This window comes from Canis lupus, chromosome 14 (assembly GCF_003254725.2).
Source record: "Canis lupus dingo isolate Sandy chromosome 14, ASM325472v2, whole genome shotgun sequence".
Taxonomy (NCBI): domain Eukaryota; kingdom Metazoa; phylum Chordata; class Mammalia; order Carnivora; family Canidae; genus Canis; species Canis lupus.
Window position 1 is genome coordinate 10,128,445 of NC_064256.1, and position 72,089 is coordinate 10,200,533.

A 72,089-nucleotide genomic window follows, 5' to 3' on the forward strand; every position below is an offset into this window, starting at 1 on the left:
GGTAAATGGTTCTCCAACTTTCATTTTCAGGCTGTGGGTGTCCTTAGGTCTAAAATGAGTCTCTTGTAGACAGCATATAGATGGGTCTTGCTTTTTTTATCCAGTCTGAAACCCTGTGTCTTTTGGTGGGATCGTTAAGCTCATTCACATTCAGAGTAACTATTGAAAGATATGAATTTAGTGTCATATAATACCTATTCAGTCCCTGTTTTGTGGATTATTTCTTTGGTTCTTGCAGAGCTGGTTTGGTGGTCACATATTCTTTCAGTTTCTGCCTATCTTGGAAGCTCTTTATCTCTCCTTCTATTCTGAATGAGAGTGTTGCTGGATAGAGTATTCTTGGCTGCATGTTCTTCTCCTTGTACCCTGAATATATCTTGCCAGCCCTTCCTGACCTGCCAGGTGTCTGTGGAGAGGTCTGCTGTTAATCTCATATTTCTCCCCATATAAGTTAAGAATCTCTTATCTCTTGCTGCTTTAAGGATTTTCTCTTTATCTTTGGAATTTGCAAGTTTCACTATTAATTGTCAAAGTGTTGAATGTTTTTTATTGATTTTAGGGGGGAATCTCTCTATCTCCCGGATCTGAATGCCTGTTTCCCTCCCCAAGTTAGGGAAGTTCAGCTATGATTTGTTCAAATACACTTTCTGGTCCTCTGTCCCTTTCGGTGCCCTCTGGAACCCCAATTAAACATAGATTTTTTTTTCCTTCTGAGGCTGTCATTTATTTCTTTTAACCTTTCCTCATGGTCTTTTAATTGGTTTTCTCTTTTTTCCTCAGCTTCCTTCCTTGCCTTCAACTTATCTTCTATGTCACTCACTTTTTCTTCTACCTCATTAACCGTCGTCGTTGGGGCCTCCAGTTTGGATTGCATCTCATTTAATTGATTTTTAATTTTGGCCTGATTAGATCTAAGTTCTGCAGTCATGAAATCTCTTCAATCCTCTATGCTTTTTTACAGAGCCACCAGTAGCTTTATAATTGTGCTTCTGAATTGGCTTTCTGATATTGAATTGTAATCCAAATTCTGTAACTCTGTGGCAGAGACTACTGTTTCTGATTCTTTCTAGTCATTTTGCTCAGTGTAGAGAGGCTAAAAACAAGTTGTACTGGAAAAAGGAAGAAAAATAAAGGAGGAGTTCCTCTAGTTCTATATACTGTAAATCCCTTGACTTCCCCTGGAACTTTCCAGTGCTGCTCTGCCCAGAACTTGCTCTTCCCCCGTCCTTCAAGCTGGTCTTCTGGGGGAGGGGCCTGCTGTGCTGATTTTCTGGTGTGTGCACCTGGGGGAGCTTCCCCACCCCCTGCCAATTGCATGGCTCTGTGGGAGCTCTTTATCCTGTGAGGCCCTTGTTCCCTGGCGGCCCTGCTCCGTCCCACACACAGGGTGACACAAGGAGGAACGACAGCACTGGCAGTGTCCAGGTCCCCAGCGCTAGAGTCAGCTCCCCCAGTAATTACCGCAGTCTCCGAGTCCGCACTGGCTTGGATGCTCCAGGGGTAAGGGTGCTGACCTGAACAGCTTGGGGCCACCTGGTGGCAGGAGCATCCTCGCTGCCCTGGGCCTTCCCCGCCTCCGCTTGTACCCGGGGAATGTAGGATCCCAGCTGTGTCCCCCGGAGCGCTCCGGGCCGCGGCTCTGAAGGCAGCAGGTGCAGCCCCTCTGCCTGGAGCCCCGCCGGGGGCACCTTCACTGAGATAAGCCTGTGGTCTGTGGGGCCTCTCCCCGGGTGCGCTCCCTCTGTTAGTGACTCTGGGAACCTGGAGGCCCCACTGCCCCTCCTGTGGTTCTGCCCGAGTTCCCTGCTGAGCACCTTTCCATCCGGGAAGAATCCGGCGCGATTTTTAATATTCCGCTCCTCCGGGGCTGGGTTTTCCTACCCTGGAGGCTTTCACCGCCGGGCTTTAGCCCAGCTCCTCAGGGCCCCTCCCCCACTGGATTCTTTTTTATTTTTTTCCCCCCCTTCCTACCTTGTTAGAAGCGCAAACTCCTCTCTGTAGTGCTCCGGCTGTTCTCTCTTTAAATCTCAAGTCGAATTCATAGGTTTTCAGGATGATTTGAAAGTTATGTGGGTAACTCGGTGGAGACAGGTGACTTGGGGACCCTACTCCTCTGCCATCTTGCTCCTCCCCTCCCCCGTACTTTTTAGAAGAATTGATGTGAGCTGTAGCAGATCAGTCATTCAAATATCTGATTAGAACTTTTGCTATAGGGACATGTAGATGTTTAGGAAAGATCATGTAACTTATAAACATTCAAATGCATTACATCATATCTGGATTAACACTTAAACATCATATAGATATTTTTTAGATTTTATTTATTTATTTATTCATGAGAGATGCAGAGAGAGAGAGAGAAGCAGAGACACAGGCAGAGGCAGAAGCAGTCTCCATGCAGGGAGCCTGATGTGGGACTCCATCCTGGGACTCCAGCATCACTCCCTGGGCCAAAGGCAGGTGCTAAACCACTGAGCCACCCAGGGATCCCCATCATCATATATTTTTCAATGTATCTTTTTGTTTGTTTCACTTAAAGCAGCTTCTATTCTTAGGAGAAATAGTTAAGAAAGGCTTCTTACTAATCTTTGTAAACAAATGTCAGATTTGTAAATTTGTAAAATTTGTAAAAATTTATAAACAAAGGTCAGAGATGATCATGCTTGGAAAAATAATTAAATAATATTATTTTCTGGTATGTTCTTTGCACTATAATTGAAGAACATAGAAAAGACAGGCTGAGCACTAAAATGATAGGAATTTATTCAAAGTTTAGAACCAAAAAGTTATTTCATAAACAGAATTATACTGAAATTGGGTCATGGTAATATTATTTTATTATTGTTGATTAAAACATAATTATGTTAATGTTCATGTATATCAGTAAATATGATAAAGAATCAATATTGATAATTATATATTACAATGCTTCCAACTTTCTTTACAAAGTTGAAGACAATAATAAAAAAAAGAAATGATGTGATCTTGCCCTGCTTAAAATATATGAGAAGTTATTTTCAAAACACTAAGTCTAGGAGAATTGTGCCAGAAAAATGGCAGAATAAGCAGCTCCTTAAAACTACTGCCTTCCACAGAAACACAGAAAACTAAGCAGAAATTGTCAAAATCAAGTTTTTCAGAACTCTGGAGAGCCGTCAAAGATTTATATCATCCAAGCTAATAGTGGACAAGAAAAGATAACTTTGAAAATGGCATGGAAGTTTGTGGTATTTTTACTTGCCAATATTCCATCCTCTGAATGGCTCATCAGTGATCTTAAAAACCATGGCCTACATTCCCAGTTTTGGACCCTGGTACCTGGTTTTGGAATAAGCAGAAAAGAGATTCACAAACTATTGTATTTTTCCATTTTAATCTACCAGCTAGGGTATCTGAAAGACTAATGTAAGACACTCATCTCTGTTCAACCTGATATGGAATTTACTCAGGTATAAAAGCAGCAGACATTGCTTGAAAAAAATTTCAGGTTCACAAAAATCCTACACCCTCTGGGGCAAAAGATATCTCAAGCCTAGAAGGAAAAATTAGATTCTTTGGAAAATTACATCATTCAAAAATCACCCATGTATATATACTAAAGAATTTAGAAATATCTGTGCATGCCCAGGGTACATTTTTATAAAAGGCCTGAGAATACCCTAAACTTTCACCTCTGGCTTATCTATAGTTCCAGTGCAGGTAAGAAGTGAAAGCTAAGCAGAGTTATAAACAGTCTGCCTGTGTGTTAAAGGACTGCCCCAACATAAAGCTGTTCTGCAGACTGGTAGAGGTCATTTTGTTTTTGTGTGTGTGTTTGTTTATATCTCTCAACATTCAAGGAATTGTCTGTAAAAATAATAGCCGGCACAAGCTAAAACAAAACAAAACAAAGCAAGCAAACAAACAAACAACAACAACAAAAAAGAGACCACGCATGGTAACAAATAAATTCTTTGCAACAATTTGGAATATATTTAGTAACTATTCTACATGATTTTAGCTTAAACAACATTAACAAAAAGCAAATCCTGGAAAGGTAAATCTTATTTTCAGAGTTATAATATTATAATATTTAAATATCTAATTTTCAACAACAAAATCGTATGGCATACAAACAGGAAAGTATGACCCACTCACGAAAAAAAAAAATTAACAAAAAAACCACCCCTGAGGAAGCCCACTATTGAAATTACTGGACAAAGATTTATCAACTGGCTTAAATATACTAAAAAATCTAGAGGAAACCATGCATAAAAAAAAAAGGTAACCAGGGAAAAGTGATGTGAAAATATCATAAAGAAAAAAATTAAAATGTCATAAGGGGATAAAAAATATAAAAGAACTAAATAAAAATTCTAAAGATGAAAATATAACTGAAAAGAAAAAGTCACTAATGGTATTCAACAGCAGATTTGAACAGAAAAAGAAAGAATTAGTCATTTTGAAAAAAAGATAATTGGGGATGCCTGGGTGGCTCAGTGGTTGAGCATCTGCCTTTGGCTCCAGATGTGATCCCATGGTCCTAGGATCGAGTCCCACATCTGGCTCCCTGCATGGAGTCTGCTTCTCCCTCTGCCTATGTCTCTGCTTCTCTCTCTGTCTCTTATGAATAGACAAAATCTTTAAAAAAAAGAAAAAAGAAAAGAAAAGGAATGAAAGAAAGAAAGAAAGAAAAGAAAAGAAAAGAAAAGAAAGGAAAAAAAGAAAAGAAAAGAAACGAGAAAAAAGAAAAAAGAAAAGAAGACAATTGGGGCACCTGGGTGGCACAGTTAGTTGGCTAGACATCCTACTCTTGGTTTCAACTGAGGTTGTGATCTCATGGGTCATGGGATCCAGCCCGTTGTCAGGCTCAGCAGTCAGCTTGGGTTTATCTCTTCCTTTCCCTCTGCTCCTTTCATCAATACACATTGTTTCTCTCTCTCTCTAAAATAATTTTTTTAGAAAAACAACAATTGGAATTATTAGGTCTAGGGAGAAAAACAGTGAAAAAAAATGAACAGAGCCTAAGAGAACTGTGGAACACTATTAAACCAATCCACATATGCATTGTGGTGTCTCAGAAGAAAGAAAATGAAAGAATATATGAAGAAACAATGGCTGAAAACTTTCCAATTTGATGAAAGGCATGAGTATACACATCTAAGAAGCTCAGTAAACTCTGAATAGATTCAGAGATTCACACCAAGATACTTATAAAATGTAGAAAGCCAAGGAAAATAATCCTGAAAACAAGTAAAAATTTATTGTGCAGAAGGATCCTCAGTAAGGTAAACAGCTGATTTCTTATTAGAAATGATGGAGAACAAAAGGCACTGGGATGACATATTTAAAGTGCTGAAAAAAAAAATAACTCTCAACCAAAAATTCTATGTCTAGAAAGAATGTCCTTCAAAACTCAAGGATAAATGTTTTAATTAATTAATTTGAGAGAGAGAGAGAGAAGAAGTGCACGAGCAGGAAGAAGGGCAAAGAGAGAGGGAGAGAAAAAGAGTCAGACTTCTTGCTGAATGCAGAGCCTGATGCAGCACTCAATCTAGCGACTCTGAGACCATGACCTGAGCCAAAATCCAGAGTTGGGACACTCAACTGACTGAGCTACTCAGGTGCCCCAAAGATAAATTTTTAAAAATCAAGAAAAAATAAGGTATTTCCAGATAATATCTGGTATAATTCATTACCAGCAGTACATTCCTACCTGAAATGCCAAAGGGAGTACTTTAGGTTGATAAGAAAAGGACACCAGACAATAACTGGAAGCTAAACGAGGTTATAAAAATCTCTACTAAAGGCAACTATATGGGCATATATAAAACCCATTACTACTGACAATATTTTTGTTTGTTGAATCCACTTTATATTTTCTACATGATTAAAAAATAAATTTATAAAAATAATCTGTTATTGTGCACCCAATCTATACAGATAAAATTTGTGACAACAACATAAGGAGGGTACAGAACTGTGTAGGAGCAAAGTAGCTCTTCTCCTAATACTAGAAAGAAGACAAAGATGCCCACTTTCAGCACTGCTATTCAATATTAGCAGTGGAAATCCCATTTAGAATGGTTAGGCAATAAAAAGAAGTATAATGCATCCATACTTGAATTAATAAAATTACCTCTATCCACAGATTCCATGATTCTCTATGTAGAAAATCCTAAGAAATTCACAAAGAAAGCAACTAGAGCTAATAATAAATACAGAAAAATTGAAGCATGCAAGATCAACATGCAAAATCAATTGTTTTTAAAGACCAGCAATGAATAATCCAAAAGGAAATTAAGAAAATTTAATTTATGATACATCCAAAGAATAAAATATTTAGGAAAAAATTTACTAAGTAGGTGAAAGATTTATTCAATGAAAGCCAGAAAATATTATTGCAAGAAATTAAAGACTTAAATAAATGGGAATCCATTCTCTATTCGTGAAGTGCAAGACAATATTTTTAAGATGTCAATACTTCCTAAAGTTATCTACAGATTCAGTGCAGTATTTATCAAAGTTACAATAGCCCTTTTTTCCAGATACAGAAAAACTAGTCTTCAAATTCTTTTGATTTTCTTGGAGCCCTTAATAGCCAAAACAAACTTGACCAAGAACAATAAACATGTTACTCTTTTCAGTTTCAAAACTCACTACAAATTTACAGTAATCAAAACAATGTGATACTGGCTAATTATAGACATGTAGACCAATGGAATAGAATTAGATTACAGGTATAAACCAATACATCCGTGGCCAATTTTTTTGACAGGGATGAGAAGACTACTTGATGGGGAAAGATAGTCTCTTCAACCGTGCTTCTGGGACAGCTGGATATTCACACGCATAAGAATGAAGTTAAATTCCTACTTCATACCATACACAAAAATTAATTCAAGTTGATCAGAGACCTAAATATAAAAGCCAAATCCATAAAACTCTTTAAAGAAAATATAGGAGTACATTTTCATGATCTTAGACTTGACAATGGATTCTTAGCTAGAACACCAAAGGTATGAACAATGGAAGATAAAATAGATACTTTAGACTTTATCAACATTAAAACCTTTGTACATCAAGTAACATTATCAAGCAAGTGAAAAGATAGTCTGCAGAATAAGAGAAAATACTATCAATTCACATATCTGTAAAAGGACAAGTATTCCAAATATATAAAGAACACTTAGAACAACAGAGACAAACTGCCCAATTAAAAAACAGGCAAAAGACTTGAATAGACATTTTTCCATTTAAATTATTTAAGTGACCAACAAGTACATGAAAACATGGTCAATGTAATTGTTTATTAGAGAAATGCAAATCAAAACCACAAAGAGGTATGACTTCACACTCTCTAGTATACAATAATTATAAAAATGGAAAATAATAACATGTTGATGAGCATGTGAAGAAATTAGAGCCTTTGTATGTTACTGGTCAGAATTGAAAATGGCTCAGCTGTTTTGAAAAAGTTTAACAATTTCCCCAAAAGTGAAACTTAGAACTACCACTTCACCCTGCAATTCCATTCCTAGATAGTTGAAAACAGGTACTCAAACAAGTAAATGCAAATGCATGTTCATAGCAGTAATATTCACAATAGCCAAAAGGTAAAAATAGCCAGTGTTCATCAACTGATGAATGGATAAATAATATAGGGTATACATATACAAATGAATATTCATCAGCCATAAAAACCTGAAATTCAGATACATTCTACAACATGAATGAACCTTGAAAACATTTTGCAAAGCGAAAGAAGCCAGACACAAATATCACATATTATATGATTCTACTTATAATGCACTATCCAGAATAGAATAATTCATAGAGATAAAACACAGATTGGTGGTTGGCAAGAACTGGGGACAAGGGGAAATTGGGAGAAATTACTTGATGAGTTAGGGGTTTCACTTTGGAATAATGGAAATTTTTGGGAATTAGATAGAGGTGGTAGTTACACAGCATCATGTATATACTAAGTGCCACTGAATTGTCCACTTTAAAGTGATAATTTTATGTTATATAATTTCAACTCAGTAAATTATTTGAAAACAAATAAGAATGATTAAATAACTGCCAGTACTGGCATCATATTTTAATTCAGGAGTGGGAAAACTACATCACTTGTGCCAAATCAAGCTCACCACCTGTTTTTGCACAGCCTTTGAGCTAAGAAAGGCTTTTACATTTTTAAATGGATGAAAAATAAAGAATATAAAATTCCATTAAAAATACTAATATGATTTCAACCCTATTAAACTTAGAGAGCTTTTGCTATTGTCTGTTCTTTGGATATTGAAAAAAGATGAAAACAAGTCTTCCACTTCTATATGAATCTGTTGCTGCCATTTTATGAAGAAAATGATGTATTGATTGGATCCAATTAAGGTAACACAGTCTAGCAGAAAGTATTAAAGAAAAGCATTTGGAGCCCTGGGTTCTAATTATAGCTCTGACAAATATTAGTAATGTGAACTTTGACAACATAACCTATTTAACCCAGTTTTTCATCTGTAAAATGAAAATTCCAGCAATATTTCAAGTTTTTTGTGAAAGTTAAAGATAAGATATGTAGGATTTATGTCACATAGTAGACTTACAATACAATGATAATTTTCAGTCATGAATGAGACAGATAATTTTTCTTCTAGATTAAAAAAAAATAATTTCTGGAGCACCTGACTGGCTCAGTTGGTGAAACATGCAATCTCAAAGTTGTGGACTGAAGCCTCTTGTTGGGTGTACAGATTACTTTAAAAAATAAAATTATAAATAAATAAATAAATAAATAAATAAATAAATAAAATTGAACAGAAAGTACACAGTTCCCACATACCCCTTGCCAATACATACATGAATTCCTTTTCTAAATCACATAATAGAAAAATATTGAAATAATTATAGAAAATTTAGTTTAGCTTTCTTTTATAACCTAGGGCCCTGTTCTTTCTCTAGCACCCCAAGACTCAATATTACTTTGCCACTAGTAATTCTAGATGAGGGTGAGCATCTTTAGCCTGCAGGTAGGATCCAATAATGTTTCTTCTGGCTCCAAGGATCATCACACTGTGGGTATGCATTGGCTCCCTTAATGATTCTTTAATCAGGAACAAGGTAAACCAGTTGTGTTTTAATCCCCTCATACATAGGTTTGCAGAGGTTGCAATGGAAAGATAAAGGAAACTTACTTCCTTTTTTTCTTTACACTTGACTTTGAGTTTCTTTCTCGTGAAATTTGTAGTTGTGTAATTTCTGAGGTCTTAGTCCTTTGGTAAGCAACTAATAATCTTTCTTGGAAGATTCCTGGACTTGCTGTGATTTTGATATCATATCGATCTTGTCATAACCATCCATTCTCTAGACTAGTCCACTTTCTGCTTCATGTATCATGCTTTTCCAGGCCAGATTTGACTCATTCTTTCTTGTGACCATTTCTATTTACTTTAGTGTCATTTCCACCACAAACACATAGGACATTATCATCATTGTCTAAACTTAAAATGCATAATATTTAGTGAAGAAAAAGAATAAGTATTATAATAAATGCCTTTTGAATATTATGTAATTTAAATCCTCAAAACCCTATGAAGTACATAATATTAGCACCATGTTACAGGTAAGAAAATTAAGAATTTGACACAAAAACATAAGACCTAATAATAATGAATAGTGCTTGCAGTATTAAAACTAGTTCTACTTGAAGCTCATGCTATCATTCCTTAAAGTTTATAGTCATAATAAAAATAACTTACTCTTGGCCTAGAGATACATCTAAATATTTATTTAGATAAGTAGTAGCAACGTAATAATAACAAACTTATATAAGAACCAAAGTAGGAGATTCTATGTTCTTTTGGTTTGAAATCTCAGTGCTTCTCATATCACTTACCTCAGTTGATCACTCATCCTGCCAGCACCATTTAATCTCTGATCTCTCATGACAAAATATAGATTGAAAACCTCCTTATAAATAGTTGATGGAGGGCAGCCCAGGTGGCTCAGCAGTTTAGCACTGCCTTAAGCCCAGGGCCTGATCCTGGAGACCTGGGATTGAGTCCCATGTCGGGCTCCCTGCATGGAACCTGCTTCTCCTTCTGCCTGTATCTCTGCTGCCTCCCCGCCCCGTGTCTCTCATGAATAAATAAATAAAACCTTTTAAATAAATAAATAAATAAATAGTTGATGGAGACGTAGATGGAGAGATGGGAGTGTTTTATAAATCCAGTTTTATTTAAAAATATATAGGTAGGGATCTCTGGGTGGCGCAGGGGTTTAGCGCCTGCCTTTGGCCCAGGGCGTGATCCTGGAGACTGGGGATCGAATCCCACGTCGGGCTCCCGGTGCATGGAGCCTGCTTCTCCCTCTGCCTGTGTCTCTGCCTCTCTCTCTCTCTCTCTCTGTGACTATCATAAATAAATAAAAATTAAAAAAAAATAAAAAATATATAGGGAGCCTAAATATATAAATCTAAGGGGAAAGTAATTTAAAAATAATAATAGCTGTTTTACCTTTTTGTAGCCTTTGCTTGGTTTTATTACATTGCATTGGCTGGCGGAAGTTCAACTGTTTTTTGTAAACTGTTTATTGGTTTGTGTGTTTTACCTTGAAGTAGTTCAAGATTTGTCAACCTTGGCACTATTGTTATTTGGGGCTATATAATTCCTCTTTAGTGGGGAAGGACGGTCCTGTGTATTGTCAAATGTTAACAACACCCTGGCCTCTATACACTAGAGTCTGTTAGTACTCTCACTTTCAGTAATGACACCCCAAAAATGCCTTAAGACATTATCAAATGTCGCTAGAGGCTTAAATAGCCCCCAGTTGAGAACCGCTGGTCTAATCAATTGTTCTGCATGCCTAATTGCCCAGTCACCATATTCAATGAGTTTTGAATATTTGTCTGAATCTGGTAAGTTTTATCTTTCATAAACTTTGGAGATTATTTGTGGTACAGCCATGACCTGAATCTAAGCATTTTTATTTTGTCTTTCTGATTTTTATATGCAAATCTTTTCTTTGTTCTATCTTGCTGTAGTTTTGATTTTTTCCCCCCTGAGAGATTTTTTCTGCTCCATCTTGAAATTGAATTTTTCTAAATATACCAAATGTAGGAAATGGAAGACTACAAAATTTTTCTCTTGCAAAAATACCTCACTCTATTGATAAGGATATAGAAATCCAAAAAGATTAATTCATTTGTTGATGCTAGCTGGACACTGAAGCCTCTCCATCCATATGTTAAAATATATTTTATTCAATATTTGAGACTCTGAATAGAATTTTAAAATCTTCCTCCTTTGATTCTACTATAGTTACCTCTTGGAATTAAACTTCATGTAAACATATGAAATAAATTGAGAAAGTTTAGTGTTTTGGGACCTGAAAAGGAGAAAGTGGGAATTACCTACTCTAATTTTCTCTCCAGGACACCTTTCTCCAGACATTCTGGATAGCAGAGAAGCAGTCAAAGTGAACAGAGTCAGGCAAGTGGATAATTGAATGAGTCTGTCATGATTGAGTGTCTGGGGAATTGAGAGGAGTACAGGAACCCAGCCTACAACAATGAAGAGGGAATCCTAATGATGAAGAAGGTGGCAAGGATAGAAGTAAAGAACATTGTATGATATGCTTTGGAAGAGAAAAGTAACATCTATTGACAGCATACCAAAGCAGATATTTCCTGTGATTATCTTTAGAGTTACCATTTTCTGTGATTATCTGTAAAGATATTAAAATAGAATAGTTAGAAATATGAGATTTATAGGTGGCCATACCTGAATTCAAGTCCCAAATCTGCCACTTATTAATGAAAAGACTTGAGCAAAAAATTTTAACTCAGATTAACCTCAGTTTACTCATCTGGAAAATAGGAGTTAACTATCTGCACATAAGTTTTAATTTGTCAGTTAAATGTGGTATTGTAAAGTGCTTGGCACTAAAAATTCTCAGTGCTAAGCAATTTTTTTTTGCAAGCTGAAATTATTGATATTAGGGAGGCTGTATGTTGAACTTATGATAGTTCAACTTATAACTTGTTTTGTCTTTGTGATGGTTCAAAAGCAATAACATTCATTGTAAACTGTACTTTGAGTTTTGAACTTTTCCTGTGCTAGTGATATGTGGGATGGTCCTCTCCTTTGATACTAAACAGCAGCAACCACAGGTCCCAGTCAGCTGCATGATCAAGAGGGTAAATAGCAGTTACACTTAAAACCATTCTGTACTCTTAGAACCATTTTGTTTTTCACTTTCAGCACAGTATTCAATAAATTACGTAAAATATTCAACACTTCATTATAAAATAGGTGTTAGATGATTTTGCCAATTAGTAGGTTAATGTAAGTGTTCTGAGTTTAAGCTAGGCTAGGCTAGGGACGCCTGGGTGGCTTGGTGGTTAAGCATCTGTCTTTGGCTCAGGGTGTGATCCTGGGATCTGGGATCAAGTCCTGCATCGGGCTTCTTGAGGGAAGCCTGCTTCTCCTTTTGCCTGTGCCTCTGTCTCTCTCTCTTTCTGTGTCTCTCATGAATAAATAAATAAAATCTTAAAAAAAAAAAGATATACTAGGCTGCTAGGTTAGGTGTCTTAAATGCATTTTTGATTTACAATATTTTCAGTTGAAAATATTGGGTTATTGAGATGTAACCCCATCATAAGTTGAGGGAGTTCTCTGTATGAATGTGAGACTGTTTGAATATGTTCTTTAAATTTTTCAGACCCATTTGCAGCTGTAAAATCAGCTCTTTCCTGCTGATGGAAATGCTTAGTTTATCAATTAACATTATAATAATTGCCCTTCCTGCTGTAAAAGTGCAGATTCAGTAAATAATGACCCAGGAACAGATGTCAGGGAATGTACTAAATTTTCTAAACTGATTTCTTTGATTCAATCAGCTACTATTAATTAGACTATGTAAATAAACTCTAAATTCTAATTTCAACAAAATTGGATACTATACTAGTTCTAGTTTGTATTTTTTGGAAACACAACTGTCCTCAAACAATGATCTATTTGACTGCTTTTATCAAAACCAAATAAGTTAATCTAGGCATAAGCCTATATAGTGAAAAAAAAAAAGGATCATACGATATAATTTATCTTTGTCAAAAACTGTTGTGGCCCAATGTAAAATAACTAAATAATATGTTATCTTGAAATCATTAGCAAATTCTTAATCAAACATTGATGTACCAATAATTTGTTATTCTTCTACCTTTCTGTTTATTAGTTTTGAAGATTTTTTTAAAGTACCTTTTTTAGATTTTTTAAAATTTATTTATTAGAGACACAGAGAGAGAGAGAGAGAGAGAGATACAAGCAGAGGGAGAAGCAGTCTCCACGCCTGATGTGGGACTCGATCCCGGGTCTCCAGGATCATGCCCCGGCCAAAGGCGGTGCTAAACCACTAAGCCACAGGGGCTGCCCAGTTTTGAAGGTTTAATCACAAAAGACATTTAGAAAGAAATAATAGGAGTCCAATTAGAATTGTTAAATATGAAATTTGTATTTATTATCTACTATGTTTCTGGAATGTATTAATTTTTCATATGTATACTTTATTGATTGTATGATATTATTCATATTATTTTATTTGAATGCAAAGAATAGATTCAGAAAGCTAATTGACGTATTCAAAGTCACATAGCTGTAAGTATGGTAAATCATGAAGCTAGAATTCCTAGATCTTGTTTTTTTTTAAGATTTTATTTATTTATTCACGAGAGACAGAGAGAGAGAGAAAGACAGAGACACAGGCACAAGGAGAAGCAGGCTTCCCTCAAGAAGCCCAATGCAGAACTCTGCTACCTCCTTTACTTTATTCAAAAATAAACTTTCTTAAACTTATGAAATTTTCAGTTTGCTTTGTTGTTAATACATCAAAATTCAATCCTTGCCATATAATGTCAATATAAAAATTAAGTTATTGGCTATAGTAGTAATAGTAGCTAAAATTTACAGAGCAATTAATAGGTGCCAGGTTCTATGCTATGTGTTTTGATATGCACTATTTGATTTAATATTTATAATTACCATTTGAAGAAGTAATTGTTTTTGTCCACATCTTGCAGATAAAAAAAATATGTCTTAAGGAGGCAAATATATTTTGCTTTTTAAAAAATGTTTATTTATTTATTTGATGGGGAAGGAGTGGGAGAGGGAGAGAGTCTCCCAAGCAGATGGAGCCTGACCTGGGGCTCCATCCCAGGATCCTGAGATCATGACCTAAGCTGAAACCAAGAGTCCAACTCTCAACCAAATGCACACCCAGTAAGCCAAAGGAAGCAAATATGTTACACACACCTGGCAAATAGCAATAGCAAATGGAATTCAAATTCAAGTATATGCCATTCTAAAGCTATTTATCACTATAGTATTTGCCTCTTGGTATCATGAAGTTATATATAATTTAATAATTCTTATGATGGGAAAAACATATTACAAGAACTGAGAAAAATTTTCAGACTTGAAATAACATAAATAACCTGACGTAATTGCTAATAAATTAAAATTTCTCAAACCAAGATTTTATGGGCTTCATATTTGTTTTCAACTCAAGGTTCAGACTAATGAAATATGAAAGTTTTAAGATACTCTTAGATAGCTAGCATGGTCCAATAGTTTGAAATTTTGCTCATCTATAAATATGTGAGTACAAAATTATATACAGCTATGTATCTCATACTGTCTAGATAACTGAGCTATGATATTCACCTGAACAGTATGTCCTTCTTTGCTTTCCTGTTTTTAGTTAAGCTGCTTTTATCCCCAGAATGTTCCTTGTCTTCTCCAAGCACAAGCTTTTTAATAGAGTATTTAAAAAGGGTCTGGCAATAAATAAATAAATGAATAAATAAATAAATAAATAAATAAATAAATAAATAAATAAATGGGTCTGGCCCTAATGGCTCACTCTAGGAGGTAGCTTTGTGTAATGGTTAAGAAAGGAAATCTGGAGCAAGATTGAGTTCAGACTTGTTTCTAAGTATGTGATTTTATTTGACATTTTAACCTATTTATGCCTCAGCTTTATCATCTGTAATATTGGAACAATAATATGTTTCACAGGAAGTGGTTATAAGAATTAAATGAGTAATATTTGAAAAATATGTAGAATGATGTCTGGAACAAAGTAAGAATTATATGAGTATTGAATAAATAAATAAATAAATAAATAAATAAATAAATAAATAAAAACGGCCACCTGGGTGGCTCTGTCTGTTGAGTGGCTCACTTCTGCTCAGATCATGATTTTTGGGTCCTGGGATCAGCCCTCCGTTGGGCTTGTACTCATCAAGGTATCTACTTTTCCCTCTCCCTCTTTCCCACCCCCTGTTCATGTGTGTATCCATGCTGTCCCTCAAGTAAAATCCTTGAAAAAATTAAATAAAAATAAATAAAGCTTTCACCAATAACCCTAATTGGAAGTGTTCTCTCCTGTTTGCTGATATATTTGATTCAAATCTTAAGGCACTAACCACTTTGCCTTCTCTTATAATTATTTATTTGCATACCTTTTCACTTACAGTAGATTTTAAGCTTCTTAAGAAGAAAGACTATTTCTTCCATTGCCTCAGGATATTGTTCAATAAGACTCATACATAAGTAAATCAATGACTCTCTAGAGGCAGGTGAGTGATTTCCTTCCATTTCCTTCCATCTGAGAGAACATTGCTGATGTCAACCTTAAAAATAAAATAGCCAGTTATTTTACTAGCAAAATGAGTTTATTTGGAAACAGCAGAAAAATCGCAGTTCAGGACATGAAAGCTATGGGGAACCATAGGCAAATCCAGATAGACAAAGGGAGGAGGAAATTGGGGAGACTTGTTTTGGATAAAAGTTCATTAGAGAAGAAAAAGAGTGTGAGGTGTGACAATTTCTTACTGGCTGTGAGCTGTAGTTAGTGAGTTGTTGCTGGCACTGAGATAATCTTTCTACTTTTTCCTAAAAGCAGGAGGTGAAATTTCCATGTGAAAAATGTTCTCCTCTGTCAAGATAATTTTTATCTTCTTTCTTCCTGCTGGTTATGCAGGCTGCAGCAATGGTACCTGCATGAGAACTTCCCTTCAGGGCTTCTCAAATCCATTTTAAATGAGGTTTCTTTTATTTTCACACTGATAATTATAATACCATTATACGATTCGGTCACACTGAGATGGCAGTTAACACTGGTAGAAATTGTTCTGATGTTCTGATATGATCAGATTCTGATATGATCATTTGGCGCCCTTTATGTATGTGGTAAGTAAAAACAATGTTCCTATGAAGTTGTCTGTGTCCTAATCCCCAGAATCTATGGATATGTTACCTGACTGGGGAAAGAGAACTCTGCAGATGTGATTAAATTAAGAATTTTTAGATGGAGAGATTATTCTGGATTTTCCAAGTATGTCCAGTATAATCACCCAGGTGGCTGGTGCCACTGTTGGAAATGGGGGACATGAACCAAGAGATGTGGGATAGCTTTTAGAGGCTGGAACAGGAGTGGAATGGATTCTCCCTTAGGGCCTCCAAAAGGATCGCAGTGCTGCTGACAGGTTGCTCTCAAGGCCTCTGACCTCCAGAACTGTTGGTCAACTTTTGTTATTTTAAGCTTGTATTATTTTAAATCACTAAGTTTGTGGTTACCACAGCCATTGCAAGCTAATAAAATCTACTTCCAGCAATGAAAGATAATGAAAAAAGATTAATACAGGGAAGAAGGAAGAAAGGAAGGAAGGAGAAGGATTGCTTTACTACAGATAAGCTCTCTGGGGCTGGTAGGGCCAAAAACTAAATAGAATTAAGCAAATAATCATGGGCAGAAACTAGGTTGAGTTGTTGAGGACATAATTTCAAACAAATATGTTAATTATTTTATTGGAAGTTGGTGGACATTTATATGAAAATTACATTATCATGAACCAGTTATGGTAATAAAAACAGACATTCTATACATACCTAAATTCTTTTAAAAATGAAGTCATCACAAACCAAATGCAGAGTTTCTTTTTGTAAACCCCGTCTTGAAAATGGTGAGTAAAATTTTTAAAGCTTATTCTCTCATAGGTGATAATTTTTAATTGTTTCCACTCATTCCCTTCCTTTGCCCTTCATCTCCTCTCCCTGATTCTACTTCCAACCCACAGCAATTGTATTTAGGGCAATGGTGAAGGTGCAAACAGAAGGATAACAGAGGGGATGATACTGTCAGTCTCATTTTAAAAAAGAGACTAGAGAAGTGTTGAACAGAAGCTTTAATAGCATCCCTGGCAGTAACCACTCCTGTTCTCTGTGTATTTTGAATCAGATTTAATTTGAATTAAATAGAAATAAAAACTCTTTACTATTGCACCCTAATGACTGTAATTTTCTCTCAAGCTGTTACTTACAGACACAGTATGCTGCACCTTGGAAAGAACATTCTTATCTCTTTTTAGTAAGTCTGAGATTAATATCTTTACTTTAAACACTAACTTATTTTTGAAGGATGAACTTAAATATTGCAAATTATTAGGACATATAGACCCTTCTAGATTTTTCACAAAAGCCAACTTAGATGGCTTCAGGTTTTTTTTACAATAATTCTATCCAGCCCAGTGATACCACCCAGTTTGTCTTTTTTAGGGCTGTAATACTCCTGTCAGGAGCTCTGTGGGGAGCATTTAACTCCCCACATAGCTATAACCCTGATTGCCAGAGCCAAAATGTCTCCAATATGACTTCAAGTAGCTCAAGTCTCTGGTGCCAGATGGCATGCAGATTTGTCCCTTACAGATACAGATGTCACTGTGCCCAGAGTTTGTTAGAGTGTCTACATCTACTCCTGCTGGAATATAATTTGGTAGAAAAACTCTTTGGCCTACTCGCCAATGATATATAGAATATAGATAGACTCATTTCCAGATGACAGCCCTAAAATATGCACCCTTCTATTAATTAGAATAACAAAGAACCAAAATCCAAAACTGGGGATAAACGTATTTTGAAGCTAGATGGAAGGGAAATTAGCTAAAAAAGTAGAATTATTACTAAACAGAAATTTCATTGAATGTGAGATCTAATTTGTCTTCCCCTCATTGTAAAAGCTGCAAAAGAGAAAAACAAACTGTACATAACAAATGGGCTAGAGGAATCTGTTTGCATCCATGTATCATTTCTTTGATATTCAAAAGTCTGAAATGAATGGAAGGAATATCAATATTAATAAAAGTTAACTGAACTACATAATAGTTATTAGAATGAATAGCTGAATCTAAACCCTATGTTCTACAAGTTTTTTATATTCTACCCTATAAGTTTTATACATATATACACACATATATATATGTGTGTGTGTATATATATATGTGTGTGTATATATATGACAATTATATCCATTTTTATATATATGACATTTACATATATCCATTAAATGTCCATATATGACATTTTATATATATCCATTTTTTATATATATGACATTATATCCATTTTTAAGGACTTCTGCTCCAAATCTACCTCATAGAATAGTGAAGTAAGATTATTTTTCTGTTTCTATGTACTCTTAAATCTTTTCATGAACTGATTATTCAATTGATTATATTTTCGAAGATTTGAAGACAATTTTAGCCTGAGATGAGTGTACTCAGGAAGGTAAGTCTGCTTTAAAATTAAATTATTTATTCTACAGCTCAAATAAAAGATTTAAATTGTGATTTAAAATTGCTATATGAGTATACACTTTGTTGGAAAGTGTGTAAAATTGGAGAGTATTTTATATACTCAATTTTAGGAGTGAGATGTAAGTCTATGTAGATGCCTAATGAATATTTTCTATGTTTCTTTAATTGCTGTAGATGTGCTGGACTTCAATATGGACAAATAAGACCATATAGTGCTTTGATTTTGCCAGAGTTTTATAATTTGATGGCTGATCAAATTAGTGATATACCACCAAAATATTTTTTTAGAAATCATCCTATAAGGAACCCAACAACCATATCCTATACCTAAGCCAATAGATTGGTTTGTAGGCATCTCTTTGTAGAACTGATGTGCTAGTTCAAATTTGAAGTTAAATATTTAGTGTCTAGGAAAGAGGAAAAAATGACTGTTGCATGTAAACCCTAAATAAAATATCAAAGTAGAATTAATTGAATAAAAGGGAGTAATTCAGTAAAATTTAAGAATTTGTAAGCAAACTGTTCCAGTATTTAAGAGTAAAGTACTATACTGCATCAATGATGCAAGTGATCTACAATGAATAAAGTACAATTTTTTAAAACAACAATACTGACATAATATGTTACAATTAAGGACTAAAAAGGTTAAAATATTTACCTAAGGTTATTCTGCTGATGAATGAAATGGAAAAACTAAGATTTGAGACTAGTTCCGTGTGACTTAAGGCAAATTATTTGATCTCATAGTAAAGTTGTGGGAACTCTTATAGCCCTAATTTACTATTCTGTAAATTATAGAGAATAAACCTGGAGGAGTTGATAGACATGAGTATAGTGTCTTTCATATCAAGTACTCAATGATTTTTAGCTATGATGATGTTGTTGATGATGGTGATTAGCATCATAGGTATCTTTTTTTTTTTTTTTGAGACTTTATTATTTATTTAGAGAGAACACAGAGAGAGGGGGAGAACCAGACTCCTCGCTGAACAGAGAACCCGATTCTGGGCTCAATCTCAGGATCCTGAGATCCTGACCTGAATAGAAGGCAGATGCTTAACACCAGAGCCCCAGTATCATAGGTATTTAATAACAAATTATCTTGTCTATTTGATTTCAATATACCCTTTTTCCCATTTTGAAATGTCATATTTTAATGGGCTTGTAAAATATTCACTGATTTTTTTTCTTCTTCAGCTGTTACACTGTTTGTTTGTTTTTTTTTTTTGCTTTCTCTGTTCCATTACTACATGTATTTTGCTGACTTGTGGACTGCTTATGATACTAGACAAATGTCCAGCTACTGCCTCTCTCATTAGGACTTGGACAACTCTGGCTGCAAATACTTATAAATTTATATTGTACCTTTACATTGTACCTTTACTCCCTAAGCTTTCTTACTTTTATTTCTCATTTTAGTGTCCTATATTTCAGTACAGTACAGCTTTAATGCATGGTCTCTTTATTGTTCCCTGGTGAAAATTGACTTTTGCTAAGTCCATCCTTCAGTTCTCATCAAGTAATCTTATAACTGTGAGTTATACTCATGAGTTTATGCATATAAAAGAGAAGGTTGTACTAATCTAAAGCAAACAAATTGATCTTGTTATCAACAATTGCATAATAGAGACTTATTATTCTCCAGTTTGCCTGCTGTCTTGCAAGGAGCCATCATTAATATAAAACAAGTTCAAGGCATGATGCTTGCTATCAAGAAATTGGATTAACTAGTTCAGTTCTTTTACCTTACCAGAGTTACAGTGTTCCTTCACTACTGCCATCACCATTAATGAAAACACTAGAATATTTTCTTTTAAAAAAAATGTGGAAAAAGTTTTAAAATCATGGGATACCTGGCTCAGCAGCTGGGTGCCTGCCTTTGGCCCAGGGCATGATCCTGGAGTCGTGGAATCAAGTCCCGCTTAGGGCTCTTCCTGTGTCTCTGCCTCTCTCTCTCTCTGTGTTTCTCATGAATAAATAAATAAAATATTTTTTAAAAAAGTTTTAAAAGCAAAAACAGGATTCAATTTTTATAAATCCAACTAGTCAATATGCTGTGTTTATTACATAGAGAGAACTGATCCCATGTTTCAGAAATCCCATTTGTCATTTGATTATAAGGTCATGATTTGTAGTGAATGCTCTTGTATGTAGGAGCTCCAGCCCCCGTATCCCACCCATCTTCTGCTATCTCAAGAAAAACCACACTTTCACATTCTGTCAAAAAATGGAAAAGAGGGCCTCCATTATTTTTGAACCATCAATTTATAATCAATATAGAAGAGTATCTTTATTTCTCACTCTGTGTCCCTCTCCATCTTCTGTGTAATCTCTACTGTATTCATATTCAAGGTTTATGGAGACAGTTGTAGTAAATCACTAATGGTCATGTTTTCCTGTGCCTCTTAAAATCTTGTAATTCTGACTCAGATCTCCATCGCTCATAGTAAAGTTCCACACATCTATATTGTCATTTAAACAAATAAGAGTTTATAGACTGTAATGCAGACTGGGAAGAAATGTCAACCAGTAATGCCAACCTTGTGGGAAAAATCCTTTTTGAATAGTTATTTCTGGAAAACAGAATTTACATGTTAGCTTTTTCTTTTGCCTTAAAGTAGTAAATGCAAAACATTTGAAAGTAGTGATATTTGTAATTTGTTGCATTATTGGTTTTAGTTTTGAGGAAAACACTGTATATAAGGGGCCTTTGTGAAGTTCAGTGACAGTGAAAATCCTTCCTTTTGTTGTAGATTTTCTCTCAGTGAGAAGATACTACATAATCTCAAAAATTTTACAAAATTAAGGAGAAACATAACCAAATAAATTGATAAAATAAGAGTGACATGTCATAAACTAAGAAATAAAATTTACTTCAGTAAAATTTATTTTCTTAACTTTTACTTTACTGCACCTGAAATTCATGCATAAATTCATATATATATTCAATATGTACCTTGAGGCAGGCAAAGTTGACAAAAACAGGCAGCACTAACAATACCAATGTATAAAACATCATGGCATCATCATGGCATAGGTATCTCATATTCCAAGCCTCCCCCTAAAAAGATATCTAATTGAAATGAAGGCATTTTTGCTTACTCAGTGTGTTTATTAGTAGCTTATATAGTTTTTATAAAATATGTTGCTCAGGGGCACCTGGGTGGCTCAGTGGTTGAGTGTCTGCCTTTGGTTCAGGTCATGATCCTGGGGTCCTGGGATCCTGTCCCGCATAGGGCTCCTCACTGGGAGCCTTCTTCTCCCTCTGCCTGTGTCTTTGCCTCTCTCTCTGTGTCTCTCATGAATAAGTAAATAAAACCTTAAAAAAAGGAAAAGAACTCCTGTAGCTCCCTAGCAAAACAAAACAAGCCAAACAAACTCAATTTAAAAATGGATAAAGGAAATGAATAGACATTTTCCCAAAGAGCTGCATGAGAAAATGCTTGACATCACTTATCATCAGGGAAGTGCAAATCAGAACCACAGTGAAGTGTCACTTTACACATGTTAGAGTGGCTATCATCAAAAAGACAAGAAATAACCAGTGTTGTGGAGGGTGTGGAGAAAAGGGAATGCCTTACACTGTTGGCAGGAATGTAAATCGGTGTACCTACTATGGAAAACAGTATGGAGGTTCCTAAAAAAATTAAAACTAGAACTACCATAAGATTCAGTAATCCCACTTCTGGGTATGTATCCAAAGGAAATGTAAACAGAATCTTGAAGAGGTATCTGTGCCACTGTGTTCATTGCAGCTTTATTCACAATAGCCAAGATATAGAAACAACCGAAGTGTCCATCAGTGACAAATGAATCAAGAACATGTACATATATAATACAGAATATTATGTAGTTATGAGAAAATATGTGTTTTTCAGCAACTTGGATGAACCTTGAGGCATTATGATAAGTGAGCTAAATCAGACAGATAAGTGCTATATGATTTTATCTCTATGTGAAGTCTAAAAAGCTGAACTTAAAGAGACAAAGTAGCAAAGTGGTTATTAGGGGCTGAGTGATGGAGGGAATGGGGAGATATTGGTCAAAGAGTGCTAACTTTCAGTTATAAGATTAACAAGTTCTGGGATTCTAATGTGCAGCATGGTGATTATAGCTAATAACACTGTACTATATATCTGAAAATTGCTAAGAGAGTAGATCTTTTTTTTTTAATTTATTTTTTATTGGTGTTCAATTTACTAACATACAGAATAACACCCAGTGCCCGTCACCCATTCACTCCCACCCCCCGCCCTCCTCCCCTTCTACCACCCCTAGTTCGTTTCCCAGAGTTAGCAGTCTTTACGTTCTGTCTCCCTTTCTGATATTTCCCACACATTTCTAAGAGAGTAGATCTTAATTGTTCTCACCACACACACACACACCCACCCACACACACACACACACACACACAGAAGGTAAATATGTAAGGAGATAGAAATGTTATTTAATGCTATGGTGGCATTTTATAATACATAAATGTATCGAATTAACACATTGTACATCTTAACCACACAATGTTGTATATCAGTTATATTGCAATGAAGCTGTAAAAGTAATGAGAAATAGATATAAGTAAATATTAATGGAAGACTTTAGGAAGTACTTTGCAATCATCAATTTGTTATGCCATCATATTATTTTCTTGAAGATAGGAAAATGACTCAGCAATGTATTGCCTTTTTAAGGGTATAGCTATACCCTTAAAGTACTACCTTGTTGCTTTATCTCATGGTCCAGTTTGTTATTAGAGAAATGATAACTACAACGCATAATCGGATCTGTGCTTAAACATGAAATGTCCTATCACATGATGCTGTCAATTGGATATAGACTTTCCTGATGTGTGAAAGGACGCTGTTGGAACATATTCTGTCTGCTTTTGTTACAGTGTTTAGGTTAGATGACTCAATGATGTAGGCAGTTTCATCAAAACCTCATCAAGATGGCTGCTAAAAAACTTGTATTTCCTTTATATGCTAAATTCAACTCTAGAGAAAATTAGGATAGTTTCCTGACTACTGATAGGTGGTAAGACTTAGAAACTAATTTGGGTCAATAAGCATCCAAAATAGAACTACAATTTAAGGGAACATTTTAAGGGAATGACATTTCAGTTTCTAAGGAAAAAAAGTATGAGTGAAAACATGCATGTAGAAATACTTGAAAGTTGTTTTTAGTCTGGAATGGAAGGTCCTGTGTCAGAGCTACCTTTACCTTCTACCCATAACTTGCTGCCAGAACTGGGCACTAATTTTCCCAGATTCATTTTCAGTGTATGGTGTTGGGCTAGAGTTTGTCAATAAGAAGAGTGTAGGTGAAATTTAGAAGCCATTACTCGTGGGAGCCAAGACATGACAGCCAACACATGCTCCAGAAATCACCCTCTGTGACAGTGACACAAATGTAGCAGCTTCTGAGCCTTCTCACAAGTTCCACCTTTACCTGCTCCAGTCTGAAGACCAGTCCAGACCTTTTATCCAACATGTCCTTCTACATTTGTTTAAGTTGGCATTCCTCCATGAAACTCTTCCCCCCAAAATTGTAGTGGCTCTATTTCCTTAAGTATATCAAAATTAATAAAATTTTTGGCACCAGAATTCTGTGAAGAAAGACTTAAGGTTGGGAATCTGGAATTGATTCTCTGATCAATTAGGTTTAAAGGTATTAATGATCCCATTGCCAGTGGTAATTAGGACACAATGAAAGTCAATATTTTAAAAAATGCTTGAGATAGAAGGTCTTTAGGGTCCAAGGCTTAAGGAGATAGGAATGTGGAGTGGATATTGTATGCCACCTGTTTTCTTGCCCCCTAACTGACCACTTGAGAGGATCCAGAGAAGGATCCCTTCAGCACAGCTTTGAAAGTTATATTATGGGCACTATCCCACCCAAGGCTGCCATAGCAAATTACCACAAATATAATGGTTTAAAACAACATAAATTCATTCTTTCACAGTTATGGGATTAAAAATCTAAAATCAAACTATTGACAGGGCCATATTCTCTCTCTGAAAGCACTAGGAAGAATCCTTCCTTACGTCTTCTGGTTTCTGATAATTACCTAGTAGCCACTCAAGGTACCTGTAGCCCATGCAACTTCCTCCAGGACTTGTGAGTAGTAAACTTTTCCATTTCAATTTCTTTTGTGGTACATTATTGACCAATGACTTAACCATCCAGCAACTTGTGCCCCTCTTAACCAATGTTAATTTAAGAATCATAACAAATTGTTAGGAAGATTTTTCATACCAGTATGTGTTTGTCCCTTCCTTTTTGCCTCGTATCATGCAGCACAGAGTATGTTATAAAAATTTGGCAACATGAATTCCAAAACTTTTATACTGTGAAAATAATTTGCTATATTCTATACAAAGTTTATCATATCTTCAGTACATATTGTTAAAAGGATTTTTTTAAAAAAGAAAATCTTTTCATATTTTACTGCACCAATACATAATATATCATGGACAAATCATGTCCACTAAAACAGGTACTAGTAAGGTTTAATGTAAGGTATCAAATTCAGTCATCTGTCTATTTTTTGTAAATGAAATTTGTAGGAGCACAACCACACCCATTCTTTTATATTTTGTTATGGCTGCTTTTGCATAATTGCAAATTTGAATAGCTGCAACAAAGAATATGGCCCACAAATCTGAAAAAGTTTATTATTTGGCTCTTTACAGAAAAAAATGTCCTACTTTACAGAAAAAAATATAATTGCATATAATAAAATATCTCATTATACGTGGTCTACATATAACGTATGTGCTAGTATTTCACAACTATTAAAATCAAAACATGGCTTCATTATAGCTTTCTTTTCTCATTTTCAAGAGATTGTAAATTTGCCTTTGAAATTGATTTGTCATTGTCCCACAATCTTCATCTAATTACTATAGTTCAGACAGTAGTTGTAGACAAATGTTTGTTGAATACTTAGTTCATTCATTTAATCAGAAATTTGTCAGCTGTAATGTTGTAGGTAAATGTTTGCTGAATATTTATTCAGTTCGTTCATTTAATCAGAAATTTGTCAACTCTAATATATGGTTGAAATGTTAGTATTAATTATATACTGAAGTGTTAATTATAGTTTTGAAACTGTACCATTAACACTAGCATAAGCGTATTAATTGCGAATATTCTTGATGAATCTGTTGACAAAAATTTGAGGATAGAAGCTGTTGAGTCAAGAAGAGTCTTGATGCTAGCAAAATAAAATCAAAGATACTATCTTGCTTACAAACAGGGGTTTGAGGCTGAGATCTATTCAGAAAGTGGAAGAAAGCACATCTTCAGACACTTGGGCTCTTTCCTTGAAACAAATAAAACAAACCATTACATAGAGCAAGATATCCAAGGAACATAAGTAGCAAGAATTCAGGTGACATACTACAAATGAGAAAGGTTTTCAATAGAAATACTGGTGAAATTTAAAACTCTAGATAAATAGGAAAATAGAGGCAAGCATCGGTTCACCCTGATTGAGTCATGTTTCCAGCCTAGACCAAACAGGCTGAAAACATTAGAGTGACATTCCTTATCTGTTTTTTAATGTGTTTGTTTTTAATGCAGATTTACTAATTCTAGATATTTGGAAGTAGAATTTGGGATTTGTAGTTTAAGAGAAAATAGTCATTTTGATAATCATGTGGGTTTAAGAATCACTGAACTAAGGTAGAATGAGTTTAAAAATTTTGTCACAAATATTTGGAGTTTGGTATCAAGCCTCTCTTGTCCTAAGTCTAATATTCTCATAGTGATTTTAATTCTGACAATTCTTCTCTCATGTTTTCCTTGGTTTGAATTCTTGTCTTAGTAATGTGTTTGATGCTTGGTCCATTTGTAAATTCTTGTTTGCTTTTGTCTTTTATCTTTTCTCCTCATAAACTTTCCAATTTCTAGATGCCAGTGTGGCAGTGGGACCATGTTTGGCTGGAGATAAACTCTGACAGAGGCTGCTGGCATGACTTCTGAGTCACTTCTGTCCTTGAGTTTCCTTGTCATTAACCCACTCCTTTCGGCTATTTATTCTTGTTTGCCATGCCCTTTTGGTTGTTTTGTAGAACTGGTTCATTCAACCAAGAATCTCCACAAAGAAAGTCTGAGTTCCTCACAAGCTAAATTTATATAATTTCTTCTGACAACTGCCAAGCCCACCCTTTCCTCCCTTTTTCCTATAACAATTGAACCAAAAGTTCTTAATATTCCACCTGGAATTCTAATTTCAATTGGAAAAATATTGATTATTCAAATGCCACTGATTAATGTCATTTCTAAATGTGTCATATATTTTGATAGAAGCATAAACAAAGTAATGAGAGATTAATTATTTTTGTCTTCCAAGGGAAAAGTTCACAGAGAAGGTGACATTTGACTTGGTTCTTTTTTTTTTTTTTAAGATTTTATTTATTTATTCATGAGAGACATAGAGAGAGAGGCAGAGACGTAGGCAGAGAGAGAAGCAGGCTCCATGCAGGGAGCCTGATGAGGAACTCGATCTTGGGACTCCAGGATCATGCCCTGTACCAAAGGCAGGCACTCAACTGCTGAGCCACCCAGGCGTCCCTGACCTGGTTCTTAAAGAAGATCAACAATAACAATATCACAAGTTTGAGGAAGGATTTTTTAAATAGAGTGATAGAAAGACCAAGATGAAGTAAATGTAGAAGTCACAGAAGTTCATGGCACATTTAAGAATGTCAACAAATAATATATAATGGTAGAAGTAAAAGAGGAAAAGAGTAGATTGCAACCAGAAAAAAAAAAGCCATACAAATAAATTTTAAATGTTCAGAGCCAGTAGATAGCTAGCAGCATATATTGATTTGAGAAATTACATTATCATATTTTCATTTTGGAAGGTGACTAGAAAATAAAAGTTAATTTTTAAATTATTGTACTTCCAGTAGTCCTCACCTTTTCATGGCAGTTTATTCTGGTTTTGTTTAGTTAGTATTCATTCCTTCCCCTTCACTCAACCTCGGTAATGACTTAAAGCTCTTTAATTTACTGATCTCACACTGGTATTCCAAAATTTTCTTGTTGATTTCTCATTATGAGAGCATTATGCTCTCATAGTTTTGAGAGCTATATATCTAAAATTTTGTTTCATAGTTATTCTAATATGCACTCTTCATCTGTCTATTGATTGTTCTTTTGCTGGTTCCCTTCTGATCATTACAAGTCTTGACTTGAGGTCACTCAATGAGGGGCAGGCAGATATTTGCTCAAGAATAATCTTGGAAACTGATAAAAGAGTGTGGTAAATGTGAAGAATTTGGCCATTACACAAAATGGTATTCTCTAATGTATTCACCTGCAATTTATTGCTTTATTTCCTCAATTCAGGAAATGTATTTCCCTTTTTTTATTTATTTACTTTTAAAAAAATATTTGTTTATTTCAGAGAGCAAGAGAGAATACAAGTGGGGGCTGCAGACGGAGAGAGAATCCTACGCAAACTCCACGCTGAGTTTGACTGAGCTGCTGATACTGACCCAGGGCTCAATCTCATGACCATGAGATCCTGGCCTGACCTGAAACTAAGAGTCAGATGCTCAACTGAACACAACATCCAGGTGCCCCACCCTTCTTTTAGAGTGAACAGGATGTCATGACTCATATTACTGTCCCTTGTCACAAATGTCTGACTTAATGTTACCTCTTTTCAGCTGATTCTGATCAGTGGAAGAGCTTCCTACTCTTCCATAATTCTAAAATTTGTTCTTTCCTAAAGAACAAAAAGAAGAGGAAGGCAGAGACTGGAGTTATGCCATCACAAACTAGGGGATGTCTGGGACTAGCAGAACCTGGAAGACACCAGGAAGGATCATTCACTAGAGGATTTGCAGGGAGCATGGGCCTACCAACACCTTGCTTTAGGACTTCTAGGCTTAAGAACTATGAAAATGTGTTCCTGATGTTTTAAACCACTAAATCTGTGGTATCTTGTTATGATGGTCTTAGAAAACTAATGGACTCTCTCTTGTTTTTCTCCTGAAAAATTTTATTTATCCTGGATCCAGATGAAATTTCATTTCTTCATTGGAGACTTTTCTGAGTCTACCAATGCATGGATAATGAACTTCCCTAGCCCCTGTACTTTCATTGTCTTTTTGAACACTCTTTGGCCAAACTAATTACTTTGTAATATTTTTAGGTATTTGTATGTTGGCCTCTATTCTGAACTTCAATTCTTTTGTGGGTTAGATAATATTAAAAGACCCAGATATTTTTCATCCAACTTTGATTAATATTAGCGTTGATACCTGAGGCCACAAATGTCAAGCTAATATTTGGTGATAAAATTTTAATAATACTATTTAAGAAGCTGTTCACACAAGTGCTTTTGATCATGCAAAGCAGTGGATTGTCCATTACCTTCATTTACAAAGAGAGATAATTAAGACTATCAAATATTTACATGGCAGTTATCATGAAAATTAAGTGAAATCTATACCTATTCTGTATCTTTCTTCTTCTTAATTTTTTTTTCTAAAAAGAGAGAAAGATCTTTTCCCTAGTATTAAAAAGATTGAATACTTCTAAGGTCAATTGTAACCTTGAGATTTTGAATGTTTGTTTTAGGAAAGAACAACTTTTAGAATTAGAAAAAGCTGTTAATTCAAAATGACGAGCTTTGTTTGGCAAGAGGTTGATTTTCTCACTACTCCTGTGAAAATAACCTGCTGATTCTGACCTCATTCATCTGGTTCTGATTAACTTAACTATTCCAAAGAAGTATTAGAGTTCTCCTGAGAAACAGAACTAATGGGTTATAGAAAGGTATATAGAAAAAGAATTATTATAAGATGTTGAAATACCTAGAAATAATATTTTGTCAGTGATCTGGGCATCCCTTAGCCCAGTCAAGTGAACACATAAAATTGAATTTTACATAAGGACTATTCGTGTTTCATAATGCTTTGTTTTCCAAGCAAAGTAAATATGACTAACAAATTCAGCTTTAAAGTAAAATAGTTAACAGTGATTTTTATTCATCATTCTGTAAAGTTTTGTAGAATAGTACACACTTGAGGCATACTGGATTGTTAGCAAATAAATTCTGAATGAATGTACAAATGACCATATGGATATAAGAAACATAAAAGACTAGTGAAAAAGAAAGACCATTCTTTTTTTTTTTTTTTTTTAATTTATTTATGATAGGCACACAGTGAGAGAGAGAGGCAGAGACACAGGCAGAGGGAGAAGCAGGCTCCATGCACCGGGAGCCCGATGTGGGATTCGATCCCGGGTCTCCAGGATCACGCCCTGGGCCAAAGGCAGGCGCCAAACCGCTGCGCCACCCAGGGATCCCAAGACCATTCTTTTTGGGCAAGCAGAAATAGATTTAAACTGCTAATAATGTTTTAACTTTTATTTAGGATTTATAATTCATATTTATATAATTCAGTGATTTTTTTGATACCAAAATATTGCCCCAACATTGGAGGCTGAAAATGTATTCAAGTCTTTCAGTAATCTAAAAGAAGCTGTTAATATCCAGAATATGAAGGATAATAAATTCCTCTACTTTGAAGCCTAATTTTCTATGATAAATATTAATCCAGTGTCAGACTATGCAACAACTGACTTTAGTAGATGCATGAGAGAAAATTCAGTCTAAAAAAAATAAAGCATTCATCAAAATATCCACTCAAGACTAATGTTGAATGTCAACATTAGCTAATTCTCCTTGGCACTGGTAGCTTGCAGGCTAGTATACTTTTATTTTTGCTATGCCAGGGTCATTACACATCATACTTCAGTCCTCAGATTTAAAATGTCATAGAAGAATATACCAATTAGTCTGATTTTGCTCAAGTGTTCAAAAATACCATTAGAGTTCTTGGATACAATGATTTGTAATTCCCTCTACAACAGCATGGTTGGTGTCAAGAGTGGAACAATCTCCCCAAATTAGAGGGTGCTATGCTATTCCAGGGTCAGGAATTGAGCAAATTCATCCATCTGAGAATTTTAACTAGAAACTTGTTATCATTTAACAAAAAAAAAGCTAGTATGTTAGACTTTATAAAATTCCTAATAACATAGAGTGACCAAAATTTTTTTAAAAGTTCTCTGTGTATGTGTGTGTGTGTGTGTGTGTGTGTGTGAGAGAGAGAGAGAGAGAGAGAGAGAGAGAGAGAGAAAATTTCATGTCTTGCTGGTTCTGAAAAGAAGTATTTTTGCTTCTTTTGTGTTTGTTAGTTTTTAGAAATAGATATTAAAGATCTCTTGTAATAAAAGATTACATAAATATTTTAGAATGCTTAATTCCTTCAAATGGACTTCCAGAAATGTGGGGAAAATCCTAGCATGGGAATGTAAGTATTCATGTTTGCTTCAATGTGGATTGACTCCTATATGCCTGAGGAGATCATCTATTTCATGGTGTGTACCAATTTGGGAAATATACAGATTTGTTGAATGGGGAAGAGTTCACTTGCCTAGTTATCTAAGGCAACAGAATTAATGCTGATAATTAATTGTGTGACAGTTCTTGCAGCCAGATGTTCTCACATTTCAATTTTTATATAAGTAAATAGGCCATTGTGAATTATAACACAATATAATTCTTGTGGACAGACCACTAGCCCCTGAAATAAAAAGTTTATTCCAGGATGAATGCAATATGCATATAAAATAGAATAGAAATGAAAAATCAGTTAGATTTACAAGGAAATTCTACAAGCAGAGGCACTGAAATATTTCCTTAAAACTCTATCCATTCTACTATATTTACCTTTTTTTATTTTAGTAAAAAAATAAGATTAAATTTACCACTTTAGTCATTTTTAAGTGTACAATTCAGTAATGATAAGTATATTTACATTGCTGTGTAACAGATCTCTAGACTATTTAGCTTTTGTGTCTAGTAAGGGTTATAACTCTGGAAAATTAGAATTGTGTTTTTGAAATTTAGAATGAACATAAGAAAATTCAACAGACTTTTGTCCTAGGATATGATCCCAACTGTGAGACTACTCTGAATTTTTGGAGCTCAACTCATTCCTCCTTGCTATGGATATTAGGTGCCCAGAACTGTAAAGGAACACACTCAAAGGAGGTTTAACCCTTAGCTTATAAGGTTAAGTGATAAGTAAAGGAGTAGAAAAGAGGGAGTGTTTCAGTTGATTAGAGAAGTTAATGAAGCAGAGTTCTTGATTTTTTACACTTTGTTATATTCTGTATATATTCTATATTCTATAGATAGTATGTAATGCTAATTCAGATCCTCTATTTTGAAAAGCACACCAGCGTTTATAGTGTAATGGAAAAACTGATATAAATGATTTTTTTTTATTTTCTTAAATAGCCTTTTCGGTTTGAGGTATCCTCATTGCCAACAGATTTAATTCATATCAGAGGGCCAGCCTTAAATGGCTCCTCTCCAAAAACATAGAAGATGCAGTTGTGTATTATTCCAGTCAAGACATAAGATGTATCTCTCGCTGCAAAAGCAAGCTTGTCACTAGAAGCTACAGACAGATCATGAGTCAACAAATTTCATACCATGTATTTCATGGGATCTTCCTTTTATATGGGTTTGAAGGAGTCAGGGAGTTTATGTCTTCTTTACCTATATCCATTAACTCAGAAAGAAAAGACAAAAATATACATTTTCTTAAGAAAAAGCAGAGAAGTCAGAAGTTAGACAATTTTTAAAATATAATTTTTATTGAAATAAATTTATACACAATAAAACTTACCAACTTTAATGTACAGTTTTCTGAGTGTTGACAAACATATTTAGACATGTAACAATCACCGCAATCATGACTATTTCCATCACCCCAAAAAAATCTGCCCCTTGTGCCCTTTGGCAGTCCTGCTAGCTACTGTCTTTGGGCAACCACTCACTTGCTTTCTGTCAGTAGTTTTGCCTCTTCTAGAATTTTAAATGAATGGAGTCACTTTACTACATAATCTTTTGCATCAGCTTTTCATTATGCCTTTGAGATTCATCCATATCATGTGTGTATTGGTAGGTTGTTCCATTTTATTTCCGACTATCTTTAATTTGTATAGAAACAATCCAATTTGTTGATTCATTTAGCATTCACTGGTCGATGGACTTTTGAGTTGTCTCCAGTTTTTTTTTTTTTTCCCAATGAAGAAAGCTTTCATAGAAATCTCAATACAAGCTCTTTATATGAACATACCTTTTGTTTTTCAACTAATCTGAGAGTCAACTAATCTCAGAGTCAACTGAGAGTCAAATAGTATATGCACATATACCTTTACATGAAAATGCCAAACTGTTTTCAAAAGTGACTGTAACATTTTGCATTCTTAGAAGCAGTGCATGAGAGCTTCAATTGCTGCAAGGTCAACAATACTTAGTATAATCAGCAACATTCATTTTAGCTATGGTTATATGTGTGCACTATAATCCTCATTGTGGTTTTAATTTGCATTTTCCTAATGACTATTTTTATGTGCTTTGTTTCCATCTATATATCTTCTTTGGTAGTGTTTGTTCAAATGTTTTGCCCAATTTTTACTGGAATGTATGTCTTACTAAACTTACTGAGTTGTAAAATTTTTTACATATCCTAAATTTTAGTATGCAGGTATTTTGGTTTTTTTTTAAGATTTTAAAAATTTATTTATTTATAAGAGACACAGAGAGAGGCAGAGACATAGGCAGAGGCAGAAACAGGCTTCCCACGGGGAGCCTAATGCAGGACTTGATCCCAGGCCCCAGGATCATGACCTGAGCCAAAGGCAGACACTCAACCACTGAGCCACCCAGGTGTCCTGCGTGCATATATTTTGCAAATACTTTGTCCTAGTCAATGACTTGTCTTTTAATTTTTTTAAGAGTGTCTCTTTTTGGCAATTTTTGACACTTTAAAATTTTATTCCTCAGTACTTTATGTTCGGCTTCCTCTGGTTTTAACATTTTACATAACCATGGTACATTTATTAAAACAAGAATAGCAGGGGCTCTTAACTGAGGATTGTTGAACAATAATCTTAAAGTAGTCAAGAAAATATTGAATATTATGTTCCCACTGACCCCAATCCAGAAAAGAGGCAGAAAAATAAATGTCAATCACTTAAGTAGTTTTCTAGAAACATAATATGCTGGTAAGAGTATTAGGTTTCTTTTGTTACAGTGAACAAAAAAAGAAGAAGGTTCTTAGGAAATGTAAGGAATCCAATAAGTATTAGTAACAATAGAATGAGTATTATAGTGGGGACAGGATTTGATAAGCACAGATGAACAAAAGGTGGGTAAAAGTGGATATTGCTCAAGAGAGAATGGAAAAAGTTATATTGCTTAGACAGTTTCTAAGACAGATGATTACATGAAGACTAAATGTACCAAATGTCTTTAATACAGAGACCATAACAACTTTATAAAATCTTTAAGACTATGAAATTATCTTTTTAGCTTCAGGACAGAGACTTCGATATCCTGTGGTGTCAATAACCAACCCAAAGCTGGGGAGCCTGAGGCTTAATGTGGAGTAACAACTGACAGCAATAGAGAGTTCAGCGATAGAAACTATAACCATTCTGGAGCCTTTTAAGATGATATTAGTGTAATATTACCTAAAAGGAAAGAGAACAACGTCTAGAGTTAACTATTCCCATTTATACACTTCCTTCAGTCCAAACATCCGACTTCTTCCTAAAAGCACACTTACTAGTCAATTCTATTTAGCAGTATAGGGAACTAGGATGTAGAGATATGACCCTGCCCAGAAAGAACTCAGATTGAGGAAGGTGTGTGTGTGTGGGCACATGCACCAGCATACTTTCTGGCAACTGAGCTCTATTATAGGTGAAAATAAAAAAGCTAGAGAACAAAATGTTTCAAAACTATGTTTCTCCTTTTATCTAATTCAAAAATAAAGCACAGTTTGCAAAACAAACTAGGAGTTTAGCATCGCTGTAACACTATTAACTAAACTACACACTTTAGTCTGATTTCACAGCTTTCCTGCTGTCCTTTTTCTGCTCCAAGACCTAATTCAGAATACCATGTGGCATTTAGTCATCACCCTGGTCTCTTTCAGTTGTGACAATTATCCAGTGTTTCTTTTTTTTTTTTTTTTTTTTTTTATGTCTTTAGCTCTTTCGCAGAGTATTGATCAGGTGTTTTGTGCAGTGTCCCTCACTTGGAGTTTATTTGATGTTTTCTCCTGAATAGATTGAAGTTATGTATTATTGTAAATATCACTGAGGTGATGTGCTCTTCTCATACTAGGAGTGCATGGTATCAACATGATTTATTACTGGTGATGTTAGCCTTGATCAGTTGATTAAGGTAATGTGTACTAGGACTCTCCACCATTAGGTTAATATTTTTTCCTTTCTGTTCTCTATTAATCAGAAGTGATTCACTAGACAAACCCAATTCAGGAGGTGAAGTGTTGAATTCCACCTCCTGGTGGGAGGATAATGAAAGAATGTGTGGACATATGCTAAAACCTCTAAAGTAATTAATGACTATTTGGGGGAAGATACATTGAGGTTATGCAAAGATCATGTTTCTCCTTAGAGTTTTGGTCGCTAATCACGGAACTTATCTATGAATTTTGCCTGCAGCAATTATTACTGAGGTGTCCCAGTGATGAATATCTGTCACCATTTATTCTATTGCTATGACTTGGAATTATTCTGTAAAGAATATTTGTCCCTTCTCCCCTCCTTATTTATTTAGTCAATTGTTCATTTATATCAGTATGAGCTCATAGACATTTATTGCATTTTTATTTATAATCCAATTCTGATTATTGTTATTATTATTATTTAAATTGTACCAGACTTGGTCATTGGAAACTCTTTCAGGTAGATACAACATCTTTTTGACCCGATCCTTTTTTTTTTTTACTTTTTAAAAGCAACAATAATAAAGTATGGTGTACATTACAACAATAGTATAGTATTGGCTCAACATTTTCTTCCTTTTTATATTTTTCCTTTTTATATTCCTGGACAGAATGCTCCAGTCCAGGCTCATGTTGTATTTTCCCTCCTTTAATGGTAGACTCAGCCATTTCTTCAGGGGTTCCTGAGTTCTCTTACTGAAGAATGAAGGTTAGAATCTAAGATATGGAAGCTGGGTGTACTCATTGCTACTGGAGTGTCACTGTTCCTGGCCTTCTCAGTAAACAGATCTAGGAAACTGCACATACATACATATATGTCTTCCTTCATCTATTAATCATATACCTATCTTTATCTCTGTTTCTGTGTATCATCTCTATTTCTATCACTATCTCTATATAATAAAGATGGGGCCATACTGCTATATCTGATTTTAATACACTGCCACTGAGTTTAACTGAACTTTCACCCTTGCTAATCTGTAATTTTTTTCTGCCAGGAAGGAATCTGTTTGTCATGATTTATGATTCATTTTTTATGTGTTCAAGCCCAGAATAAATGTAAATTATTTGCTGAATTGCTAACCTGCAACCTATGAAAAAATACTACAAGAGTATAACTTTTGGATTTTTATGTACAATTTCTTGGGTTTTTAGTCTTATGATATTCAATTAAAACAATGTTTTCCAAAGTCATTAGACTAGCCACGTTCTTCTCCACTCCTTTTAGTGAATTGACTTCTTTCTCATAATTAAATGTTTGTGTTTATATTCTTTGTCACTTGTATATTCTTTGTTCTGAGTTTTGCTTCATCTGATAAAGGTACATTATGCATATCTTTTAACAGAGTAATTATATAGAGATACTATATAACAAGAAGTAAATCTGAATAAAATACTAAGGATATACACAATAAGAAAATATGATGGAAAGTATGAAAATACTGAGATTCATGGAGGATGGGATATGGTCCATAAAGTTCTAATTATAGTTATGAAGGAGACAATAGTTTTAATGGGAGAAAAGCAAATAACATGTGAAAGTATTCCAGAGTGGGAAGAATATAAATCCTCAGTACAGAAAACATAATGAAACTAAAATAGGTTAAATGAATATAAGCCCACAATCAGAACAACTGTAATGAAAAAGCAGAACTCAGAAGACAAAGAAAAAAATACTAAAACCAACCAGAGGCAGGAAAATACAGGCTATGTACAAAAGAATATCAGTTAGGCTACAGATGTTTTAGTAAACAGCCAGAACACGGTGGAAAAATATCTCTACAATTTTGAAAGCAAACGTGTGTCAGGATAGAATCTTAAACCCAAATGAGCTACAGTGTATGTGTAGTATGTGAAATAGTTTATGTGAGGTAATAACAGAAATCACAAAATCTAAAAATAATACAAAAACAAACATGTTACATCTCAAAGTATGTGGATGCAGATCACATGGATTCCTGTGATTAACACCTAAAGGGAATTTTATAAACTGAAATGACCAATTAGCTAATAATGATTAAATGTTAAAATCCTAAGCATTCAAAATTTTAAAATATTATATAAGCAGTATTGAATGTATAGTATAACAACAAACTATTTGAAGATTCTACTTTTTAAATTTTCAAACTACCTTTAGAGGAAGATATTATTAATAATCTCATTTTGCAAAGGAGGAATCTGAGGCTCAGAGAGATTACATAACATGAACAAGGACACAGAACTTGGTAAATGCAGAGTGAAGGTTCAAATAAGTAGACTAGCTGCAAAGATCATAATCTTAGTCAATAATGTGTTTTCTATGTTGGTGAAAGGACAGTAAAGTAAGCCTCTGAATGGTAAAACAAAACAGGAAAAATATAGGTAAGGGCAGAAATTAATAAAATATGGAATACAGACTCAGATATAATAAATATAACAATAGTCAAATATTATAATACTCAATTACCATATGCCTTAAATTTTAAATTCTTGATGAAATAAACACCTCTTGGGAAAACATGACTCATTTAAATTGAGTCAAAAAGAAATAGAAAGCCTGAATAGACCTACACAATTTAGTAAGCAAGTAAAATGTAACATGAAACACACACATATGCCCACATAGACAAAGCACACTATAAGAAATGTATATAATGGAATATTACTCAGCCATTAGAAAGGACGAATACCCAGCATTTGCTTCAATGTGGATGGAACTGGAAGGTATTATGATAAGTGACGTAAGTCAATTGGAGAAGAGCAATCATTATATGGTTTAACTCATATGAGGAATATAAGAAATAGTGAAAGGGATTATAAGGGAAAGGAGGGAAAATGAGTGGGAAAAATTAGAGAGGATGACAAAACATGAGAGACTCCTAACTCTGGGAAATGAACAAAGGGTAGTGGAAGGGGGAGGCAGGCAGGGGTAACTGGGTGACAGACAATGAGGATGGCACTTGATGGGATGAGCACTGGGTGTTATATGTTGGCAAATCGAATTTCAATTAAAAAAATAATAAAAGAAGTACCTGAAATAAAAAAAGAAATTTTAGAAACAATTTTATCAAAAAATTATAGGAATAATATATTACAAAAACTTCCAGGGGAAAAAAGCAATGCACTTTATGAGGCTTATAACCTGGATAATGATTGAGAAACATACAAATGAGAAAAGAACATTACAGAGAGTTCTTACAAATGAATAAATGCAAACATTTTTTAAATTTTTAGCTATTTCAATTTAATAATGCAATAAGATACATAAAATGATGAATGGAATATATTCAAGAATATTTAAATATTAGAAATCTAGTGATGAAATACAGCACATGGATGTTGAATAGCACCTTGACCTTATTCACTAGTTGCCATCAGCCCCCTGTTTGTGATAACAAAATAATGTCTAGATATTATTGCCAATGTCTCGTGGGGTGTAGAATCACCCCCAGCTTAGAATTGCTGGTAATTATGAAAATCTAAGAGAATCTTCAGATATTACTTATACATTCCAGTTAATCAAGTTTGATGATGTAAGATTGTTGTTCAATGAATATAAAGTTGCAGTTATACAATGGGTAAGTTCTGCTAGAGATCTGCGGCATAACCTATAGTAACAATACAGTATTGTGCACTTAAAATTTTAAGAGAGTAGATCTTAAATGTTTTTACCACAAAAACAAAAAGATAAACAAAAACCAAACAAACAAAATCCCCGAAGTGATGCAAAGAAACCTTTGGAGGTAAGAGATATATTGACTACCTTGATTATGGTGACAGTGTCAACGCTTATATGTATAAGGCCTAACTCATCCAATTGTAAACATTAAATATGTTAAGTTTTTTTTTTGTATATCAGTTATATCTCCATAAGCCTTAAAAAAAAAACATACATTTACACAATGTTCATAGCAGCTTTATTTGTAAGAGCCCATCTGGAAATCGCCCAGATTTGGTAAATGGTCAGTGGTAAATGGTTAAACAAACTGTGGTACTGCCGTGCAATGGAATACTGCTCAGCTTAAAAAAAAAAAAAAAAAAAAAGTAAGGAACTATTGATATATAACAATCTGTATGGATCTCTGCGCTATGCTGAGAAAAAAAGCCAAATTCAAAAAGTTACATACCATATAGTTGAATTTATATATCTTTCTTAAAATGACAGTTAAAAAATGGAGAACAGATCAACTGTGGCTATGCTTCCCTAACAAGCAAGAGGAAGGTATGTCTTTCAAAAGATATCTCAAGAGCATTCCTTTGTAGTGACAGAACAGTTCTGTGTCAGCACCATGATGGTCATTTTATAAATCTTTTTTTTTCTTATATCTTGTTTTATTTAAATTCAATTTAGTTAACATTTATTGTCTTACTAGTTTCAGGGGTAGAGTTCAGTGATTCATCGTTGCATATAACACCCAGTGCTCATTACATCCCAAGTCCTCCTTAATGCCATCACCCAGTTACCCAACTCCCCACCCACTTCCTCTTCAGCAACCCTCAGTTTGTTTCCTATGGTTAAGAGTCTCTCATGGTTTGTCTTCTTCTCTGATTTTGTCTTTTTATTTTCCCCTCCTTTCCTCTATTATCCTCTGTTTTGTTTCTTAAAATTCACATATGAGTGAAACCATATGATAGTTGTCTTAGTTTTATGAATCTAAACAGTGGATAAAAAAGTATGAAGCTATACACAAAGATGTACAAAATTGAATTCATGCAAAAATTTTTACTTTTTAAATTTTTTATGCAAAAACTCTTAGAAGAGATTTTCAGTGATTTACACAATGCTAAGCAAGACACAAGTGAGAGATATAAATATATCAATCATTTAAGTGGAACTCAAATAATCAAAGCTATACAGTGTCCTGTAGTTTTTATTTATGAATATTAAAGTCTGACTGTTTGATTTTAAAATCATTATAAAGTCTCCTCCTTATTAAAATTATTCTAATTCTGTCTCTACTTTTAGGGATTTTTATTGTTTTAAATTAATTTCTATTAATATCGACACCGGGTCATTTGGAAGAAAAATACTTATGATAGATTTTCATGGTTCAGTTTACTCTTTATTTTTAGTGCCCTTCTCTGTCTTGAGGAAAGCTTTTTGTCCCCCTAAGTTCAAACCATTGATACAAGATTATGCTTTTTGTTTTCTTTTCAGTTGCATTTTTCAGATATATCTTTCTTTCAGATACATCTTTGATCACTCTTTTTCTTTCAGACATCTTGCTTTCAGTTATAACTATGTCTTATATTTAACAAATATCTGTTTTTTTCCCTTTGAATGGCTGATTACAAATGTGTGTGGAGTATGTGTAGGAATGTGTCTATGTATATATACCTGTTCTCATATGCTTGGCTTTAATTATATCACCTCATTGTGTATTATATTTGCACTATTTAATTCTTCCCTTTAATCTTTCTTTAAAGTATTTGATTTGCATTGCAAAACAAAACAATTGTTTTCTGTATGTGTGTTTCCCTTCTGAATTTGGAGGGGACTTATAATCAGGACTTAGTTCTCTTGTGATCATATTATTGCTTTACATGTACTACCAGCCTTTCTATAATGCTATATTTTAGTTATTTTGTGCGAATGATAAGGACAACATAATAATTAATATTTTCTGTTTTCTCCTCCTTCCTATCCTAATTCTAGTTTTGTTTGGCCTTACTGTTTTTTGTATTTCTCTGCATTAGAATATTCAAGGGTGGGGTGTGAAAGGAGGGCCTTTTAAAATACAGTGTTTTCTAGATCTCAGCCCCAAAGATTCTGATTGTCTGAGTTGGAGCCTGTGTGTTATTATTTATAAAATTTATGGTAATGCTAATATGTAGCTAATGTTGAAAAACAGTCAATGGATAATTGTCAGAGCTTTAATTAAAATGCATCTTTGTCAGTCTCTATTCTTGGATATGGCTCTGCTGCTCTTGCAAGTAGGAAATCTCTCTAGTTTACAATGAATCCTGGACAGCAAAAGGTAGTTCATTTGTATATGTGTGTGTGTGCATCTGTGTATTTCTGTGTAGACTTTTTTTTTTAGTATGATTTAGCCATTAATACTTGTCAAATGACAACAATTGGCAAGTCCAGGGCATTTTGCGACTCTGCTTCTTCCTTATCTTGAAACCCCTGAAACTTTTTGTAGTAGTTTGGGCATTTGCTTATGAAGATACCACCAACCTAGACCCTGTCTCTCGACACTACTAAAAAGTTTTAAGGAGGCTATCACAGCAAGTTCATGCAGCCCAGACTTGGAATTTCAAGCATAAACTCTTCGATTTTGCCTACTTTGGAGGCTTGTTTGGTTTACTTGATCTGAAAGATCTGCTAATTTTGTGTCCTCTGTGGTTGTCTTTTTTACCACTAGTACATGTGGTTGCTCTTTTCATATAGTGTATTAGAGTTATAGATCTGTGCTGCTTCAATAAAGATGTGTATGTGTGTGCGTATGTGCATGCATTGTTTTTGAGAGAGAGAGAGAGAATGGAGGGGAGCAGAAGAAGGAGAGGGGGAGAGAGAGAATCATAAGCCTAGGTTGATTTCAGGATCCTGAGATCATGACCTGGACCAAAATCAAGAGTCAGCTGCTTAACTGACTGAGACACCCAGGCACACCTTAACTGTTTACTATTTTAATAAAAGATACAAATAAATCTTAAAAGTGCTATTCAAACTTATTTCTTCAATAATATTTTTTTACAATTTTTATTTACATTCCAATTTACACACTGCAGTATTAGTTTCAGGTGTGTAATTTAGTGATTCATCACTTAGATATAAGACCAGGTGCTCATCACAAGTGTACTCCTTAATTCCCACCCCCTACTTCACCCATTCCCCTAACTGCCTCCTTTCTGGTAATCATCAGTCTGTTCTCTATAGTTGAGTCTGTTTCCTGATTTGCCTTTCTCTCTCCTTTTTTCCCCAATGATCCTTTATTTTGTTCCTTAAATTCCACGTGAGTGAAATCATATGGTATTTGTCCTTTCTGACTTATTTCACTTAGCATAATACTAAGTTCTATCTTATTGCAAATGGCAAGATTTCATCCTTTTTTATGGCTGAATAATATTCCATTATATAGAGAGATATACATATCCATGGATATATATCACATTTTCTTTATCCATTAATCTGTTGATGGAAATTTGGGCTGTTTCCTACTTTGGCTATTGTAGATAATGTTGCTATAAACATCAGGGTGCACATATCCCTTTGCATTAGAATTTTTATATTCTTTGGGTAAATACTTAGTGGTGCAATTGCTAGATCATAAGATAGTTCTCTTTTTAACTTTTTGAGGAAACTCCATACTGTTTTCCACAGTGGCTTCACCAGTTTGCATCCCCACCAACAGTGTGAGAATGTTTCCTTTTTACTAAATCCTCTCTCATACCTGTTGCTTCTTGTATTGTTAATTTTAGCCATTCTGAAGGATGTGAGGTAGTATCTCATTTTTAGTTTTGGTTTGTATTTCCCTGATGATGGGTGATGTTGATTATCTTTTTATGACATATCTTGGCCATCAGCATATGTCTTCTTTGGAGAAATGTCTACCCATGCCTTCTGCCCATTTTTTTTAGTTGGATTATTTGTTTCTTGGAAGTTGAGTTTTATAAGTTCTGTATATATTTTGGATACTAATCCTTTATCAGATATGCTATTTGCAAATATATTTCTCTCATTCTGTAAGTCACCTTTTAGTTTTCTAATTTCCTTTGCTGCAGAGAAGCTTTTTATTTTGATGAAACCCCAATAGTTTATTTTTGCTTTTGTTTCCCTTGCCTCTGGAGACATATCTAGAAAGAAGTCACTAAGGTAAATGTCAAAGAAGTTGCTACCCATGTTCTCCTCTAGGTTTTTAATGATTTCCAGTGTCACATTTAGGTCTTTCATCCATTTTGAATATATTTTTGTCTATGGTGAAAAAAATGTAGTTGTTTGATTTTTTTTGCATGTGGCTATCCAGTTTTCCCAACACCATTTGTTAAAGACACTGTTTTTTCTCTTTGGATATTATTTTCTGCTTTGTTAAAGATTAATTGATCATATAGTTGTAGGTTCATTTCTGCGTTTTCTATCCTATTTTTGTGCCAGTACCATACTGTTTTGATTACTATAGATTTGTAATATAATTTGAAGTTTGGAATTGTGATGCCTCCAGCTTTTCTTTTCTTTTCTTTTTCAGGGTTGTTTTGGCTGTTTGGGGTCTTTAGTGGTTCCATACAAATTTTAGATTTGTTCATCCTGGCTATGTGAAAAATGCTGCTGGTATTTGTATTAAGATAGCATTAAATGTGTAGATTGCTTTGGGTGGTATAGGCATTTTAACAACATTTTTTTCAACAATAATTTGATTATATCCAGGAAAATTGCAAAGTATCTATTTTTTTCCCAATAAATATTCTTAACTTTGTATGGAGATAGATAGATAGATAGATAGATAGATAGATGATAGATAATTATCATTTTCACTGAAAATTCACTAAAAAGGCACCAAGAAGAATGTTCACTAAGAACTTGAGCCAAGATTTTCTAAAGACAAAGATATGTTATATTGTTTTCTAGTAGTACCAAGGTAATGTAAAGCAAGTCAGAGAAGACAGAAGATGAGGAAGAAACTATGAGTCTATGGGTATATGATACTGCCCTGGGCTGCAGGTTTTCCTTTGGTTTACCCATGTAATAGACATTATAATGCAGAAACCACCTTTACCTGCAAGTGTCACAGGCATCTTGAATCAATAGCTGTAACACCTATCTCAAAATCCACTAAGTGAGATTAATTAATCTCTCTTAATTCTATATTTAAAAACCACCCTATAGACTAAGCCAGAAATGTTGGCAGTACCTCTTTTCTTCATGTAAACTATGATTCTACATCCTACATCCTTTACTCTGCTCTCTTCTATTTGTACCCACTGCCACTATCCTATATTGTGGTTATGCCATTTAACAGTTGCAAAGAGCCTCATCACTAAAATTCTTGCTTGGAATTTTCAATTGTCTGACATATATACCGTATACTCTTCAGAGTAATTTGAAAATGCAAATCTGATCACCTCTTTCTAGTATCTACTTATTGATTTTGTGATAAACTAAAGCTTAATATTTTTCATTAGGAAGTTCATTATTAGGTGAGCTGTACTTACTCTTCCATCTGTATCTGTATCCCTTTTTTTAAAAAAATATTTTATTTATTTATTCATGAGAGAGAGAGGCAGAGACACAAGCAGAGGGAGAAGCAGGCTCCATGCAGGGAGCCCAACGTGGGACTCCATTCTGGGTCTCCAGGATCAGGCACTGGGCTGAAGGCAGTGCTAAACCACTGAGCCACCAGGGCTGCCCTGTATCATGCAGGTGTACTACCTATAGCAATATAGAGGATGTTCAACTTCTCGAAAGTGCAAATATCTCTTTCAACCTTTAACTTATAACTATAGATATTAGGCTTAGGACAAAAATAATGTAAATGTTATAAACTATGGATCAAAAATCTACTGTGAAATTAATAATTATAAGCAACATCTGGACCAGTTAGTCAAAAAAAATGGAATTGATATTATTTGCCAATTATATTTATATTAATTCTACATGTATTACATTATTAATTAAATTTCAAATCTATTATGGCAATATTTGTGATTCAAACATATTGAGGAAGGTGGAAGGTATATTACTTAGATGACAAAAAATATACCAGCATTATACAGGGAAGGTATTGCCTTGGGGCTTTCCACCTCAATAAGAAAGTCTAAATAGAAAGATACCACTAAAACAAGAGTGAATTGGAAAAAAAATATAGAGGAAAGCATCAGTCATCAGATTTAAAGATAACCAAAAATTTCAGGAAGGCAAAAGGCAAAAGGAATAGAAGAAACTGAATTCCTGGCAATTTTTTGATTTGTAGCTACATATTTTACCTTGTTGGGTGCTAGATTTTTTTCATTTCTAATAATATTCTTGAGTTTTATTCTGGGAAGCAGTTAAATTATTTGGGAACAGTTTGTTAATTTTGTGTCATGCTTTTAAGCTTTGTTAGCATTTAGTGTAGCACTAATTTTGTCTCCCTGCTGATGCACAATGCTCAGGAATCTACAAGTCCCAAGTTTTCACACACTGGCTGATGAGAACAGGAATTATTCTGGCCCTGTGTGTGATCTCTAGTTATTGTTTCATCTATCTTTCCAAGCTTCAGGGAGTATCTATGTGCCTTTTTTAAAAAATTAAGCTTTTAATTTTGAGATAACTGTAGATTCATAAGCAGTTGGAAGATATAATACAAAGAGAGCCCATGTATATCCTTTATCCAGTCTTGCCCAATGGTTTCAGTGATAACATTTGGCAAAGCTATAGTACAGTATCTTACAGTAGGATATCCAGGTTGTTGCATGTTCTTTTTTGTTGCACATTTCAATAGTTTAACTTTTTTATCACTGAATAGTATTCCACTGCATGAATGAACAACAGCTTTTTAAAACTATTCCCCTGCTAAAGGACATCTGGGTTGATTATTCCTCTTTTTGACTATTACAAACAAATCTGCCATGAATAATTATATATGAGGCTTTTGGGTAAACATAGGTTTTCATTTTTCTGGGATATATATGTCCAGGAATGTAATTGGTAGGTCACATGTGAGTTATAAGCTTAGTTATTTTAAGAAATGGACAGATTGTTTTTCAGAATTGCTGTGCTGTTTTTTATATTCCCACCAGCGATGTTTGAGTGATTCAGTAGAAACTGGATCAGTAGAAAGCACATCCTCACCAGCTTTTCATACTGACAGACATTTTTAAATTTTAGTCATTCTGTTAGGTATGTAATGACAGTTATTATGGTTTTAATTTTAATTTCCCTAATGGCTGATGATGCTGAATATCTTTTCATGTGCTAACTTGCCATCTGTGTATCTTCTTTGATGAAATGTTTCTTTAAGTCTTTTACATATGTTTGTATCTTTATTTTTGTGTTTTGAGAGCTCTTTCTTTGTTCTAGATACTAGTCCTTTATTAAATACATCGTTTGCCAATATTTTCTCCTACGCTGTGGGCTTATCTGTACATTCCCTTACCAATTCTTTCACAGAGTAAAAGTTTTAGTTTTTGACATCTAATTTATCTGATTTTATCTTTATAGGTCAAACTTTTGCTCTTAAGCTTGAGAACTCTCTGTCTAGACCTAGACGTTGAAAATTTTTCCTGTTTTTCTTTTCTACAAGTTTTATATTTTATTGTTTCATCCATGATCCATTTTGAGTTAATTTTTGTGTATTGTCTGAGACTTAGGTCAGGGTTCATTCTTTGCCTATATATTTCCAGATTCTCCAACACTGTGTTGAAAGGCTATCCTTCCTCTTTGAATTGTTTTTGTCATTGAATGGAAAGTTAGAATGATGTTCAAAGAGCTGTGAAGATATATTTTTTAATTACTTCTTTCTTTTATGTGAAAAAAAAAACAGGGCTTACCTGATATATGGTGAAAACTTGAGATGTGATCCTCTCATTAGATTCAGAGAAAGCATTTGACAAAATACAGCATCCATTCCTGATCCAAACTCTTCAGAGTGTAGGGATAGAGAGAACATTCCTCAACATTTTAAAAGCCATCTACGAAAAGCCCACAGCAAATATCATTCTCAAGGGGGAAGCACTGGGAGCCTTTCCCCTAAGATCAGGAACAAGACAGGGATGTCCACTCTCACCACTGCTATCCAACATGGTACTGGAAGTCCTAGCCTCAGCAATCAGACAACAAAAAGACATCAAAGGCATTCAAATTGGCAAAGAAGAAGTCAAACTCTCCCTCTTTGCCGATGACATGAAAACCCAAAAGTCTCCACCCCAAGATTGCTAGAACTCATACAGCAATTTGGTAGCATGGCAGGATACAAAATCAATGCCCAGAAAACAATGGCATTCCTATACACTAACAATGAGACTGAAGAAAGAGAAATTAAGGAGTCAATCCCATTTACAATTGCACCCAAAAGCATAAGATACCTAGGAATAAACCTAACCAAAGAGGTAAAGGATCTATACCCTAAAAACTATAGAACACTTCTGAAAGAAATTGAGGAAGACACAAAGAGACGGAAAAGATTCCATGCTCACGGATTGGCAGAATTAATATTGTGAAAATGTCAGTGTTACCCAGGGCAATTTACACGTTTAATGCAATCCCTATCAAAATACCATGGACTTTCTTCAGAGAGTCAGAACAAATTATTTTAATTTTTGTGTGGAATCAGAAAAGACCCTGAATAGCCAGGGGATTTTTAAAAAAGAAAACCATATCTGGGGGCATCACAATGCCAGATTTCAGGTTGTACTACAAAGCTGTGGTCATCAAGACAGTGTGGTACTGGCACAAAAACAGACACATAGATCAATGGAACAGAATAGAGAACCCAGAAGTGGACCCTCAACTTTATGGTCAACTAATATTTGACAAAGGAGGAAGGACTATCCACTGGAAGAAAGAGTCTCTTCAATAAATGGTGCTGGGAAAATTGGACATCCACATGCAGAAGAATGAAACTAGACCACTCTCTTGCACCAGACACAAAGATAAACTCAAAATGGATGAAAGATCTAAATGTGAGGCAAGATTCCATCAAAATCCTAGAGGAGAACACAGGCAACACCCTTTTTGAACTCGGCCACAGTAACTTCTTGCAAGATACATCCATGAAGGCAAAAGAAACAAAGCAAAAATGAACTATTGGGACTTCATCAAGATAAGAAACTTTTGCACAGCAAAGGATACAGTCAACAAAACTAAAAGACAACCTACAGAATGGGAGAAGATATTTGCAAATGACCTATCAGATAAAGGGCTAGTTTCCAAGATCTATAAAGAACTTCTTAAACTCAACACCAAAGAAACAATCCAATCATGAAATAGGCAAAAGACATGAACAGAAATCTCACAGAGGAAGACATAGACATGGCCAACATGCACATGAGAAAATGCTCTGCATCACTGGCCATCAGGGAAATACAAATCAAAACCACAATGAGATACCACCTCACACCAGTGAGCATGGGGAAAATTAACAAGGCAGGAAACCACAAATGTTGGAGAGGATGCGGAGAAAAGGGAATCCTCTTACACTGTTGGTGGGAATGTGAACTGGTGCAGCCACTCTGGAAAACTGTGTGGAGGTTCCTCAAAGAGTTAAAAATAGACCTGCCCTACGACCCAGCAATTGCACTGTTGGGGATTTACCCCAAAGATACAGATGCAATGACACGCCGGGACACCTGCACCCCGATGTTTCTAGCAGCAATGTCCACAATAGCCAAACTGTGGAAGGAGCCTCGGTGTCCATCGAAAGATGAGTGGATAAAGAAGATGTGGTCTATGTATACAATGGAATATTCCTCAGCCATTAGAAATGACAAATACCCACCATTTGCTTCAATGTGGATGGACCTGGAGGGTATTATGCTGAGTGAAGTAAGTCAATTGGAGCAGGACAGTGTATGTTCTCATTCATTTGGGTAATATAACTAATAGTGAAAGGGAATAGAAGGGAAGGGAGAAGAAATGTGTGGGAAATATCAGAAAGGGAGACAGAACATAAAGACTCCTAACTCTGGGAAACGAACTAGGGGTGGTGGAAGGGGAGGAGGGCGGAGGGGGGGTAGGGGTGAATGGGTGACGGGCAGTGAGGGGGGCACTTAACGGGATGAGCACTGGGTGTTATACTGTATGTTGGTAAATTGAACACCAATAAAAAATTAATTTATTAAAAAAAAACAAAAAAAAACTTGAGATGTAAGTTAGAGAGAAAAATAAATAAATAAAACAAAATGACTATGAAGACACAAAGGAACTAGAAAAGAAGAAATCTAAAAGAGGAGGAGGACACAAGGGAGGAGGGGTAGAAAATAAAAAGAAAAATATCTCAAAATTAGCCTCTCATAGACTATTGAAAACATAATGTAATCCATGATATAAGAACAAGATGTTATGAAACAGAGAATAAACATTTTTTGAATTTAAAAATAATTGCTATATGTCTTTTAAAAAGGCATCAATAGGATAGTTTTGTGAAATGAGAAAAGTAAAATCCAATTTTAACACCACACTTTTTAATTATAGTCAGATTTCATTATAATTTCATTATACCTAATGAACACATTGTCAGAAATCACATTCACAGTTATATCACCTGATGATGAAATGTGGCTCAGACTAGCTTCTTTGTAATGAATTAAAGTAAAAAGTGCTTTGATCTCAAGAAGAAAAGCAGTGCTGGGATATAACCTTCATCTTCTAAGCTCCAGAACTATTAGAGGGATCATTGTATTTTGCTGGGCTATTTGTGAATTTATTTATTTTTTAAGTGCGTTGACAGATTTTAGAATTTTGAAGTGAGGAGTAAGATCAAAAGGTAATGGCATTTTTATAGGAAGTCAAAGAAGTCAAATCTAGAGTTCAGTTTACATTTGCCCTTTTATTTACCAAAAATCCAAAAAATGTCATATCATATAATCATAAGCCAACAAAGCACTGTTTATGGAGAAAACTGCCACTCCGAGATTGACAGATAAATCTTGTGTTGTACAGGATTTTGCTTTTAGTTAATTTCCTTGTCGCTCAATTAATAAAGTCATGTTAAAATAGGGGTCCATATGTAAATTTTAATAATGATATTCAAGTAGGAAAGAGTCTACCTGTACTAAAATGTATTTTATTGCATTCAGGGCAACCAACAATTTCCAATGATACAGAGTGTGTTATATGTAAAATACCTGGTCATAATCCCAGTTCTGCCACCAACTGATTATGATCTTGAGAAAGTACTCAACTATTGCTTTTAAAATAAAGGTATTTTTTATATTTGACATTTTAATGGAAGGTTGTTGTAGAGATAACATCTGAAATATGTATATATTACAGTGATGAGTATTGTGATCCCTGTCAGAATTTGTAAACCCTTTAAAGAGTTTACATCCAAAATCCTGGATGATGGGTTTTCCATAACTATCAGTTACAGTATTAGTAGCCTTGAAGATATCTTTTTTGTCTTAGAACACAATGTGGCTCAAAAATCTATATAATTTCATGATTATTTTCAAATATCATTAAATCTTCATACACAGATCCATATGCTCTGTTTTGTTATCCACACAAGTATTCATTAGTATAGTTCTAACAGAGGAACATAACCTATTGCTTTTAGAGCCAATGAATTCTACAAAGAAAATAAAAGTAGCTGTTCCTTTTCCTAATCATGTAGGCTCTTTTCAGTTTTATTTTCTATAAAATTACAGTGTGAAAAAATATGTATATATATTTATATATATAAATATAATATAATATAAATATTTAAATAAAATATAATATAAAATTTAAATATAAAATATAATATAATATAAATATGTATATATATTTTATATATGTATGTATTTTTATGTAATTATATATATTATGTATATATTTTTATATATATAACCCCTCAATAAATTATTTTGTATTGTAAGTGTTCATATATATATTTACCCTAATATTTACCTTTTATGATAGTTTTTATTCTTTTCTGAATTTCCATGTTTTTTTATTTTTTAAAAAGATTCTTATTTATTTATTTGAGAGAGAAAGAAAGCATGAGCAGACAGGGGGGCAGAGGGAGAAGCAGACCTCCTGTTGAGCAGAGAACTCAACCTGCGGCTTGATCCCAGGACCCTGAGATCATGATCTGAGCTGAAGGCAGATGCTTAACCGACTGAGCCACCCAGGGGCCCCATCAATTTCCATGTTTTTTCCCTACAATCATTTTCCTTTTGCCTGAAGAACTCATTTTAGGATTTCTTTTAATATTGGGTGGTAGCTAGGAGTTGAGAGTAAGGGAAAGTGGGGAATTGATAATAAGTGGGCATAAAGTTTCAATTAAGCAAGACAATTTCTAAAAATATGCTGTCCAATATTGTGTGTTACATAGGCTTAAAGCTTTGTTAGCATTCATCTATTGGCAACAAACTATTTTATTTACTTTTTTTAATTTGGAAAAAGGATTTTTTTTCCTTCACATTTGAAGGAAATTTTAATTAGGTCTAGAAGGTTGTCAATAGCATTTTAGCATTTTAAAGGTGTTACTTTATCAGTTGCTAGTTTAATTTCATACCTTTGAAGAAAGCATATTATTTTCCTCCCCTTGACTGCTTTTAAAATATTTCTTTTGTTATCTTGGTTTTCAGCAATTTCACTAAGATGTGTTTACGTGTGGCTTTCTTCTTATTTATTTACTTGGGTTTTGTAGAATGTCTTTGTTCTCTGGCTTGATCACTTTTGTCAGTTTTGGAAAGTTCTTCCTTCTACTTCTGTTCTCCAGTCTGGGACACAAGTTGTGTTATGTTAAACATATCAATGTGTCTTTTATGTTTCTCTCCAAAGATAATTTACACCATCATTTTTCAGGCTCAAAGGAGCAAATTGCCTCAGTCCCATTTAAGACAGAGCTGCTGGGCTTATGTATTTGAGTTTCTTTTTTTTCTTCCTTACTCCATCCCTTCCATCCTCTTCCTCATCTTTCTTCCCTTGCTCCTTTCTGTTTCTCTTTCTCTCTCATAATTATATATATATATAATATATATGCATATGCATATGTTTTTCATCGTTTCCCTCTTCTTGGATTTACCTTCACTCCTATCTCTTAGCCCTTCATTAGTTGCAAATGTGTGTTCTAGAATTTGTACAGGATCTCTCTAATGATTTCTGGATCTTAATTTTTGTGTTTCCAATACAAGGGACTATTATCCCAATTCTCTTTTCTGCATTTCAGATTATCTCTACTTGGCTTCTTAGTCTCTTACGCTTGACAAATGTTTTTTGTTTTTTGTTTCCTTTTTCTTTTTTTTAATTTAAATTTAATTATTAGAATATAGTGCTTTATTAGTTTCAGAGGTAGATTTCAGTGATTTATCAGTCTTATATAATACTCAGTGCCCATTACATCCAAATGGAAGTCCTCCTTAAGGCCTATCACCCAGTTACCCTATCCTCCAACAGACCAAATGTGTTTTTCTCTGGGAAGACTTTTTTTTAAACTTTTCTTAGTTGTAAACTTTTAGTTGGTCTATATTGTAGCTCTCTAAACTTGATAATACTTGCTTCAATTCAAACAATGACGTATAAACCTGTCAACAATATCTGGCATTCACAAAATGAGTAGTTGAGTAGTAGTATTTTGTTGTTGTTGTTTATAAACCCCTTAATCCTTCAGAAACCATCACACATCCAAATCATGTTCTCAATGGTAACTTTGTGCTGGAATCTCATATATAGTAGATAAAAGAGCTTTAAGATTATATGCTACAAAATGCCTCCCCAGAGCATAAGAAACAGCAGGTGTTAAAGAACAAAGCATAAGCTGCCCAGATTTTGCATTGCATTATGTGAAAATGGTCTCTACAGATGTTTCTCTTCAGTATCAGTGTGTTTATTGTCATATCATTTGGTTTCTATTTATTATTGCTCAAGTTGTATAATATCAGGCCTTTCTTATTCTCAGAAGATATTTTTCTAGAATTATATTTTTAAAAATGCATGATGGCAGCATTAGCTAAGTCCTGAATATTCTGTGATCTTCTATAAAGCAAATAACTACACTTGATTTCCATGGGAATTCTTTTTCATGTTCTGTGGCCTATATGAACAAATGGATAATTCTGAATAATGTGCACCATATTAAATTGTGTTTTGTAGTTTTCAACCTTATTATTCAGAAATGTATCATTCAGTAAACACAAGAAGTCTTTTTTTAATTTTTAAGTTCCAATATAATTAACATACAGTGTTATATTAGTTTCAGGTGTATAATATTGTGATTCAACAATTATATATATTCCTCAGTGCTTATTGTGACAAGTTCATTCTTGATTAAGAATGAACTTCACTTATTTCACTCATCCCCCATCCCTCTCCCCTCTGGTAACCACCAGTTTTCTATATTTAATAGTCTGTTTGTCTCTTATTTTTTCATTTGTTTTGTTTCTTAAATTCCACATATGAGTGAAATCTTATGGTATTTGTCTTTCTCTGGCTTATTTCACTTAGCATTTACTCTCTAGATCTATCCATCTTGTTGCAAATGGCAAGATTTCATTCTTCTTTATGGCTAAATAATATTCCATTTGTGTGTGTGTGTGTGGGGGGGGAGAGAGAGAGGGAGGGAGGAGAGAGAGAGAGAGAGAGAGAGAGATACATACCACATCTTTATCCAGTCATCTGCCAATGGACAATTGAGTTGCTTCCACAATTTTGCTATTGTAAATAATACTGCAATAAACATAGGGGTGCATATATTTTTTCAAATTACTGGTTTTCATACTCTTTGGGTAAATACCCAGTGGTGTAATGACTGGATCATATGGTAACTGTATTTATTTTTTGAGAAACCTCCATGCTGTTTTCCACAGTGGCTGTACCAGTTTGCATTCCCACCAATAATGCACAAGGGTTCCTTTTTCTCCATATCGTCACCAACACTTGTTATTTCTTGTGTTGTTGATTGTAGCCATTCTGACAGGTGTGGGGTAATATCTAGTTATAATTTAATTTGCATTTCCCTGATGATGAGTGATGTTGAGCACCTCCTCATGTGTTTGTTGGCCACTACAGGAATTCTGTGGCATATTTCAACTTCATCTAGAAGAGACACCCTTTATTAACTTCATATAAGGAGTGATATATCCATACTATTAAGTTATCTGGTCCTCAACAATTGATAAAGCTTTGGCCTTTGGGGATACCTGGTGCTTTACATCCTGAGATTCAGAGTGTTTGCAGAAAATGGAGGATACTCTGAACTTCGGGACAGAATGGAATTTCTTTATTCAATATCTAGTAGGGTATTATAGGTATGAAAAAAATCTTGATGTCATTCAATGATTCACAATAATCTCTGGGACTACTCTAAACGAGTCCGCCTTTCTATGGGGTGCCTTGGAGACACAGAGCTTTACCTGTGTTATAGTGTGCAAAAATCAGAGCTGGCCTCAAGCTATAAACGGCCCACTGGTGCAAGACACATGCTGCAATGCACCCACGGGCCAGTCTTTTGGGTCTCTGTCCATACAGTGATGCCATGATTTCTGCAATATTGCCACCATTAGTAAAGTGGAGAAGAGTTGAAAATGCAGTGAAAAGGGGGACGTTAATGTCTATCCAACGGAACATTTTAAGTTTCCAAGTATTCTTTCTGATTTACTCAATATTCATTCTGAGTATATTTTACTTATATTACTCTTATTTCCAGTTCTCCTTTATTTTCTAAAACTAAACACTGGAAATGTCCAGACTTCTAGGAAACTAGGAGCTGAGGCCTTCTAGAAAAGTCAAGGAGTGGATGATAGTGCTTATCAGGCCACACATTTTTTTTTTTTTCACATCTTCGCTGCTCAGGACAGGATTGTGGCAAATTATACCATAGAAATATTCATGCAAGTGTACTCCAAATGAGCAAGATGAATTCTAAGCATATCTGTTAAATCACTTTACTTACTAGTCAGGCTTTAATACTACTTGAAATAATGGTTACTGGTGTGTTCTTTTACTCTTTTTAAATCACTAGTAGTATTTTGGAAAGAGCTCCTAAAAAATGCTTTATTAAACATAAATTTAAAAGATGCATTATTTTCAGTATGCAGACTTTCTTCTTTGGCAGGGCACATAATTCTCTTAAAAAATGTGACTATGTTTTAATCATTTCCTTTTGAGGACAAGTAATAGACATTCCATTATTATTCTATTCAGGTGTAGCTTGTTTCTCCTTCATCTAGTTAAAAAATATTTTTATATTAATTAGTTTAAACTGGAAAAAATGACTGTGAACATAAAATGATCATTCCAGAAAACACTACTACTATCATTTTATATTTTTGTCTACATCTCCTAATCATCACACAGTCAACACTCCACTATAACTTGTTTTAATTCTTGCCTCCCCTTTAGTCTGTGTTTTCTTTGACAATAGGAATTAGCCTTTATGTCTCTATGCCAGTTGGCTAAAAGAATACCCAATAGATATGACTGGAACAAAAGGAAAAGATAATAATCAAAAGGAAACTTTTATGATTGAAAGAAGATCAGTTATGTTAGCATTCCAAAAGAAACTTCTCCTTGTCTGGGACTTAGGCTTTATGTCATAAAATTCCCAATCTATTCATTAAATTTAGGAAGTAGACATGTGTGATTGAAAGCAATATCTGAGTTGGGAGACTGGTTTTGGATGTCATTCAAATCTCTGAGTATATTTCCAGTTTTGAAAACAATACTATTATATAATTTCACATTTGGTATTGAGAATAAAAATATTGGATGTTCTACCTAAAATTACAAAGTAATAATGGTTTAATTTGGCTCACCAAAGTTTTACTGGTACCTGGCAATAATGTCAGTATATTATATATGCTACGTCAGTTAACCCCCAACCCAAATAACCCTCATCTGAAACCTGTGATGTAGGTATCAGTCTTGATGACCTTTTACCATTAAGATACAAGGATTTTAAGTAACTTAAGTAAATGATGGAACCAAGGTTTGAATCTGAGCAATCAGAATCTAGGATCTACGTACTTAGATTAGATTGCTCTGTTATATAAATAAAAGCTAGGCCTTATATTTAGAACAGTGAAAAATAATAGAAAAAAATATTAAATTATATTTTAGTTCAAAATTTAAGCATTGGATTTTAAATGTATTATTATATATATTTTCAGGTATGATCCTGTGAAATATCAAGAGTGAACAAAGTGTTTGCATAAAAACTGTTTGTAGGGAATCCCTGGTGGCTCAGCGGTTTAGCGCAGCCTACAGCTCAGGGTGTGATCCTGGAGACCCGGGATCGAGTCCAGCGTCGGGCTCCCTGCATGGACCCTGCTTCTCTCTCTCTGCCCCGCCCCCCTCTCTCTGTGTATCTCTCATGAATAAATAAATAAAATCTTTAAAAAAAGTATTCTATTATTTAAATATATGTATGAATATGAGAAACATTTGATGAAATAATCTTTGATCAAATAAAAATCTGTCAATTCCACAATTATCTTCCTCTCTTCCTTCCTTCTTTTAAATATTTTATTTATTTATTCATGAGACAGAGAGAGAGAGAGAGAGAGAGAGAAGCAGAGACTTAGGGAGAGGGAGAAGAGGGCTCCGTGCAGGGAGCCCGATGTGGGACTCAATCCTGGGACTCCGGGATCACGTCCTGGACTGAAGGCAGACACTCAACTGCTGAGCCAACCAGGCATCCCCCAGCTTTTTTTATTTAAAGAATAAATACAAAGTACTTTATTAAATGTTCTCACATCACGCATTAGATAACTTTTTATGAGGAATATATAGAAATGAATCATCTCTCTATTGATATGAAAGAGGTTTTTGAAAATATTTTGACTTCTGCGTTTTTACTGTGATAATCTAGCTTGTTTTTCAGAATACAGTTAGAAAAACTGGGTATTATTCTTGACACCAAGTGAACAAACATCTATTTGAAGGCTTTGAAGAAACAATGAGTCAGGTGAGTTAGTCAGCAATCTCCTGATTTCTAAGCAGTGGAATTGGAGAATGAGAGAAGCCAAGATGAAACTCTTCTGAAAGAGAAGCTATACAGTTTTCTATATGGTCGCCTTTCATAAATTAGACTTATTCATAGCTATTTGATTCTGTTGATCGTCATTATGATTGATATTTTTAAAAATGTTAATGTCAGTAATAGGAAAGAATTAATTTTCATATATCAACCTGTGCTTTCAGATATCAACCTGTATCTTGTAATTTTGCTGGACTCACTGATTTCAATATGTATCTGTAGGTGTTCTCTTACTTTCCATGTTGTCTGGAAAAAAAGTTTTCTATCATAGACTGCAACCATTTTACTTTTATTTCTTTCTCTTTCTTTTTTTTTAAGATTTTATTTATTTATTTGTGAGAGACACAGAGAGAGGCAGAGACATAGGCAGAGAAAGAAGCAGACTCCATGCAGGGAGTCCAATGTGGGACTCGATCTCAGGACGCTGGGATCATGCCCTGGGCGGAAGACAGACGTTCAACCGCTGAACCACCCAGGTGTCCCCAATTCTTTCTCTTTTCTTATTGCTTAAGCTATGGTTTCCAATTCATTTTTTTAATAATAAATTTATTTTTTATTGGTGTTCAATTTACCAACATACAGAATAACACCCAGTGCTCATCCCGTCAAGTGCCCCCCTCAGTGCCCGTCACACATTCCCCCCCCCCCCACCCACCTCCCCTTCCACCACCCCTAGTTCATTTCCCAGAGTTAGGAGTCTTTATGTTCTGTCTCCCTTTCTGATATTTCCCACACATTTCTTCTCCCTTCCCTTCTATTCCCTTTCACTATTAGTTATATTCCCCAAATGAATGAGAACATATAATGTTTGTCCTTCTCCGATTGACTTATTTCACTCAGCATAATACCCTCCAGTTCCATCCACGTTGAAGCAAATGGAGGGTATTTGTCGTTTCTGACGGCTGAGTAATATTCCATTGTATACATAGACCACAGCTTCTTTATCCACTCATCTTTCGATGGACACTGAGGCTCCTTCCACAGTTTGGCTATTGTGGACATTGCTGCTAGAAACATCGGGGTGCAGGTGTCCCGGCGTGTCATTGCATCTGTATCTTTGGGGTAAATCCCCAACAGTGCAATTGCTGGGTCATAGGGCAGGTCTATTTTGAACTCTTTGAGGAACCTCCACACAGTTTTCCAGAGTGGCTGCACCAGTTCACATTCCCACCAACAGTGTAAGAGGGTTCCCCTTTCTCCGCATCCTCTTCAAAATTTGTGGTTTCCTGCCTTGTTAATTTTCCCCATTCTCACTTATGTGAGGTGGTATCTCATTGTGGTTTTGATTTGTATTTCCCTGATGGCCAGTGATGCAGAGCATTTTCTCATGTGCGTGTTGGCCATGTCTATGTCTTCCTCTGTGAGATTTCTCTTCATGTCTTTTGCCCATTTCATGATTGGATTGTTTGTTTCTTTGGTGTTGAGTTTAAGAAGTTCTTTATAGAACTTGGAAACTAGCCCTTTATCTGATACGTCATTTGCAAATATCTTCTCCCATTCTGTAGGTTGTCTTTTAGTTTTGTTGACTGTATCCTTTGCTGTGCAAAGGCTTCTAATCTTGATGAAGTCCCAATAGTTCATTTTTGCTTTTGTTTCTTTTGCCTTCGTGGATGTATCTTGCAAGAAGTTACTGTGGCTGAGTTCAAAAAGGGTGTTGCCTGTGTTCTCCTCTAGGATTTTGATGGAATCTTGCCTCACATTTAGATCTTTCATCCATTTTGAATTTATCTTTGTGTATGGTGCAAGAGAATGGTCTAGTTTCATTCTTCTGCATGTGGATGTCCAATTTTCCCAGCACCATTTATTGAAGAGACTGTCTTTCTTCCAGTGGATAGTCTTTCCTCCTTTATCGAGTATTAGTTGACCATAAAGTTCAGGGTCCACTTCTGGGTTCTCTATTCTGTTCCATTGATCTAAGTGTCTGTTTTTGTGCCAGTACCACACTGTCTTGATGACCACAGCTTTGTAGTACAACCTGAAATCTGGCATTGTGATGCCCCCAGATATGGTTTTCTTTTTTAAAATTCCCTGGCTATTTGGGGTCTTTTCTGATTCCACACAAATCTTAAAATAATTTGTTCTAACTCTCTGAAGAAAGTCCATGGTATTTTGATAGGGATTGCATTAAATGTGTAAATTGCCCTGGGTAACACTGACATTTTCACAATATTAATTCTGCCAATCCGTGAGCATGGAATATTTTTCCATCTCTTTGTGTCTTCCTCAATTTCTTTCAGAAGTGTTAGGTTTATTCCTAGGTATCTTATGCTTTTGGGTGCAATTGTAAATGGGATTGACTCCTTAATTTCTCTTTCTTCAGTCTCATCGTTAGTGTATAGAAATGCCACTGACTTCTGGGCATTGATTTTGTATCCTGCCACACTACCAAATTGCTGTATGAGTTCTAGCAATCTTGGGGTGGAGACTTTTGGGTTTTCATGTCATCGGCAAAGAGGGAGAGTTTGACTTCTTCTTTGCCAATTTGAATGCCTTTAATGTCTTTTTGTTGTCTGATTGCTGAGGCTAGGACTTCCAGTACCATGTTGGATAGCAGTGGTGAGAGTGGACATCCCTGTCTTGTTCCTGATCTTAGGGTAAAGGCTCCCAGTGCTTCCCCCTTGAGAATGATATTTGCTGTGGGCTTTTCATATATGGCTTTTAAGATGTTGAGGAATGTTCTCTCTATCCCTACACTCTGAAGAGTTTTGATCAGGAATGGATGCTGTATTTTTTCAAATGCCTTCTCTGCATCTAATGAGAGGATCATATGGTTCTTGGTTTTTCTCTTGCTGATATGATGAATCACATTGATTGTTTTACGAGTGTTGAACCAGCCTTGTGTCCCAGGGATAAATCCTACTTGGTCATGGTGAATAATTTTCTTAATATATTGTTGGATCCTATTGGCTAGTATCTTGTTGAGAATTTTTGCATCCATGTTCATCAGGGATATTGGTCTGTAATTCTCCTTTTTGGTGGGGTCTTTGTCTGGTTTTGGAATTAAGGTGATCTGGCCTCATAGAATGAATTTGAAGTACTCCATCTCTTTCTGTCTTTCCAAACAGCTTTAGGAGAATAGGTATGGTTTCTTTTTTAAACGTTTGATAGAATTCCCCTGGGAAGCCATCTGGCCCTGGGCTCTTGTGTCTTGGGAGGTTTTTGATGACTGCTTCAATTTCCTCCCTGGTTATTGGCCTGTTCAGGTTTTCTATTTCTTCCTGTTCCAGTTTTGGTAGTTTGTGGCTTTCCAGGAATGCATCCATTTCTTTTAGATTGCCTAATTAATGGCGTATAGCTGTTCATAATATGTTTTTAAAATCGGTTGTATTTCCTTGGTGTTGGTAGTGATCTCTCCTTTCTCATTCATGATTTTATTAATTCGAGTCTTCTCTCTCTTCTTTTTAATAAGGCTGGCTAATGGTTTATCTATCTTATTAATTCTTTCAAAGAACCAACTCCTGGTTTTGTTGATCTGTTCCACAGTTCTTCTGGTCTCGACTTCGTTGAGTTCTGCTCGAATCTTTATTAACTCTCTTCTTCTGCTGGGTGTAGCATCTATTTGCTGTTTTTTCTCTAGCTCCTTTATGTGTAAGGTTAGCTTTTGTATTTGAGTTCTTTCCAGTTTTTGAATGGATGCTTGTATTGCGATGTATTTCCCCCTTAGGACTGCTTTTGCTGCATCCCAAAGATTTTGAACGGTTGTATCTTCATTCTCATTAGTTTCCATGAATCTTTTTAATTCTTCCTTAATTTCCTGGTTGACCCTTTCATCTTTTAGCAGGATGGCCCTTACCTTCACGTGTTTGAGATCCTTCCAAACTTCTTGTTGTGATTTAGTTCTAATTTCAAGGCATTATGGCCTGAGAATATGCAGGGAACAATCCTAATCTTTTGGTATCGGTTCAGACCCGATTTGTGACCCAGTATGTGGTCTATTCTGGAGAAAGTTCCATGTGCACTTGAGAAGAATGTGTATTCCGTTGAGTTTGGATGTAAAGTTCTGTAGATATCTTTGAAGTCCATCTGGTCCAGTGTATCATTTAAAGCTCTCGTTTCTTTGGAGATGTTGTGCTTAGAAGACCTATAGAGTATAGAAAGAGCTAGATTGAAGTCACCAAGTATAAGTGTATTATTATCTAAGTATGTTTCACTTTGGTTATTAATTGTTTGATATATTTGGCAGCTCCCACATTCGGGGCATGTATATTGAGGATTGTTAAGTCCTCTTGTTGGATAGATCCTTTAAGTATGATATAGTGTCCCTCTTTTTCTCTCACTACAGTCTTCGGGGTAAATATTAGTTTATCTGATATAAGGATGGCTACCCCTGCTTTCTTTTGAGGACCATTCGAATGGTAAATGGTTCTCCAACCTTTTATTTTCAGGCTGTAGGTGTCCTTCTGTCTGAAATGAGTCTCTTGTAGACAGCAAATAGATGGGTCCTGCTTTTTTATCCAGTCTGAAACCCTGCGCCTTTTGATGGGGTCATGAAGCACGTTCACGTTCAGAGTTACTATTGAAAGATAAGAGTTTAGTGTCATCATAATATCTGTTCAGTCCTTGTTTTTGTAGATTGTTCCACTGGACTTCTTCTTAAAGGGGAATTTTAAGAGTCCCCCTTAAAATTTCTTGCAGAGCTGGCTTGGAGGTCACATATTCTTTCAGTTGCTGCCTGTCTTGGAAGCTCTTTATCTCTCCTTCCATTTTGAATGAGAGCCTTGCTGGATAAAGTATTCTTGGTTGCATGTTCTTCTCATTTAGGACCCTGAATATATCCTGCCAGCCCTTTCTGGCCTGCCAGGTCTCTGTGGAGAGGTCTGCTGTTACCCTAATACTCCTCCCCATAAAAGTCAGAGATTTCTTGTCTCTTGCTGCTTTAAGGATCTTCTCTTTATCTTTGGGATTTGCAAGGTTAACTATTAAATGTCGAGGCGTTGAATGGTTTTTATTGATTTTAGAGGGGGGGGTTGTCTCTCTTGTCCTTATGTCTAAAATGAGTCTCTTGTAGATAGCAAATAGATGGGTCTTGCTTTTTTATCCTGTCTGAAACCCTGCGCCTTTTGATGGGGTCATTAAGCCCATTCATGTTCAGAGTAACTATTGAAAGATATGAATTTAATGTTATCATAATACCTATTCAGTCCCTGTTTTTGTGGATTATCTCTTTGTGCATCCTCTTTCTTTCACAGAGTCCCCCTGAATATTTCTTGCAGAGCCAGTTTGGTGGTCACATATTTTTTAAGTTTCTGCCTATCTTGGAAGCTCTTTATCTCTCCTTCTATTCTGAATGACAGCCTTGCTGGATAAAGTATTCTTGGTTGCATGTTCTTCTCATTTAGGACCCTGAATATATCATCCCAGCCCTTTCCCGCCTGCCAGGTGTCTGTGGAGAGGTCTGCTGTTAATCTAATATTTCTCCCCATATAAGTTAAGAATCTCTTGTCTCTTGCTGCTTTAAGGATCTTCTCTTTATCTTTGGATCTGCAAGTTTCATTATTAAATGTCAGGGTGTTGAACGTTTTTTTTGTTGTTGTTGTTTTTTGTTGTTGTTTTTTTTTGATTTTAGAAAGGGATCTCTCTATCTCCTGGATCTGAATGCCTGTTTCCCTCCCCAATTTAGGTGAGTTCTCAGCTATGATTTGTTCAAATACACTTTCTGGTCCTCTGTCCCTTTCTGCGCCCTTGGGAACCCCAATTAAACGTAGGTTTTTCTTCCTCGGGCTGTCGTTTATTTCCCTTAATCTATCTTCATGGTCTTTTAATTGTTTGTCTTTTTTCCTCAGTTTCCCTCTTTGCCATCAACTGACAAGTCTATGTCACTCACTCGTTCTTCCACCTCGTTAACTCTCGTTGTTAGGACTTCTAGTTTGGATTGCATCTTATTCAATTATTTTTAATTTCTGCCTGATTAGATCTAAATTCTGCAGTCATGAAGTCTCTTGAATCCTTAATGCTTTTTTCTAGAGCCACCAGTAGCTGTATAATAGTGCTTCTTTACGGCTTTCTGACATTGAATTGTAATCCCAATTTTGTAACTCTGTTGGAGAGAGGAGTTTCTTTCTTTCAGGTGAGGTTTTCCTTCTATTCATTTTGTTTCTGATTCTTTCTTTCGAGGTGAGGTTTTCCTTCTAGTCATTTTGTTCAGTGCAGAGTGGCCAAAAACAAGTTGTATTGGGAAAAGGAAAAAAGAGAGGAGAGAAAAAAGGAAAGAAAAGAGAAAAAAAAAAAAAGAAAAAAGGAAGAAAAAAAGAAAAAAAAAGAGAAGAAAAAGAGAAAGAAAAGAAAGAAAGGGAAAAAGGGGGTGGTGGAAGCAAACAAATCAAGAAGAAAAAAAAAAAACACACAAAACACGGGGGAGTATCTTCTGATTCTGTGTACTTTAAGTCCCTTGGCTCCCCCCTGGAACTTGTCCGTCTCGCTCGTCTTCTGGGGGAGGGGCCTGTTGTGCTGATTTTCAGGTGTTAGCACTTGGGGGAGCTGCTCTGCTCCTGCCTGGTGCAGGGCTCAGTGGGGGTTGGTCACCCCGTGAGGCCCCAGGAGGAACAACCGCAGTGGCGGGGCCAGCTCTGGAGCCCTGGAGTCAGCCCCCGCAGTAGCTCCAGAGCTCTCGTCTGCAGGGCCTGGAGGCTCCGGGCGGGGCCGCTGATCTGCTCAGCTCGGGGCAGGAGCGTCCTTGCTGTCCTGGGCCCTCCCGGCCTCTGCCTGTCCCGGGGGAGGCCGGATCCTGGGCTGTGTCCCGGCGCCCTGTGCTCCGGGGCCTGGGCTGTTGGATTCGCGCTCCTGCCCCGCAGCCCCCTCCGCGGAGCCGCCCCCCAACCCCCCCCAGCTGCTCCCGCCCCGCAGCCCCCTCCGCGGAGCCGCCCCCGAGCCCCCCGAGCTGCTCCGGGTCCCGCCGTGCGCTGCAGCCCTTAGGGAGCTCGGCGCACTCTCCCGGGGCGCAGGTGTCTGTTAGTGTCCCCGGGAGCCCGAGGGCATCCCCGCCCTCCTGGGTCCTGCTCCACCTCCCCGCGAGCCCCTTTCCCCCGGGAAGGTCGGTGCAGCTCCTGCGTCTCCGGGACGGGGCTCTCCTGTCCTGGGGACACTCGCCCCGGCCTCAGCCCGGCTCCTCGCGGGGCCCCTCCCCCTTGGAGGCCTTTTGTGTCTTTATTTCTTTTTTCCGCGTCTTCCTACCTTGATAGAAGCGCGAACTCTTCTCACTGTAGCATTCCAGCTGGTCTCTCTTTAAATCTCAGGCCGAATTCATAGATTTTCAGGATGATTTGAAGGTTATCTAGGGAATTTGGTGGGGACAGGTGACTTGGGGACCCTGTTCTTCTTCCATCTTGCCCCTCCTCCCCAATTCATTTTTCATTGTTCCTTCAGGAAAATGGCTTTTGACATTTCACCATGAAGTGTGAAATCCTGTGTGTGTTTTTGTAGATAGCCTTTATAAAATTAAGCCTTTATAAAATAAGGAAGTTTTCCTCTATCTTACCTGTTTTTTTACATGTATTTATGAAGAAAAGATGTTGGATTTTATGGAATGCTAATGAGATTCTCCTATTTTCTGTCATTATTGTGAATTACATTAATTTTAAAATGTTAAATTCTAACACATACCTGAAATAAACACAACTTAGTCATGATATATTGTCATATTATACAATCTTGGATTTTAATCAATATTTTGTTTGTGATATTTATATTCTTGCGATATTTATATATTCTTTTTTTATCCATTGGTTATTTAGAAGTGCATTGATCAATTTCTAAATATTTGGTGAATTATTTAGATACATTTTTATTATTTACTTGGCTTAATTTCAATCCTTTGAAATTTGATAACACCAGAATTATGACATGGTGTATGGTTAAATTTGGTAATATCTCACATGGATCTGAGAATAGTATATATTCTTAAGTTATTGAATTGCTCTAAATTTACTAAGTTGATCATATTTCTTAATCATTTTTTCCAGTTTTTCTATAGCTTACAGATATTTCATCTCTTTATTTTTCCAAGAACCTTGATACTTTGAGAGTTGTACCTTTCCTTTCAGTTCTGGTAATTAACATTAATGTCTGCAAATTTAGAATTGTTATGTATTCCTGGTAAGTGAACACTTTCATTATTTTTAAATGCCCCACTTTATCACTAATGCTTATTAAAGTTAATTGTTTCTGATGTTAGTAGAGTCAAGCAAACTTTGATTAGTGTTCACGTTATATATTTTTCCAACTTTCAATTTTCAACTTTGTTTTTACATCTGAGGTGTATCTTTTGTAAAAGGGATGAAATAAAGTCTCCAAAACAACAAAGCACCACCAACCTTTTTTGTTTCTGTGCCTCTCAACTTATGAATATCCTTCAAGGTATGAATAAAAAAAAAAAGGTAAAATCTCTTTATTTATAGATAGAAGTTGTAAAGTTTAGAACATGTATTTTATCCTTATAAACTCTAAAAATATCATTACTCTCTTGTACATACATATAGTATTAAGCATTAAACTAGTAAATAGTTTTCTTTAGTTTAAATTTAATAAAAGGCTATTTATTTTAAAATAATTATTTTATGCAGTTTTGCAGTGGAGTTCCTGATTATGGTTTTCTCATAACTAAAGTGGATTTCTCTTTCTCTAGCTTTTCCAAATATGATATTGTTATTACTTAATTAAAATTATATCATATCTGTCAATGGTTACATGGTAATGCCCAATTTCTTTAATATGTGAAAAATACAGCTGCTCCCTAGAGTCCCTAATTCTTTTTTAAAATTCCTTAATCCTAAATTGGAATTCTTTGAACTAAGCGTGTGTCTATGTCCTTTGAACAATCTAATCCTCACACCAGCAGAGCCATTTTCATGCTGCTCTTAGATGGATCCGGTTTCTTCAACACAGTGAACCAGTATATTTCTCTGGGGGAGCAATATTTGACTGCACCTCTCTTCCCCATCCTGGTATATGTAAACTCCTGGACATGTAACCACCAAATATCCTGCTCTTGTTTCTATTATTAACATTTATTAAACTGCACTGAAATTCTTTATCTGTTCACTAGAAATAATTTTGAAGGCAAGGATTATGTTTTTCATCTTTGTAACTTTAATTACTAACGCTTATATAACAGTGAACAGTTTTTTGTAAAGTGGATAAATTCTTTTTAAAATGAAAAGTCAGGGCAGCCCTGGTGGCCCAGCATTTTGGCGCCGCCTGCAGCCTGGGGTGTGATCCTGGAGACCCGGGATCAAGTCCCACATCGGGCTCCCTGCATGGAGCCTGCTTTTCCCTCTGCCTGTGTCTCTGCCTCTCTCTCTGTGTCTATGAATAAATAAATAAAATCTTAAAAAAAATAAAATGAAAAGTCATATCTTAAAGTACTATGTGCCACTAGCAGCATCCACTAGCAGCACTGGTTTGGAATATGAGTTGATGATCAAATGCATGATTCACCATAGGCTACTGAGTATTTAAACTACTTTACTTTGAGAACACCACCATTTCTGGAATGCTTTAGCTTTTATATAGCTAGTCATAAACCCCCCACTCATGTACCTATGACTGGTACGAGTAGTCTTGTAGTCCATTTATACATGTGACTAGCTATTTGTAGCTATACACTATTACCTTCAGTTGCTCATTACTTGATAACAGGTGAAGGGGCTGGTACATAGTCTTCATCTTGTTTTTGGTGTAAGTAAGCTACTAAACAATTATTTGAGTTACCAAGAGTGAAAATCCTCAGGCATATTCAAGCCTAGAAGAAAACTAACAGAGGCACTGTTAATTCTTCTCTTCTATTACAAAGTGATTCCCTTGGGTAAACGAATTAGAGCATTTTGGAGGAAGGAAACTAGAATGTTTTCAAACAAGAAAGGAAAAGCTGTTCCTTCCATGACTGATTCCTCAAGGCAAGATTGTTGAATCATGAAAGTATGTGCTTTGTTTCATAAAATGACCTGAGATGAGCAGGTTTTCAGGATCAAGTTTCAGGGCCAATCCCCAACTCCCAGTTTCCCAATTCATCTCGTTAGTAGCTGTAATCAGTGCATAGATGCATTCAGGACAGAAGTGTAGCATCTTATTAATATATTTAATGAGGGTTGTTAATGGTTAAGAAGCAGCTCCAAAGGTAATATCATCAGAGGGTTATATTGCTACAGTAATTTTTCTATCCTTTCAGAGAATTTTACCTGCTATTCATATTAGTAATGATTATGATACATTCAAAAAAGTTCAGGGGTTCTTGAATGACTTAATAAAATATTTTTGACTTAACAAGGTATGAAAGACTTTTTCCTTAATCAATAAAACAAATTTTCCAGTTACTTTCCATTGCTTTTCTTTGGTATCGGAGGCATAAACACATAAATATCCTGGAATTCTCCAATCTCCAAATTTTTAAAATATTTTTCTTTGTCATAAAACAAGTTACTTACAACTCTATTAAATATGTTTAATGATTTGCATACCTATGTACAATTTTAGTATTATTCAAAATTTAAGTGACATCTATTTTCATGAGATCATAAAGATCTTTAAGTAGAACACTTATTTTTATTTTCAAATTGTAGAGCACTTATTTTTATTTTCAAATTATACTACCTCTCTAGACTTTTGAACATTTTCCTTTCTAAAACATACTGAATCATGAGTTTTTATGCATAATGGAGAAGGTGACACATTTCAGAAATAAAAACGCTGAACACTATTCCCAAAAGAAGCAGATGAGAATTCCACACTGACAGGTCACTGGGATCAGCAAATAAGACCACGTTGTATTTTGTAGTTTGGCATCACGTAAAACATCATTCGCTACTGTCTTCAGGGCGTTCCCTTTGGGATGGAGCAGCAATGACGTGCTGACAATCTCTTCTTGTAAGATCATGGAAATATTCTAGGTTATTTCCGATTGTTTATAGGCATCATTTAAGGGATCACAGCTGTGGTTTCACTTGCACTTTCCACCTGTCGTACACTAATTGCCTCAGAATTAACACTGTCAAAAAGGAAGCAAAGATTCTTAAGAGATGTATTTGGCCCCAAATTAGCCAGAGATGTACATAAATGTGCTCATTTTCCCATTAAGAAGAGAGCCATAGAGGAATGCTCTTCTGCTCTTGGCAGATGGTGATGGAAACTTATCAGTTACTCTCAAGCTGCCTTGCCATAATCCTACGGAAAAAAAAAATCATTTACTGGTTAGATTTACAGCACTTAAATTATGACTTCTTTTAAGTAAAGGCCAGAATTATCATCAGGGGAAGATGGATTAACTGTGTTATCCATTATGTAACCAAATGCCAAAGGTGAAATATTGCATTTAGAATTTCAAGTGAAATAAAGAAGCTGTAAGATTTAGGTTTCATCTCCCAAAATTATCCAATAAGCTCATTAAGCCTTATGAGGAGGGGTAAAGTATAAATAGAAAGGCAGACTGGCAATAATTATAGCTTTATACGTATACTTAATTGGAATGAAACTCTTAAATCATGCATAATAAAGTAGTATGATTTAAAAATTTCATTCCCATTAAATGTGCATTTTAGGTTTTCATCTTAAGTGTGAACATAAAAGTTCAGCTAAATGTTATGATTTAACATGTGAACTAGTAGATAAAAGGAAAAAAAAATAGGCCAAGATTCTGAGGAGAATGCTCTCCTCGAGTTTCTAAAGCAGATAATTGGAAAAACAACTTTCCTTAGGAAAAAAATAAAACATGTATGTGTATTTTTTACTGAAACCTATCAGAACATTTATGATGCAAACAAGTTATTTAGCTACCTCTATAAATATATTAACCCGTATTTCCAATTTTGTAGTGCCTATATTCTACAATTTACAACTAAGATGTACATCAACAATTATCATCCTATACCAGATGCATCCTTTCTTTTGACTTATCATTTCTTTACTTTATCTAATTCTGGCAATTATTTCTCCTTCAAACACATATCATAAAATTTCCCAAAGCTGAGTAGATTCTGTTTACTCTCTTCTATGCTCTCCCTTGGAGATTTTATATGATGAGTTCAATTCTCACATTTAGAGGGATGATGTGAATTTTGCCATGACATATTCAACAGGTGTCCAACATCAGTCAAATGCATAATTTTTACAAACAGCCTGCTCTATTTAGCTTTTTTATTTTCATCAAGTAACAATAGCAATTCTGTTAGATTTGAAAGTTGGAGGAGGCCCAGATTTATCTCCTTTTAAACATAGATCGACTTTAAAAATCAAATATTCTTGACTACTCTTCACTTGCCAATTTGATCTGTTAAATGGAATACAATAGAATCCATCTAAAAATAAGGGGAAAAAAAGACTCATAACTCAAGAAGTTAGGCTTAGTAAATCTTACATTTTAAGAGGTTTAAATAAATGTCACGGGCAGACAGAATAGCAGACAATTAATTAGGACTCAAAGAATCAAGTGAGGCTCTTTAAAGAATACTTCATTTGAGTTGGGATTGTGAAAATTATGTAAAATTTCAACAGGCAGAGAAAAATATTTCAGGTAAAGTGTGATTTCATCAAAACCCAGAAGAGTCAAAGCATCAGGCATATATTGGCTAGAGCAAGGGGTCATTGAGAGACATTCACAGAAGATGAGAAGAGAAATTGGGAGTAGAACGGAAGCAGCCTTAATTCTATCCCCGCAAAAAGTGGACTTTATTAAACAGTCACAAAGACCTAAGAAAGAGATGGATATGCTTTGACTTCTGTTGATGATACCTTTGGCAGCTGTTATAAAATAGTGTTCCCCCAAAACACTGAGTATCTACAAATGTGAACTTATTTGGAAATAGGGTCTGTGCAGATGATCGAGATAAATGAAATCATTAGGGCATATCCTAATCCAATATGACTGGTGTCCTTACGAGAAGGGAGAATTTAGACACATATGACAGGGAAGGTGATGTGAAGTTACAGAGAGAACATGTAGAAGCCAAGAAATGCTTGAGGCTACTAGAAACAGAGCAGCATGGAACAGATTCTCCCTCACAGCCCTCAGAAGATCAGCCCTGCTGGCACCTTGATTTTATACTTCCAGCCTTTAGAATTATTAGGCTATACGAACTTCTGTTGTTGATGGCATCTAATTTGTGATACTTTGTTTTGGCATCTCCAGGAAACTAAATCAGCAGTGTTGCGGATTATGGATGTAAGGGTCTGAAACTGGACGAAGAAAAAAAAGTTAAATAATTGCAATAGCTTGTAAATAAGTGATGATGTCAAAAGAGTAGAGATGGAAATATTGGTCCATTTAAGAGGAGTGCTTTAATAAAGAAATTAAGATTTTCAGTAAATTAATTGCAGAAAAGTCAAAGGAAGAAAAATAATAATGACTTACAGGTTTCTAGTTTTGTCCATTTAGTTCATTGTTGAATAAGTGACAAACATGAGACATTCAGAAGTCACCTTGAAATGGAAGAACTGATGTTGTTTTAGAAGTGTTTTAATTTGAACTAACTCTGAAATTCTGGTTTGTCGTTTTAAAAGAAGACTTGAAGAAAGGTCTTGGTTGGACATAGAGATTTGAGTTGTATTACCATTTGAAGTAATGAATTTACTATGTAAAGTGAAGTGGAGCTAAAAATAAATGAGAGTAAAACTCTAAGAAACAGCAATACTTAAATACCAACTGATAAAGAAGGAATATGTTACAGAAACTCAGAAGTAGTACGGCAAAGAGAGGATATCCACAAGAGAGGAATGACAGAGAAGCTAAAGAAGAAAACAAGTTTCAGGACAGATGGAATGGGAAATATTTAAAATGCTAATTGAAGATGAAAACAGAAATATCCATGAAATTAGGCAAGTGGATCATCCTGTATAACCTGATGATCATTGTTGGAAAAGAATACACACACACTTCTGAGATATTAGCATATTCATTCAAGAAATAAGAAAGGCATCCCTCTCAGAATAGCAAAGACTGTGAGGTATTCATTTTCTTGTTTTCTTCCTCAACTTAATTTCAAACTTCCAGATATCTTTATTGTCACTTTCTGGTTGGTGGACAGCTCATTAAACTTTTTATCTGGGTATAACTCTTCTGATGACACACTAATTAACAGGGTGCCAAAATCACTAGGTAGTGATTCCCATCTTGGAACTTGTCTCCCCTCCTTTTTAAAGGCTTTATATTTTTTTTTTCTGGAGATTTTAGGTTGAAGGTAAAATTTAGAAAAAGATAAAGAGATTTTCCACATACCCACTGCCCCTACACACGTATAGCCTGCCTCATTATCACCATCGTCCACCAGAGTGGCCCGTTTGTTACAATCGATGAATCCACAATTGACACATCAGAATTACCCAAAGTTCATAGTTTACATTATGCTTCATTCTTGGTGTTGTAATTCTATGGGTTTTGACAAATTTATAATGATGCACACCTATCATTATAGTATTGTGCACAGCATTTTGACTGTCCTAAAAATTCTCTGTGTTCAGCCTGTCCATCCGTCTCCCTCCCTCAATCCCTGGCAACCACAGATCTTTTTATTATGTCCATAGTTTTTACTTTCCTAGAATGTCATAAATTTGGAATTATATGGTATGTGTAGCCTTTTCAGACAGGCTTCTTTCACTTAATAATATGCATTTAAGTTTCCTTCATGTCTTTTCATGGCTTGATAGCTCATTTCCTTTAGTACTGAATAAATTCCATTGCCAAATGCCCAAAGAGAACGTTTCAACTATAATTAATAGTTAAAACAACTAAGGACAAAGATATCTGAAAACACTTGGACTTTTTCCTGTTCCAGGGACACAGCTTGTCTTTGAAGACTATGCCCATATTACGATAGATTACTTTATTTGGCTTTTCCTGTGGTCTTCAAGGACAGCTGGAATTAAGGGCATTAAAAAAAAACACTCAACTATTGCAAAGTTTAAAAAAAAAGTGAAGAATAGGGATGTCAAGTTACCTATTACTGAAAAATTGTAATTAAGTAGGCATTGAATGTTCATTTGAGAAAATATTTGTGGAGTACTTCCTCTTCTCAGGTCAGTAAAAGTCATGGGTACTTCTGCTTCTGTTTTGTTTTTTCATATTTTAAGAGAACGTACATTAACTATATAAATTGAGAAGATCCTGGATGTTTTTATTCTCCCCTCCCCACTCTTAATTTGCTGGAGTAGATCCCTGGGAGGAGGGTACATGCAACAGCATTCCACATGGAAATTTACAAAATATATATCAGTACTTGGGCCCTATTTCAGACCTACTGAATCATAATTGTCAGAGGTATTTAAAGCAAGCAGCAAAAAAAAGTCTTCAGCTTTTTTTCTTATGAATAATTCAGGATAAGAACCACTATTGTTACTGACAACTTGATAGACCTTCAATAAGACTAATTTCAAATTTGTCAATCAGAAAATCATAAAGAATGTAAAAAAGACAATAAATGATTTTGGAGAACTTTGAGGAAAAAAATTAAGCCACTTGTGTGTATTTGTAACTAGAGGCCAGACAGTCATCTATTTTGAAAACAAATATAAAGCAGGTTTTTGAGTATAACTTCCAAATAT